Source organism: Stegostoma tigrinum, chromosome 8 (assembly GCF_030684315.1).
Source record: "Stegostoma tigrinum isolate sSteTig4 chromosome 8, sSteTig4.hap1, whole genome shotgun sequence".
In the NCBI taxonomy this organism is placed as follows: domain Eukaryota; kingdom Metazoa; phylum Chordata; class Chondrichthyes; order Orectolobiformes; family Stegostomatidae; genus Stegostoma; species Stegostoma tigrinum.
In genome coordinates this window covers 650,112-711,059 of record NC_081361.1, presented here as the reverse complement: position 1 = coordinate 711,059, position 60,948 = coordinate 650,112, and the positions used below count along the sequence as shown (strand labels likewise).

Here is a 60,948-nt window from a genome sequence, read left to right as displayed (position 1 = left end):
TCCGCGACATTGATGACTGTAACGGCACTGCCTTGTGCTCCCACGAGGAGCTCAAACAGTTCATCCACTTCACCAGCACCTTACACCCCAAACTTAAGCTCATCTGGACCATCTCTGACACCTTTCTCTCCTTCCTGGACCTCTTTGTTTTCATCTCTGGCAACCACCTGGAAACTGATTTCCATTTCAAGCCCACTGACTCCCACAGCTACCTAGAATATTCCTCCTCCCACCCACCCTCCCACAAAAACACCATCCCTAATTCCCAATTCCTTCGGCTCCAATGCTTCTGCTCCCAGGATGAGGCATTCCAGTCCCATACATCTCAGATGTCCTTGTTTTTCAAAGACCTCAACTTCCATCCTTCAGGGGTGGAGAATGCCCTCGACCGTGTCGCCCTCATTTCCCACAACTCATTCCTCACATCCCCTCCTGGCAATAGCAATCAAAAAAGAATCCCCCTCGTCCTCATGTACCACCCCACCAACCTCCAATCCAACGCATTATCCTCCGACACTTCTGCCATCTGCAATCTAACCCCACCACCGAAGACATATTTCCCTCCTCACCCTAATCTGCTTTCCGGAGGCACCACTCACTCCAGGACCCCCCTGTCCACTCCACACTACCCTCCAGCCCCACCACACCCAGCACTTTTCCCTGCAACAGCAGGAAGTGCTACCCCTGTCCTTACACTTCCCCCATCACCTCCATCCCAGGCCCAAAGAAGACTTTCCACCTCAGTCAGATGTTCACCTGCACATCTGCTAATGTGGTATACTGTATTCGCTGTTCCCGTTGTGGCCTCCTCTGCATCGGGGAAACCAAGCGGAGGCTTGGGGACCGCTTTGCAGAACACCTATGCTCGGTTCACACTAAACAACTGCACCTCCCAGTCGCGAACCATTTCAACTCCCCCTCCCGTTCCTCAGATGACACGTCCATCCTGGGCCTCCTGCAGTGCCAGAACGATGCCACTTGAAGGTTGCAGGAACAGCACTTCATATTCTGCTTGGGAACCCAGCAACCCAATGGTATTAATTTGGATTTCACAAGCTTCAAAACCTCCCTTCCCCCTACTGCATCCCAAAACCAGCCCAGCTCTCTAACCTGTCCTTCCTCCCACCTGTCCCCTCCTCCCACCTCAAGCCGCACCTCCATTTCCTACCTACTAACCTCATCCTGCCCCCTTGACCTGTCTGTCCTCCCCGGACTGACCTATCTCCTCCCTACCTCCCCACCTACATTCACCGGCTCCATCCCGGCCTCTTTAACTATTTATTTCAGATCCCCCTTCCCCTCTTCCATTTCTGAAGAAGGGTCTAGGCCTGAAACATTAACCTTCCTGCTCCTCTGATGCTGCTTGGCCTGCTGTGTTCATCCAGCTCTTTGCCTTGTTATCTCTCATCAATGTGAACCAGCTCGTGCCCCAGCAGCTGAGACAGAGAATTAATCCCTTTCCCACTCACAGAGCAGGGTAATGGCATCACTCAGGGTTGAGGGAGGGCGAGTGGGGGCATTCGAATGGCAGCGGCAGAACTTCAGCCAGGACACATCCTTCAGGGTCTCACTGAGGGGGTCAGATGGCACCTTACTCTTTCACGTCTCTCTTCACTGACAGCCAAGCCACGGTATGGGTTAATCCTGCTGTGTCTAAGAAATGTGTCCCAGCTACTGTCTTCCATGGCTCACAGCTCCCAGACACGGAACAGAATTTCATTCGAACTGGGTTTAGAGTCAGAGGAAGAGTAAGGCCTTTGATGGGAATGTAACGTTGAATGTAATGTAAATCCCTTCCCAAACATGGGGCAGTGGAACAGCTTCTCCCTGGTGTGACTGAATGAGTGAATCTCCAATTGAGATGGGTAATTAAGTCCCTTCCCACATTTCCCACAATTCCAATGTTTCTCCAAGGTGACCATGTCCTTGTCTTTCTCCACGTTGAGCAATCACTTTACACCTTGTCTACACACAGAACACATCTGAGTTCACCGACTGCAGCACTGTCATTCAGGCACAGTGACTGCATAAAGCTCTTTTCATCATCAGTTTACTGTCTCCCATTCATGTTGCATCTGTCCTAGTGCTTTCTCAGTTATTTCGTTTTCCACATTCCACAGCTGATACGCAGGCCCTGATAAATTGAGAAATCCTTTCAGATTTTGAAGCGATGATTGGCTTGATTTGCCATTCAGAAATTTTCCTCAAAAAGTCTTCTTCAGAAAGAAAAGCCTTCCTGCAGCCAGCATAAACTCCTGTTACACCCCTTCCTGACCAATAAATGTTGCACATGGTTATTGAAAATGAAAATTAACATTTTTGAACCCTTCCTGTATACTCACTGTCGGTGAAGTATAATTTCTAACCCAGGCCCTTCTCTCACGTCACCCTGGCGCATTCTGTGTGGTTACAACAGAGGCAGTGACAGGCTGCTCATACCCCTGCTCCCATTGCTCATGTACTTTTGATCTCCATGTTATACATTTACCAAATACTGTTTTATCTTTACCAGTGCAGCAGAATTACAAACCTGCAGATTCACTTCCAGTCAGGAACAGGTCATTGATTTACGCTAACCTCTGATTTGAAGCACATTTCCAGCATTCACCGTTGTTCTTCCTCTGACTCTAAACCCAGTTGGAATGAAATTCTGTTCCGTGACTGGGAGCTGTGAGCCATGGAAGACAGTAGCTGGGACACATTTCTTAGACACAGCAGGATTAACCCATACCGTGGCTTGGCTGTCAGTGAATAGAGACGTGAAAGAGTAAAGTGCCATCTGACCCCCTCAGTGAGACCCTGAAGGATGTGTCCTGGCTGAAGTTCTGTCGCTGCCATTCGAATGCCCCCACTCGCCACCCACCTCCCCCCCAACCCTGAGATTGTCCTTTCTGAGCTCCGGGTGCTGTTCAACCCTCAGGACAAATACAACAAGCTACAGTGATGTGTTTGAAACAAAGCTGATTTATTTTACATTTCCCTAGAATGTTAAACTTTAGCCCAATTTGAGAGGTTATAAACATCGTCAGAAACAAACTCCAAATTTCAAAACAAAAGTATCAGAACATTCCAGCACAGACCAAGACCATTTTTAAAAATTTATTTGTGAGATGTGGGTGTCGCTGGCTGGCCAGTATTATTTGGCCCATCATGTTTGTGTTGGTTGAGATTGAAACACACAGGTTTGCAGCTTTCTGGATTCACCATTGAGAAGAGCAATTTCAGGCTGTGAACTCTGCCCCTATTTGTTTGCATTTCTCGTTTCAATTTGTTTCTGTGTCTTCTACACACCCAGCACAGGCACATCTTTTGTTGTTTTTTTTTGAGGCCTAACTCCAATCTTTGTGGCCATGAAAAACTAATAACATTTCTGCAATTTAATCTCTCCTGCCTTCCCCCGTGACAGACTGCCTTTTTGCCCCTCTCTCACCCCTACCTTGCTCAATACCTTTTACATTTCTGATGGGTGCCAGCCCTCTGTGACCTCACTGTGCCCCCGCGTCAGTGGCACGAGTTTTGAATTCTCTTCCTCCAGAGAAAATCTGAAATCTTTGTGGCGCAGCTTTCCCTAGATTTTATTTTTAAAACAAAAACTGTGAAATTGTTTCAACATTGAGTTTTTTTTATTCTTCATTCAAAAATTTGCGTCATTATAGCTAAGCTGTGATCCTTTCAGAGTCCAAAAATGTGCAGGTTAGGTGGACAAGCCATGCTAGGTTGCCCCCTAGTGTGCAGGTTAAGTGGTTGGGTTAACCCTGGTAAATGCTGAGTTATGGGAGTAGAGGGTCAGTATAGTGATGGGCCGAATGACCTCTTTCTGCACTGTAGGGATGTGATTCTAACCAGTTGTGCTCATGGTCATGTTTTCCTCATGACAGCTCACACATCACCAGGTTCATTCAGCTCAGGCTGTCATGCTGCCTTCGTGTTTTTGTGGGTTTGTGCTCAGACCTTTTATGGTTTACACAGTCTATTTGAGGATAAGAGTGAATTTGTAAATAGAGATTTCCCAACCAAAATCACTTGCAGATTAGGAAATATTTCTGCTGCTGGCATCACTCACAAGGATTGGGAAAATAAAGGGTCATTCACAAATCTTACACAATGCAGGTTGTAATTGCCAGTAAAGACTGAATAGCATCAAACTCTTTTCTAAAGAAAAGAGTAGGCCAGAGTTAACCTGGTACAAATTGGAAGCTTTGTCCCTGTGGAATGAAGTCATTGGATCTGAAACAAAAAATGGGAATCAGTCCTGAGGAAGAGCAACATGACCTGAAACATTAAACATTAATTAATGTGCTGAAATATCCCTTTACCCAAATTCAATCAAATTCACTCATTAATCAATCCATCCAGGATTTTCCCATTTCAGCAAATTTACAGAAATGTGAACCTTAGGTCAGTAGTTGGGAAATTATTGGAGAATGTTCTTTGGGACAGAATTTACTTATTTTTGGAAAACATATTCTGTAATTGTTGGACTAAAAAAGAACAAAACGTGAACAGTTTTTGGTATCACTTATGAATTACTTGACATTCATTTTACATATGTATAGAGCTAAAAAGTGTAATGTAATTACATCAGTGAAATTAATGTGATCATACAGTGAAAAAAAACATTAGAAACTAACTACAATTAATGAGCTGAATAATATGCGATTATTTGTACCAGTTTTTGCATTGACAATTCAATCTTAATTGATGCCTGTAATATTTTATGCTATTAAGCGTAACTCAACAACAAAGTAATGAAAGGATATCAGAAAAAGAGCTTTAGTTTCAGCTTTATGGACCTAAGGGATACTTGTACACAGAGTTGGATGATGGCACTGGAAACTGTTAAATACACAATGTCAGTGCGGACATGAAAAATAATTTCCTTTGCAAGGTGTTCCTCGCTCAGAATAATTAGAAATTTATTGTGATTATGAATCTACCATTTAAAAGATAGTTACTGTGATTGACTGAAAAAGGTTATATTTTACTTAGAAAATTAGACTAAGCAATATCCAGGTTGTAAATGTGTTTATTCAACAGAATATCTAGATTGTCCCAGGAGCTAATTATACATACACAACTCATAATAGCTTGAAAAATACATAGAAACAGTGATTATTGAATTGAGAAAGACATGACAGTTGTATTGGGCAGTTCAAATGTCTCACTACATTGGCAACATGTTTATGTTGTTCAAACAGGCAGCATGCTTGTCAAAGCAGCAGATTTTCATTTTGGTATGTACGTCTGTTTAACTAGAATCCGTTCTGTTCTCAGTGTAAGAAACTCTTGTTGTTGTGTGCGATGGACTGTCACTAACAGTGTAATTTACCCGATCAGCTTTCCTTTGTCTGTCAATCAGGTGGCCAGTAAACTATACACCTGCTTTTCATAGATGATGCACAGAATCATTTCTGAGCAAATAAGTGGCAGATCACGAAGTTATTTCACTGAGAAAAATTTCTAGCACACATCGTCATCAGCATGTTCTGGTAAGATTTTCTGTACAATTCTGATCTCTACCTGTAAAGCTGATAATACCTGTGTTGCTTGTCAGTGAGGATTCAGTGCCTTTGTCATGAGCTGTTTTTATTCAGGCGGTTGTTTCAATATGAATCTGCCAAGTTCACAATCTCCTTTGACTGTAATTCTGTGAGATTACTGATTCACAGAATATTTTAATCTGCAGAAAGTAATGTTCAGTCACATGCCTCTCCATAATCCCGAAATGCAATTGTGAATCTTTCTCGATCTCACTTGAAATGTGTGATGATCTCTCTCTATTCTTGTCTATCTGTGACTCTGTCTCTGTCACTGTGTCTATCTGTCTCTCTTTGTCTGTCTGTCCCTGTGACGATCTGCATCTCTCTCTTTCTCTGTCACAGAGTCACAGATAGACAAGGACAGAGAGAGAGATCATCACATATGTAAAGTGAGATCGAGAAAGATTCACAACTGCATTTAGGGATTATGGAGACGCATACACAGGAACACACGGCGACAGAGAGCACGGGCGGGTGCACAGAGAATACAGAAGGACAGCGCAAGAACAAGAGATAGAGACAGTGTCACAAATGTAGGATGAACACAATGACAGCCTTAGACAGGGAAAAATGGAGAATAAGACTAACACTGTGTGTAACACCTTTATAACTCCACCCCTCCACCATCTGTTCAGAGGGACAGAGCCGTGCATTGTTTCCAATATTCCCATCAGAGATCACTCAGCACTGTTTTCATAGAATTCAGAGTATTCCTACAGTATGGAAACAGGGCCTTCGGCCCAAGAACGCCACTCCGACCCTCAGAGCACCTCACCCAGACACATCTCCCTGCAACCCACCTAATCTACACATCCCTGAACACTATGGGCAACTTATCTTGTCCCATCCACCCAGCCAGCACATGGGAGGAAACAAGAGCACCCGGAGGAAACCCACGCAGCCACAGGGAGAACATGCCAACTCCACACAGACAGTGTCTGTCTCTTTCTCTCTCTGTCTCTATGTGTATCTGTCTCTATCTTGATTGTTGTGTCCATCTGAGACTCTATCTCTCTCTGTTTCTGTACCTGTGTTTATCTGTCACTCTTTGCCTGTCTCCATGTGACGATATCTCCCCCCACACTCCCGGCCCTGTGTCTGTGTTGGTTCTGATGTTAATCTGTGACTGTCTGTCTCTGTCCCTGTGCCTATGTGTGTCTCTGTCTCTCTTTGTCTACTTGTGATTCTGCATGTGTCTGTCTGTCTGACTATCTGCCTCTCTCTCTCTCTGTGTTTCTCCCATTTGCTATGTGTGTATCTCTATCTCTATCCCTGGGTCTGAGTCTTCCTCTCACCCTGTGACTATCTGTGTGTGTCTCTCCCTCCGTCACTACATAAACGGCCTCATTGATGTGACATTTACAAGTGTAATCATCCTCTCTTTCTCTCTCTCTTCCTTCAGAGCAGAGGGTCAGACATGTGTCCCACAGCAACAACAATGGAAGCCACTCTACAAAACTCATTCCCAGCAACAATGTGACCCTGCCCTGCCCGCCCTACACACCCCGAGAATGACCAGGGCAACAGGAGCGCAGAGATCGGACCCACCTCACAACTAAATGTGCCCCGCAAGAGGCACAACATGCTACCTGTGAGCAAGATGGATCGCTCCTTTCCTGGCACTGTGACCCTTCCAGGAACTACCTCCTAAATCACACTGTGGCATTCCCTCAAATAGATGGACTGCACTGGCTCAGCAAAGCAGAGTGTCATCACCTTCTCGAGGGCAGGTGGGAAAGGGAAATGATAGCTGGCTCATCGAGTGTCTCTTAGATCCCATGGAGCAACTTCAGACCAATTCTGTCCTTCGCTCCCTCGCTCGCGCTCTCCGTCTCTGTGTGTATCTTTGAACCTCCCCTTGACTTTGTGTATTTGTCTCTCCCTCTCTATGTCTCTCTCCCCCTCTTCCAGTGTCTAATATTCTTCCAGTTCCTTCATGGGATGTGAGTGGCCATAAGCCAGTGATTGAACCCTTTGCAGCCCATGCAGTGTAGCTCACCCACAGCATTTAGAGGGTGGCACTTCCTGGACTCAGACAAGTGACAGTGTCAGAATGGGAATATTATTCGGGCCAGTGTGCACTGTGTCTGGGAGCAGAGATTGGAGATGGTCATGTTCCAGGCATGGACTGCTCTTGTCCACTCAGGAATAGTGGGTGCTGTTTTGGAGGACCATTTCTGGAAGGGGATGCTGAATAATCCAAAGTGATCTCTGTAGGTCCTTGGAAATGAAGCACAGCTCTGTCCCTCTGTATTGATGGTGAAGGGTATTGCTCTCATTCTCCATTTGTCCCTGTGTAAATCTGTCATTCTCTTCATCTTACATTTGTGACTCTTGCTTTCTACCTTGTGCTCTCTTTCTCTGTCCCTCTGTGTTCTCTGTGAATCTTTTTGGTCTCTCTCTGTCCCTGTGTGTTCCTGTACATTTCTCTCCATATCCCTGAATGCAGCTGTGAATCTGTCTCTGTCTCAGTTCATGTGTGATGATCTCTCTCTGTCACTGTGTCTATCAATATCTCTCTGTCTCTCACTCAATCGTTTTGCGTATGTGTGTGTGTGTGTGTGTGTGTGTGTGTGTGTGTGTGTGTGTGTGTGTGTGTGTGTTTCTCTCTTTCTGTCCCTATCTCTCTCTCTCACCACACCCCCCCCCCCCAAACATCTACAACTATCTCTCCCTCCTTCACTACATAAACTCTCTAACTGATGTGACATTTACAAGTATATTCATCCTCTCTCTCTCTCCTTCAATGCAGAGGGTCAGGCATGTGTCCCACAGCAACAACAATGGAAGCAACATTCCAACACTCGTTCACAGCAACTATATGACCCCTCACCACTGAGAATGACCAGGGTGACAGAAGCACTTGGAGTTCATCTGCCACCCACCTGCATGTGTCCCTGCAAGAGGCACAATGTCCTGGCTGTGATCAAGATGGTTGCTCCTTCCCTGGCACTGTGTCTCACCCAGGAACTCCCTCCTAAATCACACTCTGGCCTTCCCTAAACCAGATGGATTGCTTTGGGTCAGCGAAACCAATCACCATCACCTTTGTGAGGGCAGGTAGTGAAGGGGAATTACAGCTGGCCCATCGAGTATCCCTCAGATCCCACAGAGCAACTTCAGACCAAATCTGTGCTAATTTCCCTGCTCTGTCTCTGGGTGTATCTTTGAGCCTCCCTTTGTTCCTGCATGCTTCTATTTCTCTCCTTCTTCCAGTTTCTTCATAGGATATGAGTGTCTATCGGTCGGTGAGTGATCCCTCTGCAATCCATGCGGTGTAGCTCACACACAGTGTTGTGAAGATGGGATTCGAGCCCAGTGACAGGGTCAGAATGGGGATATCATTTGAGTTCATTGCGCTCTGTGCCTGGAAGCAGAGATTGGACATGGGGATGTTCCAGGCATGGATTGCTGTTGTCCATTTGGGGATAGTGGTTGCTGTTTGGGGAGGTCATTTTTGGAAGGAGGTGCTGAATAACCCTGAATGATACTTGCAGAGGCTGTTGCAAATGATGCATAGGTCTGTCCGTCTGAACTGATGGTAAAGGGCTAGAGTAATTAAGGTTTTACATACTCTCTCTCTTATTCTCCATCTTCCCCTGAGTAGAGCTGTCATTGTCTTCATCTTACGTTTGTGAGCCCCTATTTGTTTCTTGTGCTCTCTCTCTCTGTCACTCCGTGTTCTTTGTGAATCTCTCCGTAACTCTCTGTCCCTGTGTATTCCTGTAAATCTCTCTCTGTGGCCCAGAATGTAGCTGTGTCTCATTTCATATCCGTAATAATTTCTCAGCCCCGTGTCTATCTGTCACACTCTGTCTCCCCCGTGTCTAAATGTGAGTCTCTCTCACTGTGCCAGTCTCTCTCTCCCTCTCTCTCCCTCTCTCTCTCTCTCGCTGTGTGTCATGGTGTCTATCTATGACTATCTCTGTCATCCCTGTGTTGATCTATTTGTGTCTCTTTCTCTCTGCCTGTGTCTACCTCTAGGTCTCTCTCATCCCTGTGTTGATCTCTGTGTGCCTTTCTATGTGTGCATGTCCATCTCTAGCTCTCTCTCTCTCTTCCTAAGTAGAGCTGTGTCTCTCTCTGTCCTTGTGTGCATTTGTGATCCTCAGTTTCTGACATGGCCTGTACTGTGTTTCTCTCTTTCTATCCCCATGTATATATTTCTCTTGTCTCTCTCACTACCGTGTCTCTGATTCTCTCTGCCCCGGTGTTTATTTATTTTAATCACATCTGGGATGGAAACATTTCTGGCCAGGCCTGCATTTCTTGCCCATCACTGACTGTGCAGAGAGCTGTGGGCCTGGACTCCATGACAGGCCAAACCAGACAACGAGCATTACTGAATCAAGTGTTTTCTTTTTCCCAAACAGTGACAATGGGTTCAACATCATTGTTGCATTCTCAGCTCTGAATTCTTTATTGAACTTAAATTCCACCCTCAGTCGTAGCTGGATTTGAACCTGGGTGCCCCTGGACTTGGGCTGAGTTTGTGTGTTAGTGGCATTGATAATACGATGAGGCCTATTTCTCTGTCCTTTCGGATTTCATGGTTTGCCTCTTATGTACCTGTGTGTTTCTGTGACTGTCTCTGTCCCTGTGATTATAATGTTGTGATTGTGTTGAAGGATCTGCTGGAGACTGGGTGCTGAGAGTTCCCCTACGATTATCCAGGATTGCAGTAAATGAGCTCTTTCACTGGAATGAGGCTGCACTTGCTATTCTGACTATTCCCCAGCATTCCTGAAAAGTGGGAACTGGGCACAGTGAGACTGTGGGGGAGATGCACTCAGATGGCGTAGCAGTGAGTCATTGGTAAGGTTTCGGCATCTGTGTCTCCTTGTCTTTGTGTCTAAATAAGGGGTCGGCCATTTAGAACAGAGTTGAGGAGAAACTTCTTCACCCAGAGAGTGGTGGATATATGGAATGGTCTGCCCCAGAAGGCAGTGGAGGCCAACTCTCTGGATACTTTCAAGAAAGAGATGCACAGAGCTCTTAAAGATAGTGGAATCAAAGGTTATGGGGAGAAGGCAGGAACAGGATACTGATTGTGGATGCTCAGCCATGATCATAATGAATGGTGGTGCTGGCTTGAAGGGCCGAATGGCCTACTCCAGCACCTGTTGTCAATTGTCTATTGTCTATTGTCCTTCTCCAGCTTCCAATGTTCTTCTACTTCCTTCATGGGATATGAGTGACAATCAGTCAGGGTGTGAATGCTTCACAGTCCATGAGATGTAGCTCACCCACAGTGTTGTGAGGGTGGCACTTCATGGATTCAGACCCACTGACAGCATTGCAATGGGAATATCGTTCGGAGTCAGTGTGCACTGTGTCTGGGAGCAGAGAATGGGGATGGGGATGTTCCCAAAAGGATGAAAGCAGTCAATCCTGGAATAGTGGGTGCTGTTGTGGAAGATCATTTTTGCTGAATAATCCTGAGTGATCCCTGCAGGGACCTTTAGATGATGTACAACTCTGTGCCACTGTACTCATAGTAAAGGGGAGAGAGTGTCTGTCTCATTCTCCATTTCTCCTTGTGATAACAGTGTCATCGTTTTCATCTTAGCTTTGTCTCTTTCTCTATCTGTCTCATGCCATTTCTTTGTGAATCTGTTTGTCTGTCTCTGTTTCTGTGAATCTCACTCCATGTTGCTGAATGTAGCTGCGATGTCTCTGTGATCAGTTCATAAGTGTGATAATCTCTCTCTGCTCCATGTGTCTATCTGTGGTTCTGTTTGTGTCCCTATATATATCAGCAATCTCTCTATGTCCCTGTGAATATCTGTTTCTTTCATTCATGGATTCCCTACAGTGTGGAAACAGGCCATTCGGCCCAATAAGGCTATACTATCCTTCAGAGCCTCCCACCACAACCCCATAACCCACTTGTTATACACATTGCTGAACAAGTTAGCATGGTCAATCCACTTAGCCTGTACACCTTTGGACCGTGGAAGGAAAACTGAGCACCCGGAGGAAAGTCACACAGACTTGGAGACCATGTGCAAACTTCACACAGTCACTCAAGGATGGGAGACAACTTGGGTCCCTGGTGCTGTGAGGCAGCAGTGCTAGCCACTGAGCCATGGTGCCTATCTATCTATCTCTCTGACCCTGTCTCTATCTGTTTCTCTCGCTCTTTCTGAGTCTGTGTCTGTCGATGGTTCTCCCCCCTCTCTCTCTTTCTCTTTCTGTCTTTCTTTCTCTCTCTCTCTCCCTCTCTCCATGCGTCTATCAGTTATTCTCTCTGCCCTGTCACTGTGTCTATTTGTGATTCTCTCTGTCATTGCACCTATCTGTGTCATCCTCTCTCTCTGTCTCCCTCAAAACCTGTGAAAATCTGTGTCTCTCCCAACCTCACTGTATAAATTGTCGAATTGCTGATACACTTACAAGTGTAATCATTCTCTCTCTCTCCATCTCTGTGTCTTTCTGTGTGTGTCTCTCTCTTTCTTTTTGTCCCTGTGAATAAATGTGAGTGTGTGTATGTACAAGACTGTATGTGAGAGCGTCTGCACACACGAGAGAGTGTGTGATTGAGAGTAAGGGACTGAGTATGTTTGAGACCCTTTACTGGGGCAGGGGAAGAAACACATGATTTATAGACAGCCACATAATGAAATTACAGGATGGAATCATTGACACAAACTTTGCAGTCCAATGGACACACTCACATGCATGGTCTTTCTTTCTGATGCACGCACACACACAGAGCCTCTCTTTGGGTCTCTCTCTCTCTCTCACATGCGCAAACACACGGAGACACGTGCGTGCAGACACACAGATGCACAGAGACACACACGCGCGCAGGTACACAGAGACACACACAGACACACACGCGCAGACACACGCGTGCGCATACACACGGAGACACACATGCACATGCACATGCTCTTTACCTGGATGTTGCTGATTATGGTCGATTTGAGATACAAAGAAAGGCCGGATATATTGGAATATTTTTCACTGAAGCGTAGGAGGTTTAAAGGTGACCTGATAAGGAGTTTATAAAATAATGAGGGGTATAGATAGAGGTAATGGTAGCTGTCATTTCCCTAGGATGGGACATTTCAAGACTAGGGTACACAATTTTAAAGGCGAAAGGAGAAAGATTCAGAGAAGGCATAAGGGGCAAAGTATTTACACAGAGGGTGGTAAGTGTGTGGAATAAATATCCTGAGTAAGAGGTGTGTGTGAGTACAATTACATCACTTAAAATACATTTGGGCCAGGAGCAGGCAGGTCAGACTAGTTTAGTTTGGGATTATGTTCGGCATGCACTAGTTGGACCGAAGAATCTGTTGTTGTGCTGTCGGACTGTATGACATGCAGATACGCACATGCACATGCACACACTCACACACACACACACACACACACACACACACACACACACACACACACGCTCACACACACACACACGCTCACACACACACACTCACACACACACACACACACACACTCACACATACACACGCTGACACAAACGCACATGCTCACACATGCAAACACTCACACACATGCACATGCACATACTCACATACACACACACACATACATGCACTCACACACACACACATGCACGCGCACTCACACACATATGTGCGCTCACACACACACAAATGTGCATGCTCACACACACACTTACACACACACACACATGTGCTCATACACAAATGCGTGCGCTCTCAAACACATGCACACACACACGCACCCACATGCGCGCTCACACATGCACACAAACACACACATGCACATGCACACAGGTACATGCACATACGTGCACACTCACACAAACACACACTCACACGTACATGCACATACTTGCATGCTCACACACACATACACACACACACACACACACACACACACACACACATACACACACACACACACACACGCTGACCCCTTGAGCTCAGAGCCTCACTGATTACAGCCCCTGATAAAACCTGTATAAAGTGCTCCCATGTTCTCCACAGTCCTGTGCTGGGAGCAAAGTGGGAGCGGAGATGGGGAAATGTGGGTGTTTGAGGGGCAGTGATATGATCAATGCTTTAAATTCTCAAACTCTACTGACATTTTCAGGAGGAGGAGAAGAAACAAAGTTTTGAATGTCAAGTTTGAAATGGCTGTATGTTGTGCAGACCAGGTAGAGACAGGGGCAGAAGAGAGAGAGAGAGAGAGTGAGAAAGAGATAACAAAGTGTGAAGCTGGATGAGCACAGCAGGCCAAGCAGCATCTCAGGAGTTTGATTCTGGGAGCCACACTGACAGCAGGAAAATCCCGACAGATCCTCAGCAAATATCCCCATTATCTTTCTATTCCTGTCTCTTGGGGCATCTGCAGTCCGGCTCTTAGGTGCTATTATGAGACCAATGTTAAATATTTTCAAGCTGCACTGACAGAGATAACATGGCTTTAAAAAGGTTTCAAAGAACAAGGAATGGTAAATCTTTGCTGCGAGAGAATTAACATTTCAATGGCCAGGAAAATCCAACAAAAGACTCCAATCCTGGGAATTACCATCTCTATCACACAGAGGCCTCCTTAATGAGCAGACTGAGGGACATTGCAATGTGTCAGAGGTGGAGTCTGCAAACCACTCACTGAGAAATGTGTCAGATTTATCCTGACATAATGCGTAGTGAGCAGCTCTCCCTGTTTGATTGAGATGGTGTGTGAGTATGTGTGTTTATTATTATTTTAAACCTCTGTTATATTGCCAGCTTATGATTTATTTGGTAGTTTGATGTTGCTATGATGTTTTGTAATGCTGTGGAGGTGGTGTAGTGCACATAAGACTGACCTCTTGTTGTGTAATTTTGCTGCAAAATGCTGTAGCTCCCCCTTTCAAGTAATCTTTTCTGTTTTATCCCCTGAAATTTCTGGTTTGGAAAGTGACAATGTGAAGATCCAAAATGTCTGGGGCCAGGAAAGCTTTGAAAAAAAAACTTCCAGAGGGGGACAATATTGGCCTGATGCCTGTTCCCACTGCATACCATGAGGGGCCCATATGAGTCCTCTCTCTTTCTGACCCTGAAGTTTATATGGGTTATGGAGGAGGGCAGTGTGATTAGATGTGACAGTGAGAGAAAGATTTGAAGAACTGAGAGAGCAGGACAAACAGGAGAGCCAGAGAGAGTATTTGAGATTGTGAATTAACTGTAATGTCAGATTCTGGGGTCACAGGAAATAATTAAACTGAGCCAGCATCACAGATGGGGAAAAAAATCAGATTATCTGGCTGCTGGGACACTGCTGCATGTGGGATCTTGCTGTGTATTAATTGTCCCAGTGCCATTGTTACAGGCTGTGACTGTTTTAATCAGCTCACCCATCATTTCAAAGCTTTACGAAGGGACTGGCATGGAAACTAAACGCACCACCCGATATGTTTGTGTTCAGATGTTGCCAAGAGATTGTCCATGTGACAGAGAGGAAATCCCAGGATCTTGCTGCACTGTCTCTGCTTTGCCTTTCAACTAATGCTGTCTCTTTTTTTTCTCCAAAGGGATCAGTTATTTTTTGAAGAACCAAAGGGGAGGTTTTTGGGGCCCACAACGCATAGAACAACGGCTTTCTCCGAAGGGGGATATCATCCTGAGACTTATTGGACAGGCTGCACCCCAGGGTTTGAAGCTTGGGGTTAAAGTAATCGGGGCCATGGGATTTGGCACAAACATGTGTCAGGACTCCCCAAGGAGGAAATCAAAATTGTAAATGTGAAATCTCACAAAAGACATGTTCTGAAGTCAGAGTAATAATGTGAGAATGTGAAGTCGACATTGGGATTGAGAGACAGACTTGCAACATGGAGAGAGGCAGAAGAAAATGGAGAGGGACGGAGTGAGAGGCATTTGAGATTCTTAAGTATCTGTCACGATAGTGCCTGGGGAATACAGAAAATATTTACCATTTAACCAACATTGGGTTTATCTTGTTCCTGACACATTGCTGGCAGTGGGATCTTGCTGTGCCTCATTGTCCTGCAGCAATGCGACTGTCTCGATAATCTCCTCCTTTTAACCTTGCCTGATGGGTCTGGGATTGAAATTTCCCAAAGTTTTCCCCAATTCAATCAGAGCCTGGCATTGATGAGGGATGGCTTGTGTGAAGGGGAGACATCAAACCCTAGCCTCTTGCTGGGCGATTTCTTTAACAATGTCCTTCCTTTCCAGTTCCAATAACTTTCCTCCCTTTCTCTGTCTATTTATTTTGAAACTACAAGGGGATAAGAAATCCTTCCCTTGGACACAAGTTTCCTTCAGAGCGAGGAGGGGTGGGGTTCAGGCATTGGCCTGAGGCCTGTTCAAAAGGCTGCAGACTGCGGGGCCCATGTCAGTTGTATTTGATTATTACCTCAAGATTTGAATTCCTCTGGTGTACCCTGGTTTTCTTTTAGGAGCCTCCAGGTAACTTTTAAGAACAGGTTTGAAGTCTGGGGTTAAAGTAACCAGGGCTTTGGGATTTGACACAAACATGTTAATTCTCCTCCCAGTGAGTGTCTGACAGACAGGACTCCCCACGGAGGAAATTAAAACCATAAATGTGAAACTCTCTTCAAAGACTCATTCTCACTTCAGTGTAATGTGTGACATGTGCAGGCCAGGATGAAAAAAAATTGATAATCACATAAATAAAATATTTTTTGGCCATTTTACTTCAATCCCCTGAGTAACTGCGAGGGCATCTCTGTCTTTCTCACTCTGTCTCCTCTCCTGAACCCTCTCCAGCTTCCTTTCACTTTTTTTTTCAAACAGAAACAGAGGGGGAGTTAGAAATAGTTTGCAATACAAAGTTTTTTTACCAAAAAAAATACAGATGTAGACAAAAAGTGTGAGTGGGAGGGTGTGAGGGATAAAGGGACAAGATATGTCTTTGTATCTGTGCTGGGAAAGGGAGACAGGATCTGGGGGAGGTGGCATATTGTTGGTGAGAGAACTGGGGTCTCCAATATCTCTTCACTGCCCAACTCCAATCACTTTGTTCTAGAAAGTGCCACCCACCAACTCAAATCCTGGGATGGAGGGGGTGTTTTTTGTCCCAAAGAAACTGATAGCCTCTTCCCTGAATGGAAATTGTGATTTCAACACATTTTGGAGCAGGAAGGGGCGACCTGTAGGATCGCAATGTGTATCAATGACCTGCAGCATTACTGGCACAGAATGCTGGGAAACAGTGCCCTGGCTTATCAAACAGAATATCCTCCAACATCAATGTCACAGTCTTTTTAAATGATAACGATTACAATGCACAGGATTTAATCTGGGAGAGAGAGAGAAAAAAAATCAGAAATGGGGAGGTGGGGAGGGAACAAGTGAGAGAGGAAGAAAGATCGAAAGATTAGAGATTTAGAAGGGAAAGAGAGAGAGCCTGGAAAAGAGAGAGTGACATATCAGAGGTGAAGGGGAGAGAAGGAAGTATTTTGAATTTCGCAAGCAGCAGGATTGGTCCCTCTCTGTCAGCCTGGAGCCAGAATTGAGCCCTTAACCAGCATCAGTGAAACCCACAATCTATCTGCAGTCACACTGTTGCTTGTGGGATCTTGCTGTGTGTCAAATTACCTGCAGTGTGGCCTACATTGCAACAAGATGCCCAGTGTCCAAATGTTGTTTACAGAGCCTTTGATATTACATTTTCTTTGTCTCTCTGTCTCACTCTGTCCATCTCCTTCTCCACGCACCTTCCTCAGACTGGGATCTTCCTCACTTTCTCTCTGACCATACTCTGGCTCTTTCTTTCTCTCTTACTTTATCTCTTCCCCATTTCCCTCTCTCCATTGCCATTCCTCAGTTTAGGCCTTCCCCACTCCCACCACTCTCTCCAGACCGTCCCACCGTTTTAGACAGTCAATGCCGCAGTGTGACAGGTCAGGGTTACTAAATGGCAGGGGTGACAACATTTCAGTCACAGAGGTATAATTCAGAGACAGTGTTGGGGGGAAAGGGAGATGGAGACAGAGAGGAAAAGCTTAGAAAGGCGGGGATGGGAGTGAGATCGGAGGGCTGTGGGAGTGGGGAGGTGGGGATGTATGGGAGGCGGGGAATAGATACAAGGGCTGTGGTGGGGGATCAGTAGTCATTGGGATCTTGCTGTGCAGTTGTTTGTTTATTCAAAATTTAGCCCCTTCTGGGTGTTGTATATGGGACGGGGAGAGGGGAGAGTTGGGGGAGATCAGGAATCCTAACCATATGTGAAGCTTTGGAAGTCATATCTGTGTTTCAGATGGGGCCACATGGCAGCAAGCAATCAATGGAAGATGCAGGTGTCAGGTTCGTTTTCGGAGACCCTCATGGACTTGCTGCAATAACAAGACACTGACCTGTTTAGAAAAACACAAATCCTTTTATAACCAAGCAAGTACAAGCTGTGGAGAATTATTGTACTCAACACGGCACAGAGCGCAGAGTCTCACAAGTAATTCTCCCCGAGCAGTGGACAGTCCCCGCTTTTTATACTTTACAAAGACATGATACATAAAACAGATGTAATGGGAGCTGCTTGGCCTGCTGTGTTCATCCAGCTTCACACTTTGTTACCCTGATACATAAAACAGTTTCACATTTTACAATGACATGATGCATGAAACAATTACTACAACAGACAAAAACAGGATACCAAACAATGATTACATCAACAACATAAAAGACCAGGATATAGTATCGATTGCCAGTGAAGTAGCTGCTAATGGCAGGAGGCGATTTCGAGTTGTTGTCCAGGACAGATTCTGATTTCAAGTTGCCAGTGTTTCTGGCTGGAACAAAGTCAGTGCCCTGGCCCCTTTGTCAGCGACAGAAGTTACATGCTTCAGAGGTCTCACACCTTTACAAATGTTCCTTACTTAACCTTATTTGAAACAGTTTGATTCTTGTTTTATTCAGTCAGGAAGCTGAAGACAGTGTTTGCATAATGATGAGTGGGAAGATAAGGAGTTACAAAAGTTTTACACTGAATTCCTAGCTGGGCAGGAAGCTTCAGGGTAGTGCCTGCATACCGATGTGTAGGTAAATAAAAGACTTTAATTTATAGAAGTATAGACATCAATGGGATGTTATCCCAATAACATCTCACAGGCACCACCCGAATGAAGTGTATTGGCGAGCTGAAGGCCATAGGAGATTGGAAGGGAGGGGTGAGCTGGATACTCCTGTCGATCCATCAAACTGTTTTCTCTCCTGCATTTCATCTTGGAATATCTGGGAGAAATTCCGCTGGGACTTATTGTCATTTTAATGGAGAGGTAGGTGGGTAGGATGGGTTGCCAGGATCTGGGAAAGGAAGACTACAATCCCTCCTCCTCCCCCCACCACCCCATGTCCCAATGCCACCTCTTGGCCCCTCTTGGCCTGTCTGTGAGGTTTTGGGGTGAATGGAGGGAATTGTTCCCATTGACTGGGACCTTATTCTGATCTCTGGGAGGGCTGTGGGTGAGGGAGTGGGGGTGTCAGTGCAGGATCTGGAACGGGGAGGGGCTCAGTATTACAAAGGGGCAGAAACTGCAGGGACTGACATCACACCCACCCCCCACTCCCTCTACGCCAGTGTTCAGGATGAGTTAAGATTCTCCATCAACGTGTGGCCATTTTCACATTTTGCTGTTTATGCAACCACACACAGCGCGGAGAGTGGAGGTGGGGTTGGGGTGAAGATGGGAGTGTTGGGGGGAAAAGGAATACAGCTGAAACAGGTAGAGGTGGACACGTTTAGCGAGGCTAGGTACAGAATCTTGGGAGGTGGTGGTGAGAGGCTAACTCACGTGTTCAGTCCGACTCTGCTCAAAAGTTGAAATGGGGGAGTGTAATATTTGCAGGCGGGTTCAGTGGGGGAGAGGCCTGTTTTCACATTGCAGCCTGTAGAGGGGGTGGGCCAGGCTCCGACAAGGTGTTGAGGGAATCCCTCAGCAGTACCGCACACAGCTGCCGGTGGGATCTTACTGTGCACCAATGCAGCCTGCAGGTCACCCTCACGTCGACATGAGGCTGTCTGCAGGGCCCTGGGCTGAGACTGCTGATGGCCTGATAGTGCGTGCACTGAGTTGTATGTCACCCCTTCTTTCCCCAACCCTACCGCAGCCCAGAACCACCCCACATTCCCTCACCCCTGCAACCTCCAAAATGCGACAATGATGTTGCAAATGTCCACGAGACACAGCGGGGAGATGGGAACACATGGCAAACGTGAGGCAGAAGAGGGCATTGCTATTGAAACTTGAAGGAAATGGAGAGAGTGAGGGACATTGATCGATTCTCGAGCAGGAGAAAGTCAACAGAGATCGATCCATGGATAGGGGCAGAGACAGAGATGGGGAGGGAGAGAGACAGGCGACTGGACACTTTGAAAGGTTCATCATTAATATTTCATGTAGAAACAGCACCAATCCCAGGTGGAGTGGGCAAGAGGTTTGTGCCTGGTGAATGGGAGTGGGCAGAGGGGAACATTGGTCATTTCTTTGTGTTTTTTTAACCGCATCGCCAGAGTGACAGAGAACAAGCTGTGGGGGGGACAGGTTAAACACTGAGTGGGGAGATGGAGAGGGACAGAGACACAGGCCCTGTTGGGTGACTCTCCACCACTGAGTCACTGCCCAGCCTCTCAGGAAATAAACCTTTTTTGAGTGCGAGCAGCAGCGGAGGCAAGACGGACCCGGAAGACCGCAGCTAAGGTAAAGCAGTTTATTTTTAAAATTACTTACCAGTAGCGGGCAGCGGTGTTTTTCCTCTTTCAGAGAAGGAGCGGGAGCAGCGGAGGAAGTGACGAGGACCAGAGGGGCAGCCGGGAAGGAAAGCAGTGAGTATAAATACTCACCCTTCGACGCCAACGGCCATTTTGAGTGCGAGCAGCAGCGGAGGCAAGACGGACCCGGAAGACTGCAGCTAAGGTAAAGCAGTTTATTTTTAAAATTACTTACCGGTAGCGGGCAGCAGTGTTTTTCCTCTTTCAGAGAAGGAGCGGGAGCAGCGGAGGAAGTGACGAGGACCAGAGGGGCAGCCGGGAAGGAAAGCAGTGACCATATATATCAGCAAGGCGGCTAAACCCGAGACTCTACAACTGTAGAGTCTCCCACCCGCCCTCCTCCTCTAACCTAGTTAGTAAGGTAAGGTTCATTCTAAACTTTCTCTATTGAATATAAGTTTGTTATTAATTTGTTATTATTATTTGACGTAAGCTTTCTACTTTAGTATTGAGTGGGTGTTCAGATAAGTGGGGTATGGACGCTAGGGCAGTTGCTTGTTCCTCCTGCAGAATGTGGCAGTTGGGAGATGTGGCACACGTCTCCACTGGCTACATCTGCGGGAAGTGCACCCAGCTACAGCTCCTTGAAAACCGTGTTAGGGAAATGGAGCTGGAGCTGGATGAACTACGGATCATTCGGGAGGCAGAGGGGGTAATTGAGAGGAGTTATCGGGAGTTGGTCACTCCTAAGGCTCAGGGCGAGGATAGATGGGTTACAGTTAGGGGGAGGAAAGGGGACAGACAGACAGTGCAGAGATCCCCTGTGGGCATTCTCCTCAGCAATAAGTATACCGTTTTGGATACTGCTGGGGGGGATGACCTACCAGAGGAAAGCCATAGTAGTCAGTTCTCTGGCACTGAGCCTGACACTGTGGCAAAGAAGGGAAGGGGGCAGAATAGAAAAGTACTCGTGGTAGGGGACTCGATAGTTAGGGGAATCGACAGGAGATTTTGTGGGCAAGATCGGGATTCCCGGAAGGTAAGTTGCCTCCCTGGTGCCAGGGTCCGGGACGTCTCCGATCGGGTGTATAAAGTGCTAAAAGGGGAGGGCGACCAGCCAGAAATCGTGTTACATATTGGCACAAATGATATAGCCAGAAATAGGTTTGAGGGTATAAAAAGTGATTTCAGGGAGTTAGGATGGAAGCTGCAGAGCAGGACGAACAGAGTAGTGTTCTCTGGTTTACTACCGGTGCCACGAGATAGCGAGGTGAGGAACAGGGAGCGGGCGCAGCTGAACACGTGGCTACGCAGCTGGTGTAGGAGGGAGGGCTTCAGATATGTTGATAATTGGGATGCCTTCTGGGGAAGGTGGGACCTGTACAAGAAGGACGGGTTGCATCTGAACTGGAAGGGGTCCAATGTCCTGGGTAGAAGGTTTGCTCGAGTAGTTCGAGAGGGTTTAAACTAGTATGGCAGGGGGGTGGGAACCTGAGCTGTATACCAGAGGTGAGCGTTGATGCAGGTGAGGCAGTAGCAAGAGGTAGACCAGCTAGTGGGAAGGATTTTCCTGGGAAGGAACCAAGGGATCGGTTAAAGTGTGTTTGCTTTAATGCAAGGAGTATCAGGAATAAAAGTGATGAACTTCGAGCATGGATCAGTACCTGGTGCTATGATGTTGTGGCCATAACAGAGACATGGGTTTCTCAGGGGCAGGAATGGTTGCTGGATGTTCCAGGGTTTAGAACATTTAAAAAGAATAGGGAAGGGGAAAAAGAGGAGGGGGTGTAGCACTACTAATCAGAGAGAGTATCACAGCTACAGAAGCTTCCATTGTCGAGGAAGATCCGCCTACCGAGTCAGTATGGGTGGGAATTGGGAACAGCAAGGGAGTAGTCACCTCGTTAGGGGTTTACTACAGGCCCCCCAATAGCAGCAGGGAGATTGAAGAAAGCATAGGTCGACAGATTTTGGAAAAGTGTGCACGCAGTAGGGTTGTTGTAATGGGTGACTTTAACTTTCCTAATATTGATTGGAACCTCCTTCGAGCAGAAGATTTGAATGCAGCTGTTTTTGTAAGGTGTGTTCAGGAGGGTTTCCTAACGCAGTACATTGACAGGCCGACGAAGGGAGAGGCCATTCTTGACTTGGTGCTCGGAAACGAGCCGGGGCAGGTATCAGATCTTGTGGTGGGAGAGCATTTTGGTGATAGTGACCATAACTGCCTCACATTCCACATAGCTATGGAGAAGGAGAGGATTAGGCAATATGGGAGGATATTTAATTGGGGAAGAGGAAACTATGATGCGATTAGACATGAGTTAGGAAGCATGGACTGGGAGCAGTTGTTCCATGGTAAGGGAACTATAGACATGTGGAGACGGTTTAAGGAACAGTTGTTGGGAGTGATGAGTAAATATGTCCCTCTGAGACAGGCAAGAAGGGATAAGATTAAGGAACCTTGGATGACGAGAGCGGTGGAGCTTCTTGTGAAAAGGAAGAAGGTAGCTTACATAAGGTGGAGGAAGCTAGGGTCAAGTTCAGCTAGAGAGGATTACATGCAGGCAAGGAAGGAGCTCAAAAATGGTCTGAGGAGAGCCAGGAGGGGGCACGAGAAAGGCTTGGCAGAAGGAATCGGGGAAAACGCAAAGGCATTTTACACTTACGTGAGGAATAAGAGAATGGTCAAAGAAAGAGTAGGGCCGATCAGGGATAGCATAGGGAACTTGTGTGTGGAGCCTGAGGAGGTAGGGGAAGCCCTAAATGAGTTTTTTGCTTCTGTCTTTACGAAAGAAACCAACTTTGTAGTGAATGAAACCTTTGAAGAGCAGGTGTGCATGCTGGAATGGATAGAGATAGACGAAGCTGATGTGCTGAAAATTTTGTCAAACATTAAGATTGACAAGTCGCCAGGCCCGGATCAGATTTGTCCTCGGCTGCTTTGGGAAGCGAGAAATGCAATTGCTTCGCCACTTGCGAAGATCTTTGCATCCTCGCTCTCCACTGGAGTCGTACTTGAGGACTGGAGAGAGGCAAATGTAATTCCTCTCTTCAAGAAAGGAAATAGGGAAATCCCTGGCAATTATAGACCGGTAAGTCTCACGTCTGTCGTCTGCAAGGTGTTAGAAAGGATTCTGAGGGATAAGATTTATGACCATCTGGAAGAGCATGGCTTGATCAAATACAGTCAACACGGCTTTGTGAGGGGTAGGTCATGCCTTACAAACCTTATCGAGTTTTTTGAGGATGTGACTAGAAAAGTTGATGAGGGTCGAGCTGTGGATGTGGTGTATATGGACTTCAGTAAGGCATTTGATAAGGTTCCCCATGGTAGGCTCATTCAGAAGGTCAGGAGGAATGGGATACAGGGGAACTTAGCTGCTTGGATACAGAATTGGCTGGCCAACAGAAGACAGCGAGTGGTAGTAGAAGGAAAATATTCTGCCTGGAAGTCAGTGGTGAGTGGAGTTCCACAGGGCTCTGTCCTTGGGCCTCCACTGTTTGTAATTTTTATTAATGACTTGGACGAGGGAATTGAAAGATGGGTCAGCAAGTTTGCAGACGACACAAAGGTCGGAGGTGTCGTTGACAGTGTAGAGGGCTGTTGTAGGCTGCAGCGGGACATTGACAGGATGCAGAGATGGGCTGAGAGGTGGCAGATGGAGTTCAACCTGGATAAATGCGAGGTGATGCATTTTGGAAGGTCGAATTTGAAAGCTGAGTACAGGATTAAGGATAAGATTCTTGGCAGCGTGGAGGAACAGAGGGATCTTGGTGTGCAGATACATAGATCCCTTAAAATGGCCACCCAAGTGGACAGGGTTGTTAAGAAAGCATATGGTGTTTTGGCTTTCATTAACAGGGGGATTGAGTTGAAGAGTTGTGAGATCTTGTTGCAGCTCTATAAAACTTTGGTTAGACCGCACTTGGAATACTGCGTCCAGTTCTGGGCGCCCTATTATAGGAAAGATGTGGATGCTTTGGAGAGAGTTCAGAGGAGGTTTACCAGGATGCTGCCTGGACTGGAGGGCTTATCTTATGAAGAGAGGTTGACTGAGCTTGGTCTCTTTTCATTGTAGAAAAGGAGGAGGAGAGGGGACCTAATTGAGGTATACAAGATAATGAGAGGCATAGATAGAGTTGATAGCCAGAGACTATTTCCCAGGGCAGAAATGGCTAGCACGAGGGGTCATAGTTTTAAGCTCGTTGGTGGAAAGTATAGAGGGGATGTCAGAGGCAGGTTCTTTACGCAGAGAGTTGTGAGAGCATGGAATGCATTGCCAGCAGCAGTTGTGGAAGCAAGGTCATTGGGGTCATTTAAGAGACTGCTGGACATGTATATGGTCACAGAAATTTGAGGGTGCATACATGAGGATCAATGGTCGGCACAACATTGTGCGCTGAAGGGCCTGTTCTGTGCTGTACTGTTCTATGTTCTATGTTCTAAACCCTGGGGACAGTCAGAAAGCATCTGCCCCTTGATCCCTGTTGAAATCTCTTCCATTTCTCTGGGTTCAAAACCAGGGGAAAGTGCTGATAAAATGGGGAAATGTTGGAGGTCAGTCAGTGGCAGGATTGCCTTTGTTTCTGTTTATTTTTTCTTCAAAATATCCTGGCTTTGATTTGGTCAATTTCTGTCTGTTTATTTTCTCTCTCTTTCTCTCTCTCTCTCTCTCTCTGTTTCCCCCGCTCACCCCTCACCCCACCATCTCATTCTCTGTCTCTCTCTCTCTGTGCTGGGGCAGGGGGGGAGATATCTGACACTGAAGCTTGTAGACAGTGAGACACACAGATTCTGGGAGTGGGGGTGTGGGATGTGTGAGGGGGGTGTGAATCCCAGCTCTGGAGTAAATATCTCTCCTGCCCTTCCCCTCAAACAGAAACACTGGGACAGTGAGGCAGTTTGAGATATCTTCCTGTTCCCCACTCTCTGTGTTTAAAATCAGGAGCTGTGCTGGTGTTTGGGTGGAGGGCGGGGTGGGGTGGGGTGAGGAGAGTGTGAGATTGTGGATACTCAGGCATGTTCAGCAGTGGGATCTTGCTGTGCTGGGTGGGGAATGTCTCAGATTGCTGAAGGCAGCAAGCGGTGAGATTTTGCTGAGCTTTCGGTGCTTTTTAAAAAAAAAATCCATTTTCATTTCTCTCTGTCTTACCTCCACCCCCAAGGAGATTTTATTCGGGAGCTGAAACTCGGGATGATGCAGAGTCAGAGAGAATCAAATCATTCTGCAGTGAGGAATCGTCAGACAGGAGCTGGGACCAGAGAGAGCGAGACAGAGAGAATCACAATAAACCATCCAGTGTCCTTGTCGTTCAATTCCACACTCACATGCTCACAGGAAAAATGAATTATGGGGCTCAGGCAGTCTCTGGAGTTTGGACCACAAGGGCGTGAGACCTGGGCTGGGGCTTGGGGGAGACGAAGGGGAAAAATGGGGCTGCTGCACAGTCTGATCCCACAGATTTCACTGCCTTCCTCTGACTCCATATTCCCAGCTTCTTGTCTCTCTCACAGCTTTCCATAAGTCTCCATCTCCCCCACATCCCCAAATCTCCCCCATCCACTCTCCCCTGATCCTCTGATATCCTTCCTTCGAATCACTTGGCTCCCTTCCTGGGATTTTCAGGAACTGTTCCAGCGTACAATCTTTCTGAAATCTGGCCTTCCCCATTCACCTCTCTCTGCACTTTCACTCTCTCACTGTCCTGTGGGATCTTGCTGTTCCTGCCTGACAGTCATTCTATCTGCATGCTCCCTCACTGTCTCCCTATTCCCTACTCTCGATGGTATCTCTCTGTCTGCTCTTCTTTCACTCGATTTCTCTCTGTCTCTCTCTCTCTCTATCCTTTCCTATTTTCTCCCTGGGATTTCTCTCTCTCTCTCTCTCTGTCCTTTCGTGTTCTCTCCCTCGGATTTCTCCCTCTCTACCTGTCCTTTTCCATTCTATCCCTGGGTTTGCTCTCACTCTAAGTTGCTTTCTGTTTCTCTACCTGAGTTTATAGCGGGTTTTGAGAAAATTTGTAGCTCAGGTTGAGTTTCTGGATGTAAGTTTGCTCGCTGAGCTGGAAGGTTCATTTTCAGACGTTTCATCACCATTCTAGGTAACACCATCAGTGAGCCTCCGACGAAGCGCTGGTGTTATGTCCTGCTGAGTTTACATTAACCTCAGTTTATTTTCCCCCTCTTTCCCACTCTTTCTATCTGCCCTTTTTCTTGTTCTCAATGGGATTTCTCTCTGCCCTGTCTGTCTGCCCTTCTGACTCTCCCAGTGGTACTCTTTTGCTCCGCCTCTGCCCCTGGGTTTCCTCATTATGTCTCTCTTGCTGAGATCATTCTCTCTCCCCTCCCTCTGCCTCTCTCCCTTTCTGTTTCTCTGTCTCTCTCCTCAATCTTTCTCTGTCTATCGTCTGTTTTCCAGCCTCAAGTTTCACACTCTCTCGGTCCGTGTGTCTCTCTCGCTTGTCTATCCTTCTATCGCTCTCTGGGGTCTTTCTGTCCCTTTCTATCTGACCCTCTGTTTCTCTCTCCCTATCTTTTCATCTCCCTCTGTCTCTGTCCTACACCTTTTCACTCCCTGGGATCTTTCTCTGTCTCTCTCTCCTTCCCCCTCTCCCCCCTCTCACTTTCCCTCCCTCCCTGGGATTATCTGCCTGCCTGCCCATTGCTCTCTCTCCCTCCCTGGGGCTGTGTCACTCTGTCTGCCTGTATCTCTCTGTCTCTCTCCCTAGAGTGGGTTTGGGCTTTGTGCCAGAGTGGAGAGGGGTGTATATTTATTGGAGTGAGATCGCCCCTGTTTTCTTCTCTCCCTCTCTTTCTTTGTCTGTCCCTCTCTCTTTATCTGTTCCCCTCTCCACATCACTTCACTATTCTTCTGTCTCTCTATACCTCTTTTCTCCTGTTGGATTTTCTTTCTCTCTCTCTCTCACCCCTCTCCCTCCTTCTGTGTGTTTCCACTTCTTACTCCCCATAGCTTGTCTATCCCTTGGCATGTCTGTGCCTCTTTTCTCCTCGTGGGTTCTCTCCCTCCCTCTCTGTCTATGACTCTCTCTCCCCATTGCTTGCCTCACCCTCCCTGAGCCCCTGCCCCACCTGAGTTTCACCCTTGCCTGCTCTCTCTAAACTGAAAGGGGGGTGGGGGGTTACCTGTCTCATTGAGGGGGGCAGGGTCTGCCTGGGGACCAGGGTCTTGCTGTTATGTCAGGCAGTCAGTGAAAAGGCCTCTGAGTCTCTCGCCCTATGCCCTGTGACCTCTGCCCCCAGGGTGAGGCAATGACTTGGTGAGGTGGAGGGGGGATTGTCCACAGAAGGAAATGCAGAGGGCCATTTATATACAGTGGAGTTGCGGTCACGGAGGAACTGGGAGGGGAGAGGAGCTCTATGTGGGGGGGGTGGTAATTATAAACTGAGAGTTGAAACTTTTTGTGAGGGACAAAATATTTGTGTGGTAAAACTCAAGTTGGGGAATTTTGAAAGGTGTTGCAAACATTTATTGAGGGGGCAATATCAGGGGAAATGCAAAGTGGGGGAGTCCCAAAATGGGGAAGGAGGGCAAGCTTTGGGGGCAATATTGTGGAGAGTAACTGAAATTGGGGAAGCAGCAATATAAGGGAAAAATATTTGACAGGGAGGGTCAAATTACTTATGGGGGGGTGCAATATTGTTTTGGGGAGGCACAGGATTTGGAGATGGGGTACAATATTGTGATGGTCGGGAAAAAGTGGAGGACACATTTCTGGGGAGGTAAAAAGGGGCAAAACGTGGAGACAGTGAAACATGCTGGACAGAAGATTTGGGCAGGAGGCAGAAAATGGCTCAAAATTGCATGCCACAAAATTCTAGGGCTCATTTTGGCAGGGGTCATTTCAGGGGAGCACATTGGGAAGCATACATTTAAGGAAGGCATTTGATAAGGTTCCCCATGGTAGTCTCATGCCGAAAGTAAGGGGACATGGGATGGGGGGAAATGTTGCAGATTGGATTCAGAATTGGCTGACTCTTAGAAGACAAAGGGTGGTAGTGGATGGAAAATATTCAACATGGTGCTCAGTTACAAGTGGTGTACCTCAAGGATCTGTTCTGGGTCCTCTTCTATTTGTGATTGTTGTGAATGGTTTGGATGAAGGAGTGGAAGGGTGGATTATTAAGTTCGCAGGCGATATGAAGGTGGGTCGAGTTGTGGATAGTGTGGAGGGCTGTTCTAGGTTACAAAGGGATGCAGAGCTGGGCAGAGAAATGGCAGATGGAGTATAATCCTGAAAAGTGTGAGGTGATTTATTTTGGAAGGACAAATTTGAAAGCAGAGTACAGGGTTAACGGAAAGATACTTGGCAGTGTGGAGGAGCAGAGGGATCTTGGGGTGCATGTCCACAGTTCCCTGAGAGCTGCCACCCAGGTGGATAGAGTTGTTAAGAAGGCACTTGGTGTGTTAGCTTTCATTAATAGAGGGATTGCGTTCAAGAGCTGTGAATTTATGCTCCAGCTGTACAAAAGCATGGTTCGGCCACATCTGGAGTATTGTGTCCAGTTTTGCTTGCCTCATTACAGGAAAGATGTGGAATCATTGGAAAAGATTTAGAGGAGATTTACCAGGATGTTGCCTGGAACAGAAGGAAGGTCTTGCGAGCAAAGGTTGAGAGAGCCAGGGCTTTTCTCTTTAGAACGAAGGAGAATGAGAGGTGACTTGATAGAGGTGTACAAAATGATGAGCGATATAGATAGAGTGGACAGCCAGAGACTTGTTCCTAGGGAGGAGGTAGCTATTATGACGGGGCATAGTTTTAAAGTGAGTGGCAGTAGATATAGGGGAGACGTCAGAGGTAGGTTCTTTACTCAGAGAGTGGTTGGGGAGTGGAATGCATTGCTGGAGCAGATAGTGGAGTCGGCCTCATTAGGGGCATTTGAGTGGCTATTAGATCGGCATGTGGATGACAATCTCAGGTGGGGGTGGAGGTTAGATAGGCCTTGGATTTAGGGTAAACGTTTGGCACAACATCATGGGCCGAAGGGCCTGGACTGTGCTATGTTCTATGTATATGTGATGGGAGCTACTTGTGGGATCTCACCGAGCTGAGTAGGGTAAGGGGTGGATGGTGATGCAGGAGGGAAAAAGGGAGACAGCTGAAAGAGGGAGAGGTGGGTGTGGTGGGGGGGGGGGTGATAGGTACAGGATCTGGGGTGGGGGGGATAGGGGAGAGGAGGTTACTCCAGTGTTCAGGCCGAGCCCAGCTCCAAGTTGAAATGGGAGAGTTCAGTGTTTGCTGGTGGGGAGGCCCCTTTTTGCAATTTGCAGCCTGTGGGATCTTGCTGTGTGGGGACAGCCTGTAGCCGTTCCCTTTACAGTAGCGAGGCTACACTTTCCAAATTCAGATGTGGTGGGGCGGGTGAGGAGGGAGGGCTTCCGAAAGTGGGTGGAAATGATGCAGAAACGTTCAGGCTTCTTCAGTGTGGGGTAAGGGCATTGCAGGGGACAGCAGGTGGGATCCTGCTGTGCAGAATGTCCTTCATTCCTATGTCAGCTCCTCTCCTTGTGGGGGCGCTGTGGGGGTGGGAGGATGGGCTCCAACAGGTCGTTAAGGGAATCCATTGGAGGTCCTGCATACTGTAGTCTGTGGGATCTCGCTGTGTATCCCCTTTGGCAGCATGTCACCCTCAGGCTGTCTGAAGGGACCCAGGCTGAGTTTTCTGACAGTCTGATAGTGGGTGGGGTGTAAAATCCCTCCCTTTTGCTGTGCGCCCCCCCACCCCAGTCAGACACGCCCCTCTCCACCACCTCTCGTCACCCCCTCACCCACCAAAATGTGACAGTGTCATGCCTCCCAGACACATTGGGGAGAAGGGAACACGTGGCAAATGTGAGGCAGGAGAGGGCACTGCTGTCAAATGGAGAGGGAAGAGAGAGAGAGAGTGAGGCATTGAGCCATTATCGGGCAAGAGAAAGCTCAACAGAGATGAAGACATTGATAGGGACAGAGAGAGAGGGAGAAAGGGGAAGGGGTGGAAAGGAAAGAAAGAGAGAGAGAGGTGACTGCACCAGTGGAAGATCCACGTCTAATATTTAATGTAGAATCAGAACCAATCCCAGACAGAATGGACACGGGGGCTGAGCCCGGTGAATGGGAGTGGACCGGGGGGAGGAGGGCACTGGTTTTGTTTTTCAACATCCCCCACCCCATAATGTCAGAGAACCAGCTTGAGGGGGCAGGTTAAACACGGAGGGAGGGAGAGACACAGGCCCTGTGGTGTCACTCCTACCACTGAGTCATTGCCCAGCCTCTCAGAAAATAAACCCTGGGGGCAGTCAGAAAGCATTTGCCCCTCGAATCCAGATGAAATCTGTTCCCATTCTCTGGATTTAAAAGTCAGGGGAAAGTGCTGAGAAATTGGGTTGATTTTGGAAGTCAGTCAGTGATGGGACCTCGTTTTGATCCTCGTTATTTTGTTTCAAAATATATTGGCTTTGATGTGATCAATTTCCATCTCTCTCTCTCCCTGGGGGATTTCTGAGAGACTGAAACTTGGGCACAGACAGAGGGAGACAAACAGAGTCTGGGAGTGGGGATGGGTGTGTGAATCCCAGCCTCTGGAGTAAACATTTCTCCTGCCCCCCTCCCCTCAAACAGAAACACTGGGACAGGCCTGAGACAGGTTGAGACACCTTCCTGTTTGGCGTTCTCTCAGTTTAACATCAGGGGCTCTGCTGGGGGAATGGGAAGCTGTCAGGTTGTGAAGTCCAAGCAGCAATGGGATCTTGCTGTGCTTTAGATGCTATAATTTATTTATTCAATTTTCATTTCTCTGTCTTTCCACACCTGCCCCCGAGGAGATTTGACTTGGGAGCTGAAACCCCAGATGATGTGGGGCTGCTGCACAGTCTGATCCCACAGATTTCACTGCCTCCCTCTCTCTCTGCCTCCAAATCTCAGCTTCCTGTACCTCCCACTGCTTTCTATAAATCTCTGTCTCCCCCACATCCTTCACATCTCCCCGTTCACCAATACCCCACCTCAAGTCTCTCCCGCAACTCTCTCACCCCTTTCCCCAGATTTTGCAGGAACTGTTTTAACGTCCAGCTTTTCCCATTTCTGAACTTCCCAGTCCACCTCTCTCGACACCTTTCTCTCCGCCTGATGGTCATCCTATCTGTGACCACCCCACTCTGTATCTCCATCACTCACTCTCCATGGTATCTATTTGCTCTCCTCTCCTTTGATTTCTCTCTGTACCTGTCCTTTCTCGTTCTCTCCCTGGGATTTCTCTCCCTCTCTCTGTCAGTCCTTCTCTCTGTATGCTGGATTTATTCCCCACTCCCACCTCTCTGCCCTTTTCCTTGCTCTGAATGGCATTTCTCTCTCTTCTCTCTCTCACCCCGTGGCTTTATTGTTCTCTCTCTGCTCCTTTCCTTGGGTTTTGTCTTGTCTCTCTCGCTGGTTTCTTTTGCTCTCTACTCCCTCTCTGTCTCTGTCCCAGGCCCGTGCCTCAATCCCTTCTGTCCTCCCAGATCCCAGTTCTTCCAGTCAGTTCCCAGCTCTCCCTACCTGACATACACCTCCCTCAGGTACAGAGCAGAGTAAGAGGCTTCTTTGTGAGATTAAAGCAGGATGTGAGGTGGTGTGAGAAAAAGCAACAACTCAAAAGTTCTGTCCAGTGGCTCCTGTCTGTCTCTCCCTTCTCCCCCTTAAACAGTCACTCCCTTTCTCTCACACTCCTTCACACTCTCTCTCTCTCTCTCTCTCTTTCTCTCTCACACACACACACACACACACACACACACACACACACCAGGCCTGAAATCCACACAGATACAAAACTGCAGTTTAAAACTAGCTACAACACCCTTTCATTCTGAAAAGGGAACAGAGTTTTCTGCAGCCAGGGAACCCACATTTATCCCACAGGGGAACACAATACTTTCACTCAAACACAAGATGTGAGTGGGATTGAACTGAACCAGTACAGTTGGCGAGTTTACTTTTAATGATTTTCTGAGAATGAACATCAATCAGTTTCACAGATGGACATCAAGTGATGCCATGGATCTGTTGCACCATTGGGCGTATGTACATTGCACAAATGATCATGTGTTTCTTAAACACATTCACCTTCTCCCTGACAGTAGCCAAGGGGCATCACAGCACTGTCCCACTTTCTCATCGGCATTTCATTTGTAAAAGCTGGGAATTACCTGATTGACAAGAACTGTCTTAAAGCTGGTTAATGTCAGGGCTGTGCCTGCGACTGCACATGGAATCTGTATGTGTCATTTTGTTTCTTTGTGTCTGTGTTTCTGTGTGTTTGTGGTGTGTGCTTCTGCGTTTGTGTGTGGCTGTGTCTATCTGTGTGCTTCTGTCTTTGCATGACTGGGTCTGCATGTACATATGTGTGTAAAAATGTATCTGTGTGTCTCCATGTCTGTGCCTATATGTGTGTGTGTTTGTGTCTGTGTGTGTGTGTGTGTGTGTGTGTGTGTGTGTGTGTGTCTGTGCCTGTGTGTATTGACGCTGCTGTGTGCTGCTCTCTCTCTCTTTGACTGAGCCCCTGCTGGCTTTCACCATCGATCATCCTTGTGCAGTGGCGTGAGGAGGCCAGCAGAGGGGGATATTGTTTCACTTTAAACACAAGGGAGCAATCGGGATCGGAGATAACAAAGTGTGGAGCTGGATGGACACAGCAGGACAAGCAGCATCTCAGGAGCACAAAAGCTGACGTTTCGGGCCTAGACCCTTCATCAGAAAAGTGGGATGGGGAGAGGGTTCTGGAATAAATAGGGAGAGGGGGGAGGCGGACCGAAGATGGTTTGCAGTGGGAGAGAGATCACCTGAGGTTGGTCCGGAGGGAGGAGGGTAACTTCTTCAGGTTAGAAAAGGCTTCACAGTGAGGTTAACATTGTATCAGAGATCATGGGAACTGCAGATTCTGGAGCAATCGGGAGTGAGACATAGATCCCTCTCTCTCTCTCTCTCTCTCTCTATATATATATATATATATATATCCCCCACCTCATTCTGTCTTTGCCCCCCCTCTCTCTGCCTCTCCTGCTCTCTCACTCCATCTCTCTCCTCCCTCCCTTTCTCTCTGCCTCTCTCTCTCTCTGTCTGATCCTTCGAGTTTGGCCCACCATGAGGAAAGCTCATGTTTGATGTGATGGTGAGTGAACGGAAGGAAGGTGATAAATCTCATGTGAGAAGCAAAATGGGACGATGGACAAACTAAGACAGCGAACATTAGAAGATATTGAGTGTCTGTGAGCAGCTTATTGTTGAGAATGTGATGCCTGAGAGCCCTGTCCGCTTCCCTTCCATCACTTCACTGAACATTGAAGATAACTCACTCAGAGGCAGTAGGAACTGCTGATGCTGGAGTCTGAGATAACACAGTGTGGAGCAAGAGGGACACAGCTGGCCGGCAGCATCAGAGGAGCAGGAAAGCTGATGCTTCGGGTCAGGAGCCTTCTCCAGAAATGGGGGAGGGGGAATTAGGCTGAAAAATAAATAGAGGGGCGGCGGTGATAGAAGGTACATAGTGGAGGGATACGGTGGGAGAGAAGACGGACAGGTCAAAGAGGCGTGGATGAAGCCGGGGAGGTGAGTGTGGTTGGTGGGGATGGTCAGTGAGGTGGAGGGAGTGGATAGCTGTGAGGAGCGGGTAGGTGGGAGGAGCGGATATGTGGGAGGGAAGATGGACCGGTCAAGGAGACAGGGATTGGGGGTTGATGCTGGTCTTGGGATGAGATCTGGTGAGGAGTGTGGAGGATATGAGGGATATACTTCCCTCTCCACCCCATCTGCCTTTTGAGGAACTGCTGTCTCCGCGATTCCTTCGTGCGCTCCACACCCCCCATTAACCCCACCAACTCCGGCATCTTTCCCTGCAACCGCAGGAGGTGCTAAATCTGCCCCTGCACCTCCCTCCTCACCCCCATCCCAGGCCCCAAAATACCGTCCACGTTAAACAGATGTTCACCTGCACATCCCCAAATGTGGTCGATTTTATCCGCTGTTCCCAATGTTTGCTCCTCAATGTCAGGGAAACCAAACGGAGGCCCAGAGACCGCTTTTTGTGAAACACCCACGCTCGGTTTGTGACAAACGACTGCACGTCCCAGTAGCGAACGAGTTCAACATTCCCTCCCACTCCTCAGACGACATGCCCATCCTGGGCCTCCTCCAGTGTCACATCGATGGCACCTGGAAACTGGAGGAACAGCAACAATAATACAGTTCTCTCTGCTGCTTGGCTCTCTTTAATGTATATATTTATCAATTACATATTGAAGTGATAGGTACAGTCAGTGGAATGGTGCCCTTTCTCACTGGCCCACTGAATTGAGAGAAACATCAAAATGTTTCCCTGCAGCCCCCTGCAAGATGAGTTTGGACCAGCGCTACCTCCAGCCTGTTACCATAGCGACAGGCTGCTTCATTGCTGAAACATTGAACTGAAATGAGAAAATCCTGGATGGATTGATTAATGAGTGAATTTGATTGATTGATGAATTTGGGTAAAGGGATATTTCAGCACATTCTTCAGCTGCTGCCTGAACTTAGTCTGGGTCACGGCATAAATCGCGGTGTTTGTGCAGCAACTGAGGAGCTGCAGCATGAAGCCCAATTCCTGCACAAAGTCATTTAGATACACAGAGTCATACCCAATCAACCACATCCGGGACCATATGGAAAACACCATTAACGTTGACCATAACAGGATGAAATTGGCCGAGATCACAAACAGTAAAATGATGGATTTTTTTCGATTTCTCATTTCTGTGTCACACTGACCGTCCCCATTGGTGTGAGCCCGGAGTCTCCTGCGGGCTCTGCTGGTCACTAAAATGTGTCTGACGGTGAAAACATTGAGCAGCAGAATCAGGAGAAATGGGAGAGTCGGGGTTAGAATGTGGTGGAGGAACTCGATTGTGACCCAGGCACGAGATGATTGAACATCGTCTGTTACATCACAAAACCAGGGGGCGTTCACCAGCCAATAGCGAGCTGTGAGCATAAAATACCAGAAAATGTTCTTTAAACAGCTCAGCACAGTCACTGTTCCCAGAACCACAGCCGCCGTTTTCTCACTGCAATATTTACTTTTCAGCTTCTGGCAACAAATGGCCACAAATCGATCAAAGGTGAAAGTGACGGTTAACCAGACAGAACAGTCAGTGGCTGCATAAAGCAGGACGGCGTGGATATTACACACGAGGATGTACTGCACGAAATCAAATTGTGTCCAATAAACAATGGGAATGTGTCTCAGTATCAGATCGAGGATAATGACCAGTAGATCCGCCACTGCCATAGCCCCCAGGTAACGTCTGACACAAGGAGACAATCCACAATCTTTATAAAGCAGGACGTAGATTGTCACTACGTTAACTGTGAGGAAGGAAAACAAACAAATCATACACCAGCCTGGAAGCAAAGTTACCAGTTTGATTGAGGACCGAGTGACATTTTCAAATGTGTCGCTGATTTATTGCGGGGAAAAAAAGCTGATATAACAAATAGTAATTTCTCAATTTTGTTTGTGAAAAACGCAACATGAAACACAAGAAGCACTCCCACCCGAAACACACAGACACACATCCATAAGAACGGATGTTTTCTGGAACATTCCCACCTGCACAGTTACAGGTCACTTCTTCACAGTTCCTGATACAGAGGGTGAAGACATTGCATTCCTGAAGGATTCTTTCCCAGTTCCTTGAAGACAAACAGAGTATAAAAAATTCTGTCTGTTTGTCTAAATTGTGGTCAATTTTCAGATGTGAAGAAACATGAACACAGGGAAAATGTATTCACCCCTTTAACTCCCTGAGGAAATTTTGAAACAGTATCTCCTTCTCCCTGGAAAGGGATCATTTCCCTCAGGATCTTATCTTTTGTTCAATTAACTGACATCCAAACATTCACAAATAAATTCGGTTACAGAATGTTCCGGGGAAAGTCGGTGACAGAATGTTCCGGGGAATGTCGGTTACAGAATGTGATGGAGTCATAAAGATCCACATCACAAAGGCCCTTCTGTCCATCAGTTTTGTTGAGAAACACAGCCTCGCGGTGGAAATCTCTCCCCAAACTCAACACAACTGGCAAACACAAACTGAAGGCATTGCCAGATCAGCTGAAGTGGTCAGTTATCTCACATTCTCAATTCACCTCACGGAACCAGCCCAGACACCACAAACCCAGATGGAATATCTGTTCAGCATGGAGCACTGTGCAGACCAGGCTAGTGTCCTGCTCAATGCAACCCGGCAATTTGCCCAGAGTGGGACACTGTGCAGGCCTCACCAGTCACATAGATATCAGTCCAGCACGGGGAGCTGTGCAGACCACACCAGTGCATCGATCTATAACCCTGGATCAGGTACCTCTCCAGCACGGGGGGCTGTGAAGTGAACACCACTGAACTGATCTCTAAACCCGGAGCAGTTACCCTCCCAGCGTGTAGATCTGTACAGACCACTCCAGTGCGGTGCTCGGTTAACGCTGCGTTAAATCGCTGCCCAGTTTGGGGAAACTTGCAGCCCATGCTGGAAGTGACAGGATGTGCTGCTCCCATCCATTTACAGCTCCATATCTCCAATGTGCCATGACAAGGGGTGCCATGGGTGTGAAAATCACTGCCAGAGAGAGATGGTGGGGAATCAGTTTAAATACAAACAAATGGGATGGATTGGATTTCTAGACAGAGACGGGGAGATTGAGAGACTGTGTCATGGAAGGATGTGCTCACAAGTTTTAGAATACTGACATGTAGACATTTTGATAGCATCTTGCAACATGGGTCAGTGTTTCAGGAATGATGTGTGAATAGGATATTGCTGTGAGTTCAGATGATGGAGAGTTTTGAATGAGCATTTGTTCTGCATTTGTGACAGACAGTGTGGTGAGCACAGTTTTTGACTCATTGGGCTGAATCTAACAATAATTTGTCTCAGTGACATTTCAATTGAGTTTGACAGAAGGATAGTCTGCAGGAGGCCGAGCTAGTTTTTTGATGCTATGTTATCAAACTCCCCTCATTTTCTCCCTCACCCAGCACATGCCATTCCTCTCATTCAATGCCAGCCTGACTCTCCCACCCATCATGGCTGGTAATAGTTCCCATCGCCTGGATGGCCCAGGTATTCCATCCCTGGTGCAGGTGCCATTCTTTAAAAGGCCAATGGGCACACATTAGAACTTTCTTAGTTTGGTGCCAGCCTACACGGTTTACCCCGAGCCTGGCAGATCAGGAGCAATTGCACCAAGATTGATCGAAAGGGACACGGAGATCCTGGTGCATGGGCGAGTACAAAGGAGGACCATTCTTTTAGCAGAGGAAACCACACCACCAGACCCACCGAGTATGGCCTGAGCTCACCACACAGCCCAGTGCAGTACCTGCAGTCTGAAGAAATGTCCAGCAACACAGGGCAACAATAGCCTTCCCCGCTCCGTCAGGATAAACAACACTGTATTCTCACTGCTCCATCTCTCCTTCTCTCTCTCTCTCTGCCTCTGTGTCTCTCTCACTCTCTCTCTCTGTCTCTCTCACACACACACACACCACCTCCGCTACTCCCCTACACTGAAAACATTGCATGGAATCAACATTGTCAACTGATTCAATCCGGACACCTCACCAATTCCCCCTCACCTACACCATCACTAACAGCAGGGCCATGCACATTCACCTTCATTCCAACCCTCCCTTTCCCTCATTCCAGGAGGAACAGCCTGGGATAGGACAGAAAAGGCCAAGCAGGGCGGTGGTGTTCCCCACATCAGTTCCCTCACCCACCTTCCCCCGCCGCATGGGGTGGACCCTGGAATGAGCTGGAGAGAACCAGGACGACCCGTGTGGAGATTCCAAAATATACATGTCCCACCGACCGAGTAAGCAGCAATGTTCAGTGAAGGGTAATTCTCACTTTAACCCCACTGTCAGTTCCATTTCCACCTGGCACAGCTTAGAAACTGTGTCCCTGATGCCATCTCCCTTTTATATCGAGCCGGTATAAATGGAATCCCCACGGTCTCGGTGGGCAGGAGGGTGGGCTCACAACACATCGTCTCCACCAGCTCCCAGGAAGGGAGCACGGAGTCTCCCTCCTACACCTCCTCCTTCAGACAGGTCAGATACTGAATCTAACCTGTAATATTTACTAGTCTCCCAACTTGTCCCTACATCTTCAATAATCAAGCATTGAAAATCTCACAGAGTCACAGTCCCCATGGAACAACTGAAAGACTGTCACACTCACTGGAGAGAGCAAATACTGATGTACTCTCATGGAGTGACTCAAATAATGAAATGCTGTCCACGGAATAACAGGAATCCTGACACACACCAGATGGAATGAATGAAATATTGACAAACCACAGAGCCAGAGAAATTCTGATAGTCTCCCCTTATTTGTGTAAGTATCGGTGTATTTGTGTATGTATCTGTGTGTCTCTGTGTGGGTCAGGTCTGACAGTCTCTGTGCTGTTTGGTGTGATGCAATGCCACCCTCTGCTGGTCTCCACACGCCACTGCACAGGCAGCAGCAGAGGATGAGGACCATCTGGGATTTATTCAGAGAGGGCCTGGGAAGGCAGCAGCTCACAACACCATCCAAACTGATTTCTTCCTCATGTACTTATCTAAATGTCTTTTAAACATGGTAACTGTCGGCACTTTCACCATTTTGTCTGGAAGTTTGTTCCATACACGAACAACTCTGTAAAATAATTGTTCCTCATGTCTTTTCAGATATTTGTTCCTCAAAAAATTAAATATCCCCATCATCTTGAAATCCTCCACCCCCAAGAAAAGATGACTAACTTTCAACTTATCTGTGCCCCTCAAGCTTTGTAAACCTCAATCAGGTCTCTCCGCAATCTCCAAAGCACAACTGAGAAAAGTCCCAGCCTGTCCAGCCTCTCTTTATAACTCAAACCATCAATTCCCACCGACATCCTGGTAAATCTCTGCTGTTCTCTCTCCAGATTAATACTATCCTTCCTATAACAGTGCGACCAGAAGTGGACACAGTTCTTCAGAAGATGCCTCACCAACGTACTGTACAATCTGAAAATGGCATCCCAACTCCCAAACTCAAAGGCCTGAGCGATGAAGACAGTAAACTGAGCACCTTCTTAACCAGCCTGTCTATATGTGACAAAGACTTCACAGAATTATACCTGACAGTCTAGTCTCTGTTCTGCAACACTACCAAAGGCCCTAATTTAAATTGTATCAGTCCTGCCCTTGTTTGTTTCACCAAAAACAATGTCTCGCATTTATGCAAATTAAACACAATCTGCCCCACCAAAGCCCAGTGAGTGATATTCCCACCACCACCCCCACACAACACTGACATGTTTTGAAAGACCCTCCCATCTCCAGAATCTCTACAAACTCCAGTCTGCATTTTCCCAAAGACCCTGAGCTTGGTTTGCCTTGTGTGGGCAGGAGGAGATGGGTGGAGGGTGGATTGCTGACCAAATGAGGAGACTAATTTTCTTCAGGAAAGAGGGGTTGCCATGGGTACCTGGATGGGCCCAAGTTTTGCCTGTCTCTTCATGGGGTACGTGGAACATTCCGTTTTCCAGTCCTATTCTAGCCTCCACCCACTAATCTTTCTCCAATGCATCAATGATATCATCGGTACTGCTTCTCTCTCTCATCTGGAATTAGAAAACTTCAGATATTTTGCTTCCAATTTCCACCCTGCCCTCACTTTCACCTGGTCTATCTCTGACCCCTCCTTTCCCTTCTTTAACATTTCTGTTTCCATTCCTGGGGAGAGATTGGCCACTAACGTCCATTACAAACCCACAGACTCCCACAGCTACCTGGACTATACCTCCTCAATCCCACTTCCTGTAAAGACTCCATCCCATGCTGTCAGTGCCCCCGTCTCGGTCGCATATGTTCAGATGAAGCCAACTTCAAAAAGGGATCGTCTGACATGTCCACCTCCTTCCTCAATCGAGGATTCCCCAGCTCCGTTGTCGACAGGGCCCTCAGCCAGGTCTGACCCATCTCCCACACTTCTGCCCTCATCCCTTCTCTTCCCTCCCGCAACAGCGATAGAGTTTCCCTTATTCTCAACGACCATCCCACCAGCATCCACATCCAGAAGATCGTCAGAAACCATTTCCGCCACTTTCTGCGAGCTGCCAGCATCAAACTCAGATCCCCCTCCCTTTCCTTGTCTGCCTTCTACAGGGCCATTCCCTCTGGGACACCCTGGTCCAAACCGCCAACCTCCCCACAGCCCTACGGCACCTTCCGCTGTAACCGGTGAAGGTGCAACACCTGCCCATTTACCCCCTCCCTCCCCAGTATCCAAGGACACAAACATACCTTCCAGGTGAAGCAACACTTCACTTGCACTTCCCAGAATCGTGTCTACTGCATTTGCTGCTCACAATGTGGTCTCCTCTACACTGGGGAAACAAAGTGTAGACTTGGAGACTGCTTTGTAGAACATCTACATTTTGCTCCCAAGAAAAGTCCCTGAATTACCTGAGATAATGGGAACTGCAGATGCTGGAGAATTCCAAGATAATAAAATGTGAGGCTGGGTGAACACAGCAGGCCAAGCAGCATCTCAGGAGCACAAAAGCTGACGTTTCGGGCCTAGACCCTTCATCAGAGATCTCTGATGAAGGGTCTAGGCCCGAAACGTCAGCTTTTGTGCTCCTGAGATGCTGCTTGGCCTGCTGTGTTCATCCAGCCTCACATTTTATTATCCCTGAATTACCTGTTGCCTGCCACATCAATGCACCATCCAGCTCCCTGGCCAACATCTCTGTCTCTGGCTTGCTGCACTGTTCCAGCAAAGTCCAATGCAAACTGGAGGAACAACACCTCATTTTCCACTTGGGGACCCTGCAGCCCTCCGGACTCAGTATTGAGTTCAATAATTTTAGGGCCTAAACTCTCCCATGTCCCACACCCCACTGCACACACCAGGCCTTGTTACCACATACCCTGCCATTACACACTCCCTGTTGTCAGTCACTAACAGTCCCTATTAGCAACTACTCACCCTCCCAGCCTGATCGTTATTAACTCCTTTGTCTGTCCAACTTCTTTCTCGCTCTTTGCGCCCTATCCTATTGTTTACTCCCTACCCGACCCACCTCCCTATTTTCGGCAGACAAACTGACATTTTCCCAGCAGCCATAACTTCTGGGGAAGGGTCACTGGACCCCAAACATTAGCTCTGTTTTCTTTGGCCTTCACAGATGCTGCCAGACCTGCTGAGCTTTTCCAGCAACTTTGCTTTTGTTCCTCGAATATAGTTTGTTGCCTTGTAACATTTAATGGTTTTAGGGTAGGGCAGCCACACATTAGAGACAGGAAATCGTGATCTGCAATATGCTCTTTCGGGGTTGGAAATTATGCTCTTTGGTCATGTCTGGTGTTCAGTAATGTCTAATCGAGATTCTCTATAGTGCAGAATATGTCTGCAGAGTTTGTTTCGCTAACATTGAAGTTTACAGACAGAGTCGGAACTGCCAATGCTGGAGAATCGGAGATAATAAGGTTTAGAGCCGGATGGACACAGCAGGCCAAGCAGCATCAGAGGAGCAGGAAAGCTGACGTTTCAGGTCTGGGCCCTTCTTCAGAAATGGGAGAGGGGAACGGGATTCTAGAATAAATAGAGAGAGAGGGGAAGTCACATGGAAGATGGATAAAGGATCAGATAGATGCAGAGGAGAAGGACAGCTCAAGGAGACAGTGATGAGGCCGGTAGGTATGAGGTGGGGGTAGGAGTTGAGGTGGGAGGAGTGGATGGGTGGGAGAAAGAGCAGACAGGTTACAGGGGCAGGGACAAGCTGGGCTGGTTTTGGGATGCAGTAGCGTGAGGGGAGATTTTGAAGCTTGTGAAGTCCACATTGATGCCATTAGGCTGCAGGGTTCCCAAGCGAAATATGAGGTGCTGTTCCTGCAGCCTTCAGATGGCATCGTGTGGCACTGGAGGAGGCCCATGATGGACATGTCGTCCAAAGAGTGGGAGGGTAAGTTGAAGTGGTTTGCAACTGGGAGGTGTAATTGTTTGTTGCAGACCAAGCGTAGGTGATCCACAAAGTGGTCTCCAAGCCTCCGCTTGGTTTCCCAACGTAGAGGATGCCCCATCAGGAACAGGGGATACAATATACCACATTAGCAGATGTGCAGGTGATCATCTATTTGATGTGGAAGGTTTCCATGAGGCCTGGGATGGGGGTGAGGGAGGAGGTGTGGGGGCAGCTGTTGCACTTCTTGCGGTTGCAGGGAAAAGTGCCGGGGATGGTGGGGCTGGTGGGGAGTGTGGAGCGGACAAGGGAGTCAGGGGGAAGAGTGGTCCCTCTGGAAAGCAGATTTGGTAGTGGGGTCCGATTGCAGGTGGCGGAAGTGCCGGAGGATGATGCAATGGGTCCGGATGTTCGTGGTGTGGTACGTGAGGAGAAGGGGGATTCTGTTTTTGTTGTTATTGCGTGGAGGGGGTGTGAGGGATGAGTTGTGGGAAACACAGGAGGTCCGGTCGACAGGGTTTTTGACCACTTGGAGGGGAAGTTGCAGCCCTTGAAAAACGAGGACATCTGAGATGTACGGGAGTGGAATGCCTCATCTCGGGAGCAGATGCGGCGGAGGCGAAGGAATTGGGAATAGGGGATGGCATTTTTGCAAGGAAGGTGGGTGGGAGGAGGTGTATTCTAGGTAGCTGTGGGAGTCAGTAGGCTTGAAATGGATATTGGTTTCCAGGTGGTTGCCAGAGATGGAAACAGAGAGGTCCTGGATGGAGAGAGAGGTGTCAGAGGTGGTCCAGATAATTTTAAGGTTGGAGTGGAAGGAGTTGTTGAAGTGGATGAACTGTTCGAGTTCCTCGTGGGAGCATGAGGCGGCACCAATACAGTCATCAATGTACCGGAGGAAGAGGTGGGGGATAGGGCCGGTGTAGCTTCAGAAGAGGGACTGTTCCACGTACCCTACACAGAGGCAGGCATAGCTGGGGCCCATGCGGCTACCCATGGCCACCCCCTTTGTCTGTAGGAAGTGGGAGAAATTGAAAGAGAAGTTGTTAAGGTTGAGGATGAGTTCAGCTAAACAGACAAGGCTGTCAGTGGAGGGGGACTGGTCGGGCCTGCGGGACATGAAGGAGCAGAGGGTCTGCAGGCCGTCTGCATGGGGACTGCAAGTATGTAGGAATCGGGCGTCCATTCTGAAGATGAGGTGTTGGGGACCAGGGAGTCGGAAGTTTTGGAGGCAGTGGAAGGCGTGGGTGGTGTCACAGACGTTGGTAGGGAGTTCCCAGACCAAGGGGGAGAAAGTTGAGTCTACAAGGGTGGAGACAACGTCGGTGGGGCTGGAGCAGGCAGAGACAATTGGTCGACTAGGTCAGTCCGGTTTGTGGATTTTGGGAAGGAGATAGAAGCGGGTGGTGCGGGGTTGGGGAACCATGAAGTTGGAGGCTGTGGGTGGGAGGCCACCTGAAGCGATGAGGTTGTGGATGGTCTGGGGGATGATGTTTTGGTGGTCGGGGGTGGCGTCATGATCCAGGGGGCGGTAGGAGGAGATTTCAGAGAGCTGGTCCTGGCCTCGGTGATGGAGAGGTCAGTGCGCCATATTACAACGGCACCTCCCTTGTCCGTGGGTTTTATACTGAGGTTAGGATTGGAGCGGAGGGTGCAAAGGGCTGAATGCTCTGTGGGGGAGACGTTGGAGTGGGTGAGAGGCTGGAGAGGTTGAGGTGTTTGATGTCTCAATGGCAGTTGGAAATGAAGAGGTCAAGGGAGAGGAAGAGGCCTTGGGGTGGTGTCCAGGAGGAGAGAGAGAAGGGGTCAGTGGAGGGAGGGTTTCAGATAATAACCATGAAAGTTGGAAATCATAGCCAAGCAATTCAAGATGTTATTAGTTGATCTCAATGGCACAGAAATGCACTCAACATGCTAATAGTTGAGCCAAGTACCTTGCATTTGGTCAACACTGAAAAATCTTCCCTGTGTACTTCAGAAAAGTTAACCAGGATTTGATAAACCAAAACTCAGTTGACAGCTGGCAGGCAAAATGTGACTCAAAATCTGAACATGACTTAGGCCTTGTGTAATGGGTAGTGCCAATGCCTCTGTGCTACAGCTCTGGATTCGATTTCCGTCCTTGAACCTGTGGCAATGTCACTAGCCCCGGAGCAAAAGTTCTGGATTCAAGTGCTGCCAGTCACAGAGGTGTGTCACAGCCTGTCAGAACAGGCTGATGAGCAAATTTACAGGAGAGTAATGTTGCAGATTCAGGGGCCTTTGCAGTGTGGTGGCAGTGTCTCCACCTTTGGGCCCAAAGGTCTGGGTTCAATTCCCACAGCAGTGTTTCATAAAATGTCTGAACAAATTGGTTCAACTTTTTTCCAGAATTGTGACTTGATTGAGAAGGATCAGTGTTGAATTACAGAATTCAGGCCCGGGATAACAGAAAGCACAGCCATTCGTGTGGACTGGAGTAAAATGTGCACCTTATATATGTTTATAAAATCATGAAGGGCATGGATAGGGTGAATAGTCAGGGTCTTTTTCCCAGAGTATGGGGAGTCAAACATTAGAAGGCACAGGTTTAAGGTGCGAGGGGAAAGATTTTAAAAACATTTGATTGAACTGCCAGATGACATGCTAGAGGCTTGTTGAAACACCATTTTAAAGGTATCTGGATGGGTATATGAATTGGAATGGTTCAGAGGAATATAGGCCAAACACTGGAAAATGGGACTAGATTAATTTCAGATACCTGGTCAGCATGGACATGTTGGGCCAAAGGATTTGTTCCCATACTGTACATCTTTATGATTCATTCATTCAATTAATCAAGTTCACTTTGTAATCTTGGAAAGCCTTCCCTGTTGACAGTTGAAATAATCTCAGTGTTATATGTAAACTTGCTACCCATGCCTTCTATCATTTTCATCTAAATCATTTATTGAAATGACAACCAAAAATAAATCCAGCACCAATCCCTGTGGATCACAGCGAATCACAGGCTTCCAGTCTGATGGACAATCCCACATGACCATGATATTTCCTGCCATAAAGCAGAAATACACAGACACACAGACAGACACACACACACACACACACACACACACACACACACACACACACACACACACACACACACAGAGACACAGACACACTCGCGTCTTTAAGATAAAGATAGATACGTTTTGATCAATGAGCAGATTGAGGGTTATGGTGAGAAGGCAAGAGAATTATTTTGAGAAACTTGGCAAGCAGGATCGAACAGTAGAGCAGACCTGACGGGCCAAATGGCTAATTCTGCTCGAACTTCTTCTGCTGTCTGGTCTGAAGGTATCGGGAATGTTTTCCCAAGAGAGCAGTGATGGCTGAGATTGATAAATACTTTACTGAACAGAGCCAATCGGAATATGGAATAGGTTTGAGGGAATGAATGGCCTACATCTGCTCCTATTTGTTGTGCTCTTTAAAGAGGAGGTAACTTGCTGTGAGGGTAACCCACTTTAAGGAGTTGCCCAATTAAGATTGAGATAAGAATTTATCTTTCTCTTTAATATTGTGCTGTCTGTGGTGTTTTCATCCGCAGGGAACAGTGAAGACTGGGTTAGTGAAGATATTCAATGCAGAGATCAACTGACCTTTAATGGACAAGAGAGTCCATTATTGGGAATAAACAGGAAACGGGTGTTCAGCCACAAACAGATCAGCCATGATCTTTCTAAGTTGAGCAGCAGGCTCGAGGGTCTGAATGGCCAACTGCAGTTCCTATCCTGTGTGTTGTTCTCTCACTCCACCCCTCAAAGCTGTTACAAAGGGAAAGGAAGTTATAATGAGATAGGGGATCATTCTTCCCCTCTCAGGAGTTACACAAATGGAGCAGTCAAACATGGATTCAGAGAGACATCGAGATAGACAGCATCCAAACAGACCCTTCGGTCCAACTCGTCCATGCCATACAGATATCCCAAATAAATCTAGGCCCATTTGGCAGCACTTGGTTCATACATCTTTAAACTGTTCCGAAACATATACTCATCCTGATAATTTTAAATGTTGTAATTGGACCAGCCTCCACCACTTCCTCTGGCAGCTCATTCCATAAACACATCACCCTCTGCATGAAAATGTTGTCCCTTAAGTCCCTTTTAAACCTTTCCCCTCTCTCCTTAAAGCTGTGCCCTCTCGGTTTGTACTCCCCCACCCCAGGGAAAAGACCTTGGCTCTTTGCACATCTGTGCCCCTTATGACTTTGCAAACGTCTGCAAGGTCACTCGTCAAAGACTTTGTTCTATTTTGTTATGGGAAATTTTCCACACAGCACCTACAGCCAGAAATGAAATTAATTAAGAAGATTATCTGTATTTGTGGTGTTTGTAAAGGGGCGAATGTTAACCAGGCTGATAGGAAATCTCCGCTCCTCCTCAATATGTGTCCAGGGAAAATTGAGCACCTGATTGAGAGGGTAGACTAGATTTATTGCTGCATCTAAAAGACAGCATTTTTGACCGTACAGCATTCTACTCAAATGTCAGTCTATATTCTATGCTTGATTTTTTAAATGCTCAAGGATCGGAATCATTGACAATACAACCTCTACCTGATGATCTGACAACAAATAGCCCTAATGGTGTGTTGCTGAGCTCAAATACACCTCGTCTACGAGTTACACACTGCAGTAGAGGCCCTGCAACCTTTCTTGGCTGCTACACAGCAAGCCCTGGTTCGCTAACAGGAAATGCAGAGTAGAGATAATTATTTATTTTCAGTTTGAAAAGCTGCAGCGACTGGAATTCCTTGGGGATGAGTGCAAGGTCATCAACAGTTCACAATCTAGATTAACGATTTGGACGAAGGTCTGACAAGATTGGAGCTCAATTTGCTAGTACACCAGTACAGTCATTCAATAAGATGTCAAGTGGAGGCGGAGCATCTATAACGGGCTGTAGACAGGGGATGATAATGAGCGAACTTTCAGCATTGCAAATAAAACAGTACAGTGTGGGTTATGGGAAGTTTGTGTTTTGGGGAAAGGGTAAAACGGCAGTAAATTATTTAACTGGAGGGAGAACACAGAGTTTGCGTGCGAAAGAGGGAGTTGTGGGTCCTGGTACATAAATCAGATAAAGTTAATCTGAAGATGTCACAAGTGATTTGGAAAGGAAATGGAATGGTGCTGTTTCCTGCAAAGGGTGCTGGGTATGATCTTAGGCATATTTCCCTGCATTTCTACAGGACATTGCTGAGATTCTACCCAATGCACTGTCTGTAGGTATCATGCCCTAAACTAATAAAAAATGATGGCCTTTGAAACTTTTCAAAGATGGGTCTCTATATAGAACAGAACAGTGCAGCACAGTGTAGGGTTTTCGGCCCACAATGTTGTGCCAGACCTTTACCCTAAACCTAAGGTCTATCTAACCTCCACCCCCACCTTCTCCTATCACATTTTTACATGTCTAATAGCCACTTAAATGCCCCTAATGAGGCTGACTCCACTACCCTCTCTGGCAATGCATTCCAAGCCCCTACCACTCTCTGAGTAAAGAACCTACCTCTGACGTCTCCACTATATCTACTTCCACTCACATTAAAACTATGTCCCCTCATAAAAGCTACCTCCACCCTAGGAAAAGTCTCTGGCTCTCCACTCTATCTACACCTCCGATCATTTTGTACACTTCTATCAAGTCACCTCTCATCCTTTGTCATTCTAGGGAGGAAAGCCCTAGCTCTCTCAACCGTTCCTCAGAAGACCTTCCCTCCATTCCAGGCGACATCCTGGAAAATCTCCTCTGCACCTTTTTACAATGCTTCCAGATCTTCCCTGTAATGAGGTGATCAGAACTGAACACATTACTCCAGATGTGGCAGAACCAAGCTTTTGTACAGCTGGAGCATAAACTTCATGGCACTTGAACATAATCCCTCTATTAATGAAAGCTAACACACCATGTGCCTTCTTAACAACTCTATCCACCTGGGTGGCATCTTTCAGGGAACTGTGGACATGAAGCCCAAGATCCCCCTACTCCTCCACACTGCCAAGAATCTTTCCGTTAACCCTGTATTCTGCTTTCAAATTTGTCCTTCAGAAATGAATCACGTCACACTTTTCAGGGTTATAATCCATTTGCCACTTCTCAGCCCAGCTCTGCATCCTATCAATGTCGCTTTGTAACCTACAGCAGCCGTCCACACTGTCCACAGTTACCCACCTTTATATCATCCACAAACTTACTAATCCATCATTCCACCCCTTCATCCAAATCATTTACAAACGTCACAAACAGAAGAACACCCAGAACAGATCCTTGTAGTACACCACTTGTGACAGAGCACCATGTTGAATATTTCCCGTCCATTACCACCCTTTGTCCTATAAGGGTCAGCCAATCTGCCACATTTCCCCATATCCCATGTCTCCTTACCTTCTGCATAAGCCTACCCTGGGGAACCTTATCAAAGGCCTGGGTCAAATCCGCAGATACCACATCCACTGCTCCACCTACATCCATGTGTTTGGTCACCACTTCAAAGAATTCAGTAAGGTTTGTGAGGCATGATCTAACCCTTACAAGTCCATGCTGCATATCACGAATCAAACTGTGCCTGTCCAAGTGATCATAAACTCTATCTCTCAGAGCCCTTTCCAATAACTTGCCCAGCACTGAAGTAAGACTAAGTGTTCTGTAATTTCTGGGGTTATCCCTGTTCCCTTTTATGAACAAGGGAATGATGTTTGCCTCTTTCCAATCTTCCAGCAATATAACCATGGACAGTGAGGATGAAAAGATCATTGCCACAGGCCCTGTGATCTTGTCCTTCACTTCCCACAGAATCCTTGGATAAATCCCATCAGGGCTGCATGACATATCTACCTTCAACTTCCTCAGAATTCATAGTACATCTTCTTTACGAACATCCACGTCCTCTAGCCTACCTGTTTCACAATGTCCTCCTCTACAATGAGGTCCCTCTCAGTTGTGAATACTGAAGAAAAGTATTCATTAAGGACCCCTCCTATCTCTTTCGGCTCTGTGCACAAATTCCCTTTACAATTCTTGATCGGCCCTACCATTCCTCTGTTCATTCTCTTGTTCTGCACATACGTGCAAAAAGCCTTGGGGTTTTCCTTGATGCTATCCACCAAGGGTTTCTCATGCCCCTTTATAGCTCTCCTAAGCCCTTCCTTCAGCTCCTTCCTTGCTAACTTGTATATACCGTCCTGTGATGAAGGCATTCAGTTCCTGGAGGATTAACAGTTTAGGCCTGAGAACGAGAAATGTTCTTGACTATGTAAGAGCTTGAGGTGAGTGTTAATGGTGAAGACCTGACTGATATTTCCTCTTGTATGGGAGAATAAAACTGGGGAAATAATTTTAAAAATAAAACAGTTTCTGAGGAAGGATCACTGAACCTGAAACATTAATTCTCATTTCTCTTCATGGATGCCGCCAGGCTGCTGAGCTTTTCCAGTAATTTTTGTATTTCTTTAGGAATAAGACACATTCTTGTTAACACAGATTATATATGTATTAAACATATATTAAACATGTTATTTTTATATTATGCAGGCACATATAAACATACCTTTATAACGAGTGCGGTCATATGTGGCTCTGTGTATTACAGCAGCAATGATACATCTACGTGGAGCAGGGAATGTGATGTACGCATATAATGGAGACAATGTTCAAGGAGACCTCACATGTTCCAGTTTGTGGGTTGGATAGTGTTATTGTGCGATTCAACTCAGAGGAAAAAAAAGTAACCTGCCTCGAAAGCAACAGCCTGTTGCTCCGTCTCTATTTCCTTGTTCCTCATCACATCAATGTATGAGAGCTGAAAATGCACCAATCATCTTTACCACTCATGGAGGATTCATGATGAGGATTAATTGTAATCTCCCACCAGCTGTAGCAAAGGGAATTCAGCCAAATCTAAGGGCTGCAGGAAGTAATCCCATTGCCAACAACTTGTGCGAACAGAATAAATTTTGCACCAGAATAACATTTGTGAGAATTGATCACATTTCTTTGTGTGTGTGTGTGTGTGTGCGTGTGTGTGTGTTTGTGAACTGCATGTGTCATTCTTCATTCCATCATAGTTTGAGTAAATTTGTTTTGATCATAAACATGTTGTTTTCGCAGATCAAAGTAAACTGCCTGACTTGCTCCTTACACTGATGCTGACACAGTCTGAGCCCTATATCATCGGCCACATCACCAACCTGGTTGCATTTAAAATTTGCTGTGACCAGTGGAGGAGTGGGACTCGAAAAGGAAACAATGATCAGCCAAGCCAGTGAACCATAGACCAGTGAGGCTGACATGAGAGCTGGGTAAGTTGTTGGAGGGGATTCTGAGGGATAGGATTTACATGCATTTGGAAAGGCAAGTATTGATTCGGGATAGTAAACATTGCTTTGCGCAGTGAAAATCGTGTCTCACTAACTTGATTATTTTGAAGAGGTGATAAAGAAGTTTGATGAAGGCAGTGTGGCAGACATTTTCTATATGGGCTTCAGGAAGGTGTTCGGTAACGTTCCGAATGGTAGACAGATTAGTAATGGGTAATCACATGGGATCCGGGGGGAGATAGCCAATTGAATTCAAAATTGGCTTGAAGGCAGAGGATTGTTTTACAGACTGGAGACCAGTGACCAGCGGCGTGCTGCAAGTATCAGTGCTGAGTTCACTGCTGTCCATCATTAATATAAAGGGTTTGGGTGTGAATATCAGAGGCATGGTTAGTAAGTTTACAGATGATATTAAAATGTGATGCAGTGGACAGTGGTGAAGATTATCTCAGAGTGCAATGGGACATTGATCAAATGGGCCAATGGGCCAAGGAATGGCGGATGGAGTTTAATTTAGATAAATGAGAGGCTTTGCATTTGGTAAGGTGATGCTGGGCAGGACTTAGACAGCCCTGGGGACTGTTACTGAATAAAGAGACCTTTAGTGCACACACATAGTTCCTTGAAGGTGGAGTAGCATGTGAGACAGGGTAGGGAAGGACAGTGATAGTGGGAACTGCAGATGCTGGAGAATCCAAGATAATAAAATGTGAGGCTGGATGACCACAGCAGGCCCAGCAGCATCTCAGGAGCACAATAGCTGACGTTTCGGGCCTAGACCCTTCATCAGAGAGGGGGATGGGGTGAGGGTTCTGGAATAAATAGGGAGAGGGGGGAGGCGGACCAAAGATGGAGAGTAAAGAAGATAGGTGGAGAGGAGAGTATAGGTGTGGAGGTAGGGAGGGGATAGGTCAGTCCAGGGAAGACGGACAGGTCAAGGAGGTGGGATGAGGTTAGTAGGTAGGAGATGGGGGTGCGGCTTGGGGTGGGAGGAAGGGATGGGTGAGAGGAAGAACAGGTTAGGGAGGCAGAGACAGGTTGGACTGGTTTTGGGATGCAGTGGGTGGAGGGGAAGAGCTGGGCTGGTTGTGTGGTGCAGTGTGGGGAGGGGACGAACTGGGCTGGTTTTGGGATGCGGTGGGGGAAGAGGAGATTTTGAAGCTGGTCAAGTCCACATTGATACCATTGCGCTGCAGGGTTCCCAAGCGGAATATGCGTTGCTGTTCCTGCAATCTTCGGGTGGCATCATTGTGGCACTGCAGGAGGCCCATGATGGACATGTCATCTAAAGAATGGGAGGGGGAGTGGAAATGGTTCGCGAGTGGGAGGTGCAGTTGTTTGTTGCAAACCGATTGGAGGTGTTCTGCAAAGCGGTCCCCAAGCCTCCGCTTGGTTTCCCCAATGTAGAGGAAGCCACACCGGGTACAGTGGATGCAGTATACCACATTGGCACATGTGCAGGTGAACCTCTGCTTAGTATGGAAAGTCATCCTGGGGCCTCGGATAGGGGTGAGGGAGGAGGTGTGGGGGCAAGTGTAGCATTTCCTGCTGTTTAAGGGGAAGGTGCTGGGTGTTGTGGGGTTGGAGGGCAGTGTGGAGCAAACAAGGGAGTCACAGAGAGAGTGGTCTCTCCGGAAAGCAGACAGGGATGGGGATGGAAAAATGTCTCACATTTGTCATGGTTGCCCTAATCAGTCAGAGCATTGGGTATAGGGGTTGGGATGGCATGTTGCTTCTGTACAGGACATTGATGAGGCCACTTTAAGAATACTGCGCACACATCGGTTGGCTCTGCTAAAGGAAAGATGTTGTTAACCTTGAGAGGTGCAGAAAAAAACAGATTTACAAGGATGTTCAAGGACAGGAGGGTCTGAACTGTAGGGAGAGGCTGAACAATTTGAAGTGTTTTCCCCGGAGTGTGGAGGCTGAGGGGTGACATGACAGATGTTTATAAGATCATGAGGGGCATGAATAGCCTGAATAGCCAAGGTCGGTTTCCCAGGAGAGGGGAGGCCAAAAGTAAAGTGCTGATGTTGAAGGTGAGAGGGGAGCGACTTAGAAGGAAACTTCGGGCAACATTTTCACGCAGAGAGAGGTGTGTGATCAGAAAGTGCTGTCAGAAGTGGTGAAGGTGTGTGCAATTACACAGCTAAAAAAGTATCTGGATTGGTACAAGAATAGGAAAAGTTGAGGGGGATATGGACCAAATATTGGCAAATGGGAATAGATCAGATTACATATCAAGTCAGTGGGGGCAAATAATCTGTTTCTGCGTTGTGTGACTTTCTGATTCCATCAGGTAGATGAGAAGAAATTTGAAAAGGGCATTTGGAGTGGGAATTCTCTTCCCTAGAGGTCTGTGCTGCCTTTGTGTTGACATTTATTCAGAGATACATTAATGAAATAGTTGACAGATGTTAAACAAAACACAATTTATTTAAACACTGTAGTCAAAGTAGAACCAAAAAAAAGGAATTTAGAATAACCTCGCTCTGGTGGATAAACTTATAGTATAATAGCTATAGCAAATATTACTAATTAACTGTTCCAGCATAGTAGCAGCCCATAAACAGACACTTTGGTCAGAAATAAAATTCAGAGAAGGTTCTCACATGCGGTTCTCCAATTCAGGAGGAGAAAATAATCATCCAAAGAAAATTCTGCAGTCAGGAGACATTCACTGAAGCTTCCAACTCCATTGAGACACCAATAGCTTCTGATGCAACAGAAAAGCAAAACTCAGAAATTCTGATCTGTGAGAGCTCGTCGCACTCATTCAGGCTGCATTTAAAAAAAACCCGAACCCTCTCAAGACTGTTTACTCAATGGTCTTAACTAGACAGCTTTGTGCCTCTCGTTCAATCCTTCTCTTAAAAGAAACCAAAATAAAATAATATCTTACAGTTACAGCAATGTCACATGAACACATCGAACTGTTCCTCAGGAGCCCAGGGTGGATCAATTCAGCATTTGGCCCTGCTCTACAGCCCCTTGCGTCCCTACATATGAAAAGGAGAAGGCCATTGAGACCCTACAGTCACTTACATGTAAACAGACTTAGGTAACATGACAAGCAAATGGAGCTAGGCTGTACAGATAGTCTGCTTCACGCTGGTCAACATGCCTCCATTGTTCATGGTACACATGCAGTACTTTAATGCAGTTTTACAGTAGTGTGGTGGGAAGACTAATGTTTTGTGCAAAATCACAAGTGGCATCCTCTGAAAATACATGCTTCCGTTCTCTATGGAGATCAGAATCTGGTTGGTCTGGCTAATGTCACAAAGAGGGTATTTGGGCTGCTGTCAGGATTGTGAACAACATCGGGTTCAGTGTAAGGTCACAGATTAATGTGGGGAGAGTTCATTCAGAGCCTGTGCTTCTCTCTGAATCACTGTGGGGCTCTATGTCATTTTATATGTAAAATCCACATGTATTTACATGGGTCACGTATGGGATTTCTCACCCTATCAATTTCTTTTGTGGATAAAAGAGTTCATCACCAACTTTGTAATTTTAATGCAGTAATCTCTGATTCTCTCACAGCACAACATATTAAACACTCACTTTCTTCACTCGCTCCTCATGGTACCATCATCTCAGGGATTAGACTGGTGATGACCATTTGTACCGTGTCTGTGGCAAGGAGTTCTTTCATTACAAAAGGGATCAAGCCTATGCACAGTGCCCATAAATAGTCTTTCATCAAGGCTGTACATGTGCAGACATATGGTTTTATTCATGTACATGAATCATCTTACAATGAAGGACAACATACCATTTACTTCCCACATGACTGATAGCGCTGCATGTACCAATTTTGGTGACCTACGATCAAGGACATGCAGGCCCTTTTGTGACCACAACACTTCCCAACCTCACATCATTTAATCATTACAAAATGAGATGTATGCTGTTGCTGGCCACATCCAAATAGTTTGTATGCCTTTTAAATTACTGTGGTCCAAACACTGATTCATGTGATACCCCATAACGAGCAGCATTCAGCCTGGAAAAGGGCTCCACTCTCTGTATTGCGTCAACTAAACAATTCTCAATCCATGTAGTATATTCCACCTTACCTCTCAACTCTAATTTTATTCACTCACCTGTGTGCAACCATATCAAAAGTACTCTGTAAATTCAAATACACCGCTCTCACTGGTTCTCATGTGTGGATACTTCAACTATTATATACATATTACTCAGTCGTACATGCACTGGGCAAAGGATCACAACACACAGGAATTGCCAAAACAAGTTGGAAAGTACATCAACTTCAGTCGATAATGCAGTTTTCTCTATTTTCACATCTCATCACCCATATTCTCTCTCTCTCTATCTCATACATACATGACATAAATCAAGTTAATGAATACTCCAATCTTTCTCCATGTTTTATCTCTCAAAGCTCCCTCTTTCAGTTTAAATGTATTGTTTGCATTTGGATGTGACACAATTACAACTGAGTGATGAAACTAAAAAAACATCATGAGGAAGGAACGGGCTAGAGTTAATAGGAATAGAATCTTAGGGAAGATGGTGGAGTAGCAATGGAAGACATTTCTGGGGATAATTTGGACACACATCTGAAATTTTTGGATGTTTCAATTAACATAAACTGCACAGGTTTACCAAAGATAACTTCCCTTTCCTGAATCGAAGTTGACTCTGCCAAGTCATATCATGATTTCCCAAGTGTCTAGTTTTTACAGCCCTCAAAAAAGGTTCCATATTTTTCTCATAACAGATATCAAGTTGTCCAAAATTTATTTTTATTTTGATTTCCCTCTCACTCCAGTTTTTTTTTAATGTGCGTTACAACAGCTACTTCCATTCTGCAGGAACTGGCAATTCCTGAATCTGAAGAATTCTGAATGGTAATCAATAATTCTTTCTCGTAGTTACAAGTTTTAAATGACATTTGGACAAGTTCATGAACAGGAAACAGTTGGAGAGATATGGGCCAAGCCCAGGCAGGTGGGACTGGGATAGTTTGGGATTATGTTTGACATGGACTGGTTGGACTGAAGAGCTGTCTGACCCTGTAACTCTTTCACAAGCTCTATTCCCACCTCCATGTAATCTCTGGGACATACCAGAGCAAAGTACCAAACTTCAGTTCAATTAGTTTTGAGCAGTTCCGCTTTATTAATTCTAATCTCCCACAGTTTCTCATTTTCACAGTCACAGTCCTGTAGAATTTCTGGAAGATTTCCTATATCTTATTCTGTGGAGACAGAGTAATGTATCCCACTCAGCAGTGGGTCAGTGGGGGTTGGGGTGAAGAGACACTGCCTCCTTCAACAAGTGAACACATCGGAGCACTGCACTTCAGAGATAATGGACATGGCACCACTGCTACTTGGAAAGTTCTAGAATCTAAACAGTTCAATGAACTGTCATTTGATGGCCATCGACGGGTTATGCTGAAACCACTGACACAAAGCTGTAACCTCCTCATTTTAGAATCAAACTGGCTCCACACTTTGCAACTGGCATAGGTCGAGGTAGAGATAAAAATAAGAATACAATCAAAATATTAGTAACTGCAAGTGTGGCCAGAAGAGAGCTGCAACTGGAAAGGAGCAGATTATGATTTAATCAGAAACAGCACTGAAGCGGAAGTGAAAACTGAGGATATTATTAGTGATAAAGGGAATATTGTGATATAAATCAGATCAGGACAAAATGGGCCAATGGTGGTTATGAACACTTTTCTTCCTCCTCGGGTGTTTGTAAGTGAAGGTGAAAAAAACCCTGGAATAAGAGTTGAGTTTGTCACTGAAAGTGAATACAATAGTTTCCTTCGTTGCCAAATACAGAGCTTAGAAATTGAGTCGCTGGTCACAGAATAAATGAATGGACAGAGATAGAGAGACTTACCGGGAACACCAACAATAGCGAGGATGGGATAGTAACCCGCCTGAATAACCATCAGTACAGCTTCTATCCACAATGTTAATGGTAACCAATTGATAGAAAGATAGTAAAGGCCAGAGGATAAACTCCTGTCCATTGTTGGAACATTCCAATCTATTCCTCTCAGTTTCTTATACATTGTTGTCACATTCCCGGCTGTGGTTCTGAGATTCTGATCCATCATTTGGAACATCCCAATCTGCTGGTCACAGATTCTGATCTCTCCACATCTCTGGAGCTGCTGATCCCAATTGTGTTGAATATGCCACAGCCACAGATACTGTGGGATAACGCATTGGGAGAAACCCCTTATTAACAGAAGAGGGAAACCCTCCAGTGACACAGTTAGTATCCATGGAGACTGACATTAATTCGAGTCACTGAACAAACAGCTCCAGTTAACCCCTTCCACTCTGACACTTTTAATGTAACAACAATACCTGGTTTGGGTGACATTGCCTGCTGTTGGACTCAATGCCCATCTCCAATTCATCTCACAATGATAGAGACAGAGGAGAAAGTTGATACTTTCTCTGCACAGGCTCGATGATTCTGCTGTGTTATCCACATGTGATGATGTATGTAACCATTTTCCTGAGAGCCAAATGAGAGGTTGTTATTTCACCGAAGTCTCCTCCACCACAACAACTGCCAATCTAAACACTGTCTCTGGCCACAACAACCTGGAGAAAGACAGGAAATGTGGGTTTTGCTGAACTTTCCTCTCACTGCCCTAATAAGGCAACATTTTATCTTTAACACAATATTTTCAATAATTTGCTTCTAAAGTTGCAAACAATTTTTTTGCAGTTTATACAGCCTTTCCTGACCAATTTTTTTAGCCTGAGCCCAAAAGTAAACATTACATTTCCAATAGCTTTGCTTATTGGGAGGAAAGGGTCAGAGACAATATCTATGTGATTGATTAAGAAACAGTAAGGAAGAGGGGACAGTGGCTGTGCAGTCTGGACAGGATGAACTTGATATTGCCCAGTAGGCAATTTCTTCTTCATAGATGGAATAAAACAAAATGCAGAGAAAGAGACAGAATAAATTTGGCTGAAGGAATGGCGACTGACAAGGTGAACAAAACACGATAGGTTGCAACGGAACGGAGGAGAAATGATTTTATATACACTGTTTAATCAGCGTATGTGTGGAGACATATAAGATTGTTCACATATGCTCAACACACTCAGGGTTATTAATGAAGATATGATGTACACAATATGGCATAGGCGATGTGACCTTGTCTTGTTTGTGTCTTGTTAACATTGCATTCAGTTGAGGGAACCCATCTCCCCCATTCATAACTTTATTTACTCCCATTGTACATCTGCTTCTCTTTCAACACAATTAAAAGCCGATTTGTATTTTGCACGGCACCCCAACACCCTCTGTTTTCTGTTAGCCCTCCTCCACCTCTCGTAAGGTATTAAAAAGGCCATTTCCCGAACCTGTTCAGTTCTGAAAAAGGGTCTTGCTGGACTTAAAGCCTTAACCCTGTTTCTCTGTCTCCACCGATGCATCTCGACCTGCTGAATTTCTCCAGAAATGAATCAGCACTGACTGAATTTTCAACAAAACAAAGAACCATGCATGCTGGAAATCTGAAAAATGAAAAATTGCTGCAGAAACTGGAAGCTTTGAAAAGGCATCACTGGGTCCAACAGCTTAACTTTGCTTTCACTCTACAGACACTGCCAGACCTGCTGAGTTTCTTCAGCAAATTGCGTTTTTGAATAAATCCCAAAAACGTGTGTCAAAGTTGCTCAAATACCCTTTCCAACATGGATCACCAAACACTGAGAAGTGAGTGACAGTGCAAGGTGAAAAAATTACTTGGTTCTGAAACTACATAACTCTAGCCTCACTGACAGTACAGAGCTCTTAATCATGGTCAGGGAGAGAAACATTCACTTTAAAAACCTTCCGACAGTGTGGAAACAAGCCCACCAGCCTAACAAATCCACACCGACTCTCACAGCATGCCATCCAGACCCAGCCCCCTATTACTCACCTAATCCACACAATGGGCACTTTAGCATGGGCAATTCACCGAGCCTGCACAGCTTAGGTCTGTGGGTGGAAAGTGGACCACCTGGAGGACACCCACGCAAACATGGAAGAACATGCAAACTCCACACAGTCGCCTGAGGGTAGAATTGAGCCGACATCACAGGGGCTGTGAGGCAGCAGTGTTAACCACTGAGCCACTGTGCCACCCAAAGATGTTCCTACTGGAAAGGGAAAGGTTCAGATGAATATGTTAAAGGGTTTTGAGCAACGTGACAAATTGGAGATGTGACACCATGGAGAGACTGTCAGTAGAATGAGAATATTAAAATGTAAGTGTTACCACATCAGAAAATAGAGTAGGTCACTGCGTACAAGGGCAATGGGGACTCAGTCTGAACTGGGGAACATTACATTGCACTTATTGCAGCTCAAAACTGGGCATCCATGTGGTGATGGAAACCACAGCAGCAGCAGCAGAAGCAGAATTGTATTCCACCAGAATCTGTGACTCTTTGTCCCGGATAATCCCTCAGTCTATGATTCCCATGAAGCTGATCAATGGTTCAGTGACGAGTGCAGGCAAACATGCCGGGGTCAGAACCATGCGTACCTGAAACTGATGCCAACCCATTATAGCGACTGCATTCAACTGCTTGCATTACAAACAGCAGAACTAATGCATTACAGACAGGGTGGAAGGATTGCAACTATTCTGCTACAACCAGTCATGAATGGTGATGGGGGCAGCAGGAACTGCCGATGCTAGAATTTGAGATAACAAGCTGTGAAGTTGGATGAACACAGCAGGCCAGGCAGCATCAGAGGAGCAGGAAAGCTGATGTTTCAGGTCTGGACCCTTCTTCAGAAAAAAAGTAGGGGAACAGAGCTCTGAAATAGAGAGAGGGGGAGGCAGTGATAGAAGGTAGATAGTGGAGCAGATAGGTGGAGAGAGGATGGACAGGTCAAGGAGTTGGGGATAAAGCCAGTAAAGGTGAGGTAGGTAGGGAGATTTGACGGGGGTTGGTCAGTGAGGAGGGAGGGGCGAGTAGTGGGAGGGAAGACGGACAGGTCGAGGAGGCAGGAATGAGACTAGTAGAGGTGAGGTTAGTGTAGGTGGGAAGTGGGGCTGGAGGTTGGTCAGTGAGGGGGGAGTGTAGGTGCTCCACAAAGCAGTCTCCAAGCATTCGAGATAACACGGTGTGAAGCTGGATGAACACAGCAGGCCAAGCAGATTCAGGGGAGCAGGAAATTTTGACGTTTCAGATCGGGACCCTTATTCAAAAATGGGTGAGAGGAAGGGGATTCTGAAATAAATAGGGAGACAGGGAGGCGGATAGAAGGTGGACAAAGGAGAAGATAGGGTGAAAGGAGACAGACAGGTCAAAGAGTTGGGGTTCAAACCAGTGAAGGTGACTGTAGGTGTGGAGTTAAGGGGAGATAGGTCAGTCCAGGGAGGATGGATAGGTTGGGAGGGTGTTGCGTGAGGATAGTGGATAGGGGATGGGGGTGGGGCTTGAGAAGGGAGGAATGGTTAGGGAGGCAGGGACTAGCTGGGCTGGTTTTGGCATGTGGTCGAGGGAAGGGAGATTTTGAAGCTTGTGAAATCCACATTGATACCCTTGGGCTGCAGGGTTCCCAAGCGAAATATGAGATGCAGTTCCTGCATCTTTCGGGTGGCATCATTGTGGCAATGCAGGAGGCCCAGGATGGACATGCCATCCGAGGAGTTGGGGGGGTTGGAAATTGAAATGGTTCGCAATTGGGAGGTGTAGTTGTTTGTTGCGAACAGAGGATAGGTGTTCCACAAAGCGGTCCCCAAGCCTCCGTATAGTTTCCTCAATGTAGAGGAGGCCACAACGGGAACAGCGGATACAGTGTATAACATTGACAGATGTGCAGGTGAACATCTGTTTGATGTGAAAAGTCTTCCTCGGGCCTGGGATGCGGGTGAAGGGGGAGATATAGGGGCAGGCATGGCACTTGCTTCGGTTGCAGGGAAACATGCCCGGGGTGGTGGGGCTGGAGGGGAGTGTGGAGCGGACAAGGGAGTCACAGAGAGAGCGGTCCTTCCGGAAAGCAGATAAGGGCAGGAACGGAAAAATGTCTTTGGTGGTGGGGTCGGATTGCAGATGGCAGAAATGTCAGACGAAGATGCGTTGGATTTGGAGGTTGGTCATGTGGTATGTAAGGATAATGGGTATTCAATTTTGGTTATTATTGCGAATAGGGGGTGTGAGGGATGAGTTGCGGGAAATGCGGGAGACATGGTCGAGGGTATTTTTGATCACTGTGGAGGGGAAGTGGCGGTTTTTGAAAAAAGAGGACATCTGGGATGTTTGGGAGTATCATAGGCCGAGACATCTTTGTCAAAGATCATCAGTCTCCTTCGCTTTGTGCAGAACATCTTCAGTTTCACCAACCTGACCTTACAATTAATATCCCTCAGTT

The 60,948-nt window shown here is 46.7% G+C and overlaps 1 long non-coding RNA gene across 1 annotated transcript; it reads right to left on the bottom strand.

Annotated features, from left to right (window-relative positions):
• Positions 1 to 2,946: 2,946 nt before the first annotated feature.
• On the bottom strand, positions 2,947 to 34,375 carry LOC132209871 (uncharacterized). The gene is made up of 3 exons (XR_009446004.1): positions 34,177 to 34,375; positions 20,236 to 20,416; positions 2,947 to 4,227 (listed from the first exon to the last, which is right to left on the bottom strand). It is a non-coding gene; the product is annotated as an uncharacterized LOC132209871 (long non-coding RNA).
• Between the last annotated feature and the right edge of the window lie 26,573 nt (positions 34,376 to 60,948).